Consider the following 72,089-nt stretch of genomic DNA (forward strand, 5'->3'; position numbering starts at 1 on the left):
GTTTTTCTTTCCCTTCCCTTTATTTTCTGTGACCTTTCCTGAAGTCTTCCTAAATTCATTCTCACTCCACACTTCTGACACCACGTGTTGTTCTTCAGTTTCCTTAATGACTAAACAGAGATGAGAAGAATAGCAATGTGCTTAATGTTCAGCAGGAATTTATAACTACACCATCAAGTCAGTCATGACCTTACAAATTTCCATCAGTAGCTCTCCAGGGCTAGCTCCAAAGTATAATAGCAAAAGAATTCATATTCAAATACATTGCCTATTAAGTCATCTCCTTCAAATATTATTGCTACATTTGCTTGGCTATTATAATTTACTGTTATTTAAGTAGTAAGTAAAAGACTATGAAGTTTAATAGTGACTCAAAAAGCAGAAGAAAAAGTAATAAAATTACCATTTTTGTGTGGATAAAATCTAGTAACACCACAACCTTCAAACACTACATCACATTTGTATTATTCAGATATGGTATTTCTATGTAACAGAAACTCTCAGTTACTTCACTCCAGTCAAAGCAGAACAGAGATGAAGAGATCAAAGGCCTTTTCCCTCCTTTAAGTCCAAGGAGAAGACCCTGAGACAAAGTAGAGCAGTCTTGGGTCCAGCAGAATCAGGAGACAGTCAAAGAACAACCCATTTCAGCCATAGTCTCATCATGGGGGTCCTCTGCATCCGCTCTTCCTGTTTCACCTGGACAGTTACTCTAAATCAAGGACTCAGAAGTCCCTTCCCAAACAGCGGCAATGCATTTGTGGGTCCCATTCCCCTTCCTTTTACAAATCCTATACTACTCTAAACATCAGCCACCATATGTATGATGCCTGAGAGTTTCACTAGATTTGTCAATTAAATCTAGCTACAAAACAGGAAAGTTGTGATTTATGGATAGATAAATATCTTCTCAATAGCCTATTGCTGTAATGAAAATTGAGCAAGTCATTCTGCTTTAAAAACAAAAAAAAAAAAAAAAAAAAGCAAAGCAAGTACAGCTACACCAGGTCTCAGTTCAGATTCTTCCTCCTTTAAATCCCTTAAATCATTTCACCTGGCCAAAAGCATAGCAGACTGATCAGCAGTCCGCCACTGTCACGTTGCCTAATTGGTTTGTTTCCAACATCCGTCCTCCGGAGGAAGATACTGGCTTAGTTCAACCAATTTAACTGTCGTATTATGTGCTAGAGGGACTGAACCCTTTCTGTCCTTTGCTCTGGGTGACCCTGGGTCTATGGCTCAACTTGAAACCTTTTTCCTTCTAAAGCTTTCAGGACATTTCTCTTCATTCATTAATATGTTAGGCCCTCGTCACCAAGGGAGCAGCTGCCTTTGCTTTGCTTCCCGTAATTCACATTAGCAAGACCTCTGATTTCTCCATCAGCAGCCACGGGTGTCTTCTCTCTGTGAGAAGTCCATCAGCCCCTCTCCCTTTCCAAACAGTGCATCAGTCCGGTGGGACACACAAGTGTTGCCAGAAGCTGTGAGACAATGGCAAAAGGATGTCACATAACATCCCCATGAGACAGGGCAGCTGTGTAGGTCTCGGGTGTTTCTACCCCTACACCTTGTACCTGTATTTTCGAAGTGTTTTATGATATCTGCTGCTGAAGAAATCCTGCAGTGAGTGATCTGCAATTAGGCATGGATAGTTAAACAAAGCTCATTTAATATCTGAGCAACTCCCCTGAGTCTGTCCTGGCAGACTAGAGATTATGAAATCAAAGACGCGCTCTGACAACAGTAGGTACATACCCTCATTTAAGGGTAGTGCACGACATGTAGTGAACTATGTCACTGGGGAAACTGCCAGGCTCACTACGGGAGTACTGTTTGCCTGCCAGAGGAGCCAACTGTAGGTATTGGTGACAGCTTCTGCCTGGCTCGACCAGACCTTCATGTGACAAGTATTTGTTCCAGCTCTCCAGACCCTCTGGAGTTGGGGTGTCACTAGGCTTTCTTATTAACTAAGACTTATTAACAACTTGTCTTTATTCCATTGAGATCAAAAGCATGTATTTTTGCCAACTGATACTGCTTTAAAACAATAAGGTGTACTCCAAACACCATACTGAATGATCCTCCTGAGTGGCTGCAGTGTTTCTTCTGCAGCCAAGACAGCTCAGGTAGCCCCGCTGCCTCCCATGGCCAGAGAGACCTGGAGATGCACCTCTTTATTGCTCCTCCTGTTGGCAACTGTGTCCTTCAGTAAGACAAGAGCGAGCACCCCTCTGCTCCCAGGGAAGCTGCTGCAGACCAGCCCTGGCTCTCTCCCACAGACCATGCAGGTCAGCATTCAATTTATCTGTTCTCAATTTGGATGTCACATTTCTCAAGGAAGGACAGGATGTGGATTGTGTCCAGTTTTGGGCACCTCAATACAAGAGAGATATCGAGGTGCTGGAGCGAGTGCAGAGGAGGGCAACGAAGCTGGTGAAGGGCCTGGAGAACAAATCCTATGAGGAGCGATTGAAGGAGCTGGGACTGTTTAGTTTGAGGAGGAGAAGGCTGAGGGGAGACCTCATCACTCTACAACTACCTGAAAGGACATTGTAGAGAGGTTGGTGCTGGTCTCTTCTCACAGGTGATTAGTGACAGAACAAGGGGGAACGGCTTTAAATTCCAACAGGGGAGGTTCAAACTGGACATTAGGAAAAAAATTTTCACAGAAGAGTGGTCAGACAGTGGAATAGGCTGCCCAGGGAGGGGGTGGAGTCACCATCCCTGGATGTGTTTAAGGGTCGTTTAGATGAGATGCTGGGGGATATGGTGTAGGGGAGAACTTTGTAGAGTAGGGCTGATGGCTGGACTTGATGACCCAAAGGGTCTTTTCCAACCTGAATGATTCTATGATTCTGTGACACTGGTCCTTCCCTCAAGAGCAGCTTGGGGGAGGAGAAAGCTGCCTGATAGCAGGACATGGAAGGACGAGGAAGAGACAAAATTTGTTGCAGTCTAGAAAGCAGCAAACTGGTTTTCACTTACCAGGAACCAAGTTGGGACACAAGAGTATGGCTGCAAGGACACTGCAGGTGGGGCAGAAGTTATTCTGAGAAATGATCTGGTTTACCTCGAAACTTTGTTTTCTTTTTATTCAATCTTCCTCCCCACCCATCTTCCCATCCCCAATCAATTTTTTATTTTAAACTTAGCTTTTTGAATTTAAGATCCTTCTGATCTTTTGGGGGAGCTCAGGTGAGAGTCCTGTTTCCCCTTAGCTTCTAAGAGGAGAGAGAGTTTCCCTTGATGCTATTATTCACCTATAGCTTAAACTGGACTATCTCTCCCTGGTATTCTGCAATAACGTTAGGTGCATATGCCTTGTTGACACTAGATAACTTCTATCAGGATTTTGTTAAGAATATACATAAGAAAAAGCTGATTCCATGTTACTAGGCAAAAGGACACCCATCTTCCCCACTAGCTCTGTTCTTTGAATGAACTGTTTGTCATGTTAATGTACTTGTGCCTTGTGCATTTTCCTCCTCCTTTTCCAAGTCATCTTGACACAATAAGAAGTTTACAAATCCCCTCAATCATAACAACCCATGATTACACATTCATTTTAGTGACATGATGGGGGGAAAAAAAAAAAAAAAGCCTTTTTGTTACCAAACTGTAGAGTCTAAAATGTTGCAATATATACAAATGACAAATTTCACAAAGGGCTGTCTTTACTGGGTGACATTACCCTTATTTAGTGCTGGGAACCTCTCTGAGGCATCCCATCAACTTTCTGTCACTATACCATTATTCCACTATAATAAAACACTCTCATTCATATACCCTGGCCTTACGAGAGAAAATGCACTATACTGTGCATAAGGCTCATCTGGCAAAAAAATTACTATGAATACAAACATTCCTCCTCAAAATAAGACTCTTCTGAATCCTGTCTATGAATTCAGTACAGGAGTAAAAAGACAACTCTAACAAATGTCTTTTTTCATGACAGATAAAGTTTAGAATTGTTAACAGTATTAAGAGACTTGATCTTTCATTGATGGTTTTTAATTAGGGTTTTTTAACTGCAGTATCATTATATAAAAACATTTTATGGAAGATAATCACATAATAAATATGTCAACCCTTACATTATTTCATTTTTACAGAAAAGTAGCTTGATGATTTTAGTAAATGGCTTTTATTGGGAAAACTCTTGTGACCATGAAGTTGTTGATGAAGAAAACCCAAGCAGAAAAAATAATTTCCACATTCCATAAAACAAGAGGAAATCTTCCTAGAGCAACTGCCCTATTGCTGCTCTAGGTTATCCTCTTGCTGATGTTATTTTAAGCATGTGTCAGCAATTTAAAGACAGAGTTTGCTACTCACACTGTGTGACTTCCTTCCACTGAGGATTCACAAGAAGAGACATGGGAGATCACGGAACAGCAGAGCATAATGCTTAGGAGACAGGTAACAGTTTTCTCATCAGTAAGGTAGTGCATGGATTTTTTTTCCCTACCGTTAGGGCTATCTAGTCATAAAGCAACACTGAAAAAACTAAAAAGGTCACACTATTTTAAAAGTTTCCTAGCAATGCAGGTTCAGTGCAATTTCACAGTAACAGCAGAGCAGGTGTAAGTTGTAAGGCGGTTTAGTGGGGTGTAGGGGGAAGGCTAAAGGGGAAAGGATGGGAGTGATGTTGAGAATAGGGGTTTCCCCATTCCCTCATCCAAAGTCTTCACTACTCCCATGGACCATGGCAGCCATCCCCAGTCCAAACCCTCACCTCCAGGATCCATTGCAGCTATCTCTACCCCTTCCTCCCCTTTCAAATTCCCCTTGCCTGGTTTTATAAAAATATAGTGATAAACCTGGCAAAAGTGATCATCTAATCAAGTTTTGACACTTTGAATGATGCTGACTTAATAGTATCAGACATGTTCAGCTAGATAGTCAAGAACCTGAAAGGAAAAAAGTTTCTAGGAGATTTTATTATCAAATAACTCAGAATAGAGTTTGGTGTTTAGCCGAAATCCAAAAATTACAAAGGTATCTGGAACCATGGCTTTAAATTTTTCCAGAAAGATTTCATTTGAAGTATCACATTTGGCCTATTTTTAATATAAGTGACCAGGTTTACATCGAGCCATTACTTTTTCCCTGAGTTATCCAAAAGGGTTAATCTTTGATCTCATTTCACCTCAAGCAGTCTGCAGAGTAACTGGTAAAAATATAATAAAATAGCAGATTGCGATTAGAAAAACCTAGGTCATTCTGGTCCTTCCTTAGGTCCTGCCAAGATATAGGTGAATATCCACTGATTCAAGCTCAGAAAGGCATTTTTTTTAAGAACTCAGGACTTTTTAACTTCCGCTGTCTCACCTTAAAACGTAGCTTTCTCATCAGGTTCTGTTGTATTTCTCATGCTATTAGCAGTTTCCATCAATGAATATCACCTACCTTGCACATTTTAGTTTAGCTCCAACACACCTTTGAGGGGAGTAAGATTTATTATTCTCACAGTACAAGTAAGAAAACTGAAAGACAACCAACAATTTGGCCATTTCCTAGACAATGCTCGAGTCTTTGGGCTGTGCCAAGCAGAACCACACATTGACTGCCAGGAGTGTAGCTGGATTTGCTACCTGCTGGCACTGAGAACTGTGCATCTTTTTCAGAGGGAGCATAAAAAACATGTTTCCACTCCATCACTCTTCTAAAAATTTTTCTAACTCTTCCAAACCAGATGACAGAACTGCATTTAGGTATGAAATTCCTGAAGGGGAGGGGAAAAAGTAAGCCCAAGAAGTAGCATATTAATTTTTGTGGAATTTAGGCAAGCATGACTGAAGCAACCATGCACATGTCACATTATCACCTAACTTCTTCCACAAATTCTGTTTTACAGTTATTTTTTATACCACTGAGCTGCAGAGTTTTACAGTGTACTTGACTTTGTGGCACTGCAAACAAATTGAGTTTCAGCACCTTGAAAGTGAAGTGGTGTTGATCCAATGATGTATTACTCAAATGTGCAGCCTGCTGAGGGAATCAACAGGGAACCTGTACTTTTTAAATTAGTTTTTTTCAGCTTATATAGATTGACAGTAGCAAAGTTCATCGGCCTTATCACTGGTGGTAGGCTTGGTGTACTTTACTAACAAATTGAATGTTATTTTCAGAATCAGTGCTACGGTGGCAGGCTGAGCCTGAGGCATCCAGTCACCTTCTCCCGTGCCCTACATTCATCCCCTCCTTTAATTAACTACAGAGATTTAGTAACACTATAGATTTGGTTTTTGTTTTATGCATTTCCATCAATGATATGCATTAACAAAATGACCCCTCAGGAAATAAACAGAAAGAACTGATAAACAAATACAACACAACACCAAATACAGTAAAATAGTCTGAACTTTTTATAAGGAAGGAAGCATCCAGGCCATTCCATTCAGTCCCTTCATAACTCTGAATGATAATTACTGACCCTCATGGCCATTTTTAATTGCCATTTCTAAGTATCCCAAGCACTGGATGCTGTTTAATTCACATAAGCTGACAGCCATTCAATTTCCATATCCATTAGAAAGATTTGGAAATCACCAGCTGCTCAAGAAATGCACTCAACAAAAGAACCACCACATCTATTCCATCTGGAAAGTTGTGGATCCTTGTGCCTTTGAAAAGCGTCCATCAAGGCCCAAGAGTGATAGACAAGAGTTAGATACCTTCCATCTTTTTTTTTTTTTAATGAGTGCAGATGCATTCCCAGTCAATGCACCAAGAGGGAGCATGTTTCCAGTGAGCACACTTCTAAATCGCTGAACTCTCTACCACAGGGTGCTGTGGAGACGAAAAGCATAAACGGCCTCAGAAAAATCTACATCACCTCGTGTACGCTGTGCCCACAGCTGCCTGTTCACATGACCATCTGGAGGCAACTCTCAGCTCCAGCTGATCTCTGACTTACAGGACAAACACCACTATTTGTGTACCAAGTCCTTATTCTCCCATCCTGCACAGAAACTCTGGACCTCAGACATAACCAAGTGTGGAGCCTGAAATGTTCCCATGGTAACTTTTATATAAATACTCAGTGTATTGGGTGTATTTTAAAAACATATGTTTTAACTAAGAAGCTAGAAGAAACACTTTAACTTGGATATAAGGGTAGAGAGAAAGGTGGGCTAGACAGTCACAGCCATTCATTTTGCACTTGAAATTTGTCTTCCCTTGTTCAGCCCCATCCCTCTGAGACCAGCAGAGGTTGGGTCTATCTTCACTTCCATAATAATCTAACACTTACAGCTGTGTATTAAAAAAGCATGACAAAAAAATGCTTCAGAGCATATTCTAGTTGCTACAATGGAAATTTAGTTTTAGTTCTTCTGTGAGCTTTTTTTTTCCCCCTTTCCATCTTCCATGGTAGTCCATGGACTAGAACAGGGTGAGGGCAAGGTGAATTTTTTTTTTTTTTTGACACAGATGGTTTATCTTGCTCTCATTCACAGACCAAATGAGTCATCACATTAGAAGGTAATATCAAAATTTATTCCCAGACTGAAATGGGTATGAGTGGGGTGTTTTTTTGGTTTTGTTTTGTTTTCCTGCTTCCCTCAGTAACTTAAGGCACAGCTAGCCTACAAGGTTTATCTGGGTTTCTCTTGCTTATTAGACCCCTAGTGGTCTATTGGTAGGTCTACCTTTTTATCTTAGACACTCAGAAGATTAATCTTCCAAAATCCAAAATATGTTGTTTGGATTTATACAGTGTATCTGTTACAAATTTAATAACCTATTGTTTAGAGGAAATAAGATTAAAAGATCTAATGTATTTTGGGACCTTAAATGTAAACAAAATTTACCAAAATGCCTCTCTTTTCCTTTTCACTAAATGAGAATCAGAGTTTTGTCCAGCCTTCTGCTATAAGACATTCCTTGGTGAAATACAGTCTCCTTCTGGTGAAATACAGCTCTTCTTTTTAAAAAGAAGTTGCAATGCCAGTGTGGGGGAAAAAAAAATCAAGAAAGATGGATCTTAATTTAAATGTAAACAATGGAAGTACATATATTATACATACACCTACTTAGAGCAAGAATGAAACCCAGTTTGTAAAACCCAAATCCAGTTTGTCAGATCAAGACAGAGAAGCTCTTTCAACCACTCTGTCTCCCAGACAGAATCATGGGGTGGCGGGAGGAAATGTTTCTCGCAGTGTGACTACAGAACTAATGAATTATCTGTTCCAAGTCCTTGTTTTTTACATTATTTATACTCAATACACCATATTTGTAAGGATGATTAGTGCACCATCTGCCTGGGCCACAAACAAGCATAAAGGAGACAACCTCCTGATTAAAATCTCATTTCTTTTAAGCAGAGAGTAGGACACTGCTATTCTTTCTGGACAGGCAGACCTCCAGTCTCCTAATTAATCTACATCAGTCATTAGATATAGATAGCCTGGCCAGACCTAAAGTTGTTTAAATGCATCACTAAGCTGAAATATAATACAGCCAAGCCACAAACACTCAGTTCTGTATCCTCCACAACACCGTACTGGAAATTCAGTCTCTCGTTAGGGCAGAGTGTCAGAATTAATCATGAGCTCTGAAGCAAGTTTCTAATTTTTATCATCACAAGACTATGACTAATACTGTAATTTATCCAGATAAAATCAGAGCCAGCCACCCCAGCTTCTTCTGCAGCTCGGCAGAGATGTTTTCAATAGAGAGTCAACAGCACCTCAGGTGCAATTTGTCAAATCTTAACATCTAAAAAGGCCACTAATGAGTTGCATCCTAAACAGGACTACCTGTTTCCAAAGAATACAAAGGAACTAAGAGTGATCAGTTCAGAAATAAACATACACACTTTTGATGCCTAGGTTAGATGAGATGAATTTCACAATCTCGGCTTACATTACAGTTGCAAAAGGCTGAGGTTACAGGGAATCTGCAACTTCTATTAACTCTATAATAAACATTACTAAAAAACATGAAAGTCCAGCAAATTTATTTTAATTCACAATTTTCTATCATAATTACTAACCACGTGTTCTTACATTTACCCATTCACTACTTTGTATCTTCATTTTTGCACTTCAACATTTACAAGTAATTTGGTCTTCTCCCTCCCTTAACCACTGACTGTTGAGTCCCCTTTGTGACATTTGTGAGCACTTTACGTGATAAGTGCCATTTAATTCAGCTGGGCCCACTGCCGTCATTTAGCCAAGCAGTACAACCACTACCCATTTGTTTTAATCTGTTTTCACAAATCAGTCCCTGCCCATCTCTTCTCAGAATTTCTTCCAACCTGTCAATGTTGTCACCATTACAGCAGTGCGGGAATGTCTGCAGCATCCAAATTCAGCTTGCACCAGGTGGTCTTTATAGCTCTCTCAAGAAATCATCTGCTATATCCAACTCTTTCTCTTTCCCCCCATGTGAAACGTGGCTGATGTGTGTAAGACTGAGCTGACTATTTGCTGCTTTTACAATAATGGAGTGTACTGTAGCAATTACACCTACACTTATGTGCCGTCTGGACAAGTGCTGTCAGTGAAAAATAAATTGCAGATGAGATGCTATTACTTTTTAAATAACTATTTTCAGTTCACATTAAGGACAAGTGTCTTACTAAACTCCAAATGCACACTCAGTCTTGCAGTTGTTAAACAAACTGATATTTAAATGAAAAAATAGCAAGATTTAAACTTGAAGAGCATCAGAAAAATGTCTGTGACATCACTCGAGAGTTTGCTCAACCTAGAGCTCACTGCTGCTCCTTCCATTTTTCATATGCTTGAATTAGAATCACCACGCTAAAAGTGTCTGTCTACTCCAGTATCAGTATATATGATGCAACAGCTCTTAAAACACACATATACACATGCTCATCACCATCTTTACTTTTGCAATACAAATTAAGGGCAAGCTTGGGCAACAACTGAAGTGTGAATCACTTTGAGATTTTCTGTCCTGAAAAAAGACTCATCTGTCATTACTGTATTCATAAACTAATAAAAATGGAAAAACACTGTATATATTCACATTAATAAATGAAAGCAGTCTTCAGGGGAAATGTAGAAATAATGTATTCCCTTAGAGAATTCCAAAGCATTTGACAAACATTGATTAAAGCTCAGAGTCTCCCTGTGGGTAAGCTTTATTTGCAGAATATTTCACAAACTGATAATCCAAGGCATAAACTAAGGCAAATCACTCAGTGGCAAATCCAGAGAATTTGGGAATCCAGGTGCTGAGGCTTATCTACTATTGTAAACCTCCTTCAGCTATCAATAAGAGAAAATTTAATAAATTCATAGGCTCATAACTAACTTATGTTGGAAGGGACACGTAGTCATCACCTGGACCAACCCCCTGCTCAAAACAGGGCAAACTTAGATCAGGCTGCTGAGGGTCTCCTCCAGGCAAGTTTTGAATATCATCAAGAACAAACTTCAGAACCTCTCTGGTCAACCTGTTTCAGTGCTTGACAGATCTCATGTGAGATTTTTTTCTTTGTATCTGACTAGAATTGTTCTTTTTATAAATCACATCCACTGTCTCTTTTCCTTCTACTGTGCATTGTCAAAAAAAGACTGTCGTCTTCATATTCTCCATTGAGGTAGATGTAGACAACCACAAAATCTCCCCTCCATTTTCTCTACTGAAGACTGAACAAACCCATCTCCCTCAGCCTCTCCTCATACGTCATCCCTTCCTGCACCATGACCATCTTCCTTGCTCACACATGGACTTCCTGTAGTATGTCAATGTCTGTCTTGTACTGGGGGAGCCAAAACAGGACACAGGACCGCACCTGTTGGTCTTGTAAATACAGGCTGGGATGTAGTTGGCTTTCTTCATCACAGGGTCACACTGAGTCAGGCTGTTGAACCTCTTCATGAAATTCCCATCAGCCCATTTTTCCCACCTATTGAGGTCCTTCTGAATAGCAGCCCTGTTCTCCAGCGTATTCACCGCTCCTCCCAATTTGGTACCATGTGCAACGTTGCTGAAGGTGAACTTTCTCCCACCATCCATCACATTAGGTTAAACATTATTAGCTCCAACACTGACTCCTGACAAGAAGACACTAGTAACCAGTCACTTAGATATATTATGCATTGTTGATCATCCTCTCTCTCACTAACAGGAAATCTGGCTGAGCCAAACTCAATCTCTCCCTATTTGGGCAATGTTTCAAAGCCAAGGGTTGAAATCCTGCTATTCACTTTGCTCACTTTTCTCATTGTCATAAATTGCACTACCTCATGGTTGCCTCATGGTAGTCAAGGCTGTCAGCAACCTTCACTCCCCTAACCAGTCCTTCTGTATTTACGATTGGCAGATACAACAGTGCGCCTTCAATCTTCAACTTGTTGATCACCTTTGTGAAGAGATGGTCCTCAGTCTCTTGAGGATTTATAGCCCTTCTCAACTAGGTTAGCAAGCCTGTTGGCACAGAAGTACTTGCCTCACTTTGTCAGATGGATCCTGCCTCTGCAGCAGCCTTCATTACTCAGAGGGTCCCTTAGTTACAGAAGCCAAATTTCTGACTGTGACACCAGCTGCACAACCAGGTGTTCACCCACAAGATGCATACACTTCTGCCTAAGGTTTTCCCCCTCTCTGGGCCAACTGCAGAGAACACAACCCCATCCCCTCCACCTTCATCTGGAGCCCTGCACACACAGCCAGTACTTTCAAGGTCTCCCTTGATTTTATCACTGTGCTCAGCACCAAGGGGTAAGAATTTGAGGGCATGACTATTGTGAGAGAGACACCTTCATTATTTGAATGTAGTATTTGTTACAAGATCCTGTACTTTTTGATACAACATGAAGTAAAAAATCAAACATATTTGTGTGTGCACACAAATTTAATCTGAAATTCTTCCTGAATTTTAGCTGTGCATTTATGAGCATCAGAAATATAGTGTTGATTTTTTTAGAAATACCAGCTTCGTTCTAATTCTGAAATTATTTGGTGTGAGAAATAGTTACACAGAGGTTTCTCTGTCTGTCTTCATCAGATTGGCTCAAGGATGGTATAGTCAAAGGTTTTACTGCTACTTGACGAAATCACATAAGGTGTTATCACTGGGCCTAACTTAGTTATACTAAGCTACATTCAGTTTCTCTTTTTTCTGTCACTGTCCATATCTCGTTAGTCACCCATGCAAGAAATTCTTGATTAAACATACAAAGGATAGACACATAACACGTCACTGAGTTGAAAACTGAGTACAAGCATGGCTACGTTCATCACTACAGAGCTCTAGACAGTAACGACCTACAGTAATTGCACAGTTGACAAAAGAATTCAGTGGATGTTATCAAATTTTTGTCTATGAGGGACACTTTTCCAAGAATCTTCAGATTACTTTTACCTAGAGTTCAAGAGTTATGAAAGAGTTAGCTATACTTCCTAAGTCCAGCTACAAATCTTCTGGTTGCCTCTGGATATTACTAAATTTCAAGCACTCAAAATATGAAGAGGATTTTATATCAAATATACTAACATGACTGTTCTGGGGCCAGACTTCTTTTAACTGCTATTGATATTTTCCCCATCTCTTATTCTTCCTGTCAGCTGTAACTTCTACTTACTGTTTGCTAAAGTCTTATTCCAGTAGAGGTCTAGAGGTCCTCACCTACCAAGGGAAAATATATGTATTTCTTCCCACAATGAACCTTGTTCTTCTTTCAGAGATTTGTTTTGCTACAAGAAAAATACCGTCTGGCACTGTGTTTTCATTATACACTTCATTGATACTCACTCATTAAGTTCTCATTAAAAGAATTTTAAACATTAATATTTTCTAGAAAAATACACCGTTGACATTATTGCAAATTATAACAGATTTTAGTGCTGCCACTCAGGAGAATGTCTGAAACCATCATGTTAAATTACACAACAACATAACATTTTAAAACAATAACATAAAGCCTTCCTTTTCTCCCCACCCCCCAAGAATTAGGACATACAGCTCTGGTTAACATGAATACTGGCACTCAGAAACCAAGGTAATGCAGAAGGAAGTGGGAACATGAATAAAGAAAGAGCAAATGCCTGTTTGGTGGGGGAAGAATGGTTTGTTGGTTTCATTTTTAACTCAACACAATAACCACTCTGATGAAAGAACCATACTTTGAGTTTACAGTAGAACACAACACAAAATGGCTTGAAGCACTGTGTTGATTTACTTTTTCTCTCTCGGAAATTCAGTGTTTTATTATTTCCAAAGCTGTGCAGCAGAACAACAATGTACAGCACAGGGTATCACAATGGTTGGTAAGTACATTATTAACTACAGAAAGAATATTGCCCATGGAATTGCACCTCATTTGGAATAATGATTTAAAAAGAAATCATAACTACATCAACTGAAAGATTTAGTGCATTAAGTATCTTTCTGGTAGGCTTTCAGGCACATTTGGCAGAGATCTGTGGTCTAATGTAGACAGAAATCTGTATCATCATTCAGAATGTGTTTTATTTAATTGCTGACCTGCTGTAAAACCTTTGACATGCCAATTAATGTCCATGTCTGTTCTCTTTCTATCCTTCACTCATGAAGAACATAAAGAAATGCTTCCTACAGAGGAAGGACCTAAAACAATGGGGATGGACCCCTATCTTAGTTGAAATCTGTATGCTCTATAATAATAAAAATCACCAATATAGTTATCATCATTATCATTGGATAGTTATCATTAGAGCTAATCAGAGAAACTTTAATAGAACTAGTCTGAAAGAAAAACAAGGTCTATTTCCACTTTTACTCTGTTTTCTAATAACATTGGAAACTGTATTCACAGTGTCAAGTTCCCAAGTTTGATGTTTCAGAACAAACACTTTTTTCTTATTTATACATTTCCCTTCATAAAACGGAAATACTGTAAAAATAATTCTGATCGATCCTTAAGAAAGTTATTTTAGAATTTGCCTTCATAAAGAATATTTTTCAACTTTTTATTTCCTAGTTGAAATAAGTTCTCAAAATCTTGAAAACTTACAAAAAAGTTTCCACCCTTTATATATCTCTGGCTACACTGTCGGCCAGATCAACATTTTTCACCATTGGTTACATTCCTGCATCTGCAAAGCAGCCATTTCTCATTCCACTTTTAAGAAATACTGTAGCATCATATAAGGCAGTAAGAGATCTCTTGGAGCTCAGTGCTGGCTACATTATATAGACATACAACATTATGCAATGATTGTGTGACAGAGAAAACTGCAGACCTTGCTTTTCTTATTTCTTTTATATTTGTTATTCTGAGTTGTGTCTTGCTGAAGTCTTATCCCTACAGCCCTCAGTCAAAAGCATCTTGATTACACAAAAGCTCAGTGGAGTCTCAGCAGTAAAGTAAAAGGAAAAAGGAGGGAAAAATCACAGAAATGGATGCTCAAGGGCACGGTCATGGTCACTCAGGGGTCTCACGCTCACCAGAAGCTCAGATTTCAGACTATCAATCAAAGCCCTATGAGAAAACTCTTAGATGGCTGATACTTTCCAGGGGTGTTGCTACAGTGTGGTGCTGGGGAATTGTCCAGCCAAAACCCACTTGCCAGAGGCACAGCACAAGAGCCCGGGGCAAAGCAGCAGCATCATTCATGTCACTGAGGCCAAAACATTTTTCCTTCCTTCTTCCTTCTCAAATAAGCACATGCTACAAAGACAGAGAAAAAAGAAACCCACTCCTGCAACCCAAGTAATAATAATCAAGGAATCTCAAGGCCCTTTTCAGACATGGGCAACACAGCAGGGACCACCTGCTTGGCTGCGTGACACAGTCAGTGTTCTCTACACAAGGAGAGCCAGGTTACCTGACAGCTGACCTGTTTGTGGCCTCTGACCAGGACTGTAAGCCACACATGTACAGTAGCACCCTGTCTCAGATAAAGCAGAGAAAGTGGTGGTAGGAGGAGGAGCAAGGGAATGCCATTTGCACTATTCTCTCTCATTATAACACAGTTTAACCTTTGGATAGCACTTTTCTAATCTTCCAAGGGCTTTAATAACATTAACTACTCAAATATAATAACCTTTACATTTGCCTGCCTGTGGCTAGCTACCATGATAAACATGATGAAATAGCTCGGCCCCAATAGCCTCAGCTGTGCTCCATATAGGAACTGTTACCACCAAAACAATTCTGAGTCCATTGCTTTCCTCCTGGGGCTGATCCACATTTGCTCCAAGCCAGTGAAAAAGGTAACCACCTTCAATGAGCAAAACAGGAAAGATGCAGAGGTTCACTACATAAATCGTGATTGCATGAGTTTTCTTCTTTCCTTGTACAACTTGTGATGCTACAGTGACCATTGCCTTTAAATGTGCCATTTGTTGGCACAAAAAAATTACTACTTGTGGTATATTACTTTTCCAAAGGGAAAGGGAAATTCATCAAATACTAAAGTATCTGAATTGACCCAACTAATGCTTGAAATACTCGATGGTCAATAGAAGACAGGAAGTGCAAGTCTTATAAATTTCTCTCAGGTCCAACTGATATTGTAACATTTACTGATCTCCATATATCCTTCTAACAAACAATTATTTTTTCTTACAAGTTGTGAGAGACTGAAATGTCCTATGACTGTCTCAAAGCTTGTGTCTGTGCAAACCTCCAAGAGAAGCTGCTGCGGCCTGTGAATTGGTCTGGGGGATGTCGCCCAGAGAAGCGGGAGTGTATTGGAGGATGCACCCCCCCACTTCCTTGCGGTTGCATTGTCCGGACTCTTTAGACAAGCCTCAAAGGGGCAGAGGTGTGCTGAGCTGGCCCATCCTGTAGCCGTTTGTGGCCCTATTGTGTAGGCCAGACACCACGCCTGCATTGCTAATGAACTGACAAGAGGCAAACGTTCCTGCCCTGAAGCCAGATGCAGCAAAACCTGTTGGACCAGAGAAAAAAAAACTAAAGGCGAGCAGATATGTTAATCAGCCGATACTATGAACTTAAAAAGACAGCAGAAAAATTTTCTCTGTGTGCATCTACAACTGAAGCTGGATCCGTGTGCATCCAGCACCGAAGAACTGAAGACTGAGGACCAACGGGACGCCGCTGGATCCATGGTGGTGACTATTCTTGCAGCCCTATGCCGCATCCTTGCTTTATGTCTGCCTTTTCCTTCCATTCTGTCCTATCGCTACCCCTCTTCACTTCTTTAATAATAAAAAACCTGTTTTGGGTATACGGCATTTGACCTCGTTTGTGTCTTAATCTCGCTCTTGGGATCGTATCGAAACCTCCCTGGACATTGGATCGGGACACAAGTTTATCTCCAAAGTTGAGACATACATAAGTACATCCATCTATCTATACGTACTTTTATATATGCATTTTATGTATATATAGTGCCTCTCAGGAAAGGTAGAAGTCAAATATTTCAGCACATCAGTAAGTTGCAGTATAAATTCCGTGCTTCGTATCCCATTGAATACATAAACAAGATGAAGAAACCTAACCTTGAACTGAAGTTAACTTCTGTTACAGTATATAGATTTTTTTTAAATAAACATAAAAAATACCAGATTTGTAACTTGTTTTTCCTGTTCACAAAACTATTTGTGTCAGGCTCCTTTCTAGAAACTAGGGTATTTAAAATGTTTACTCCTCCTGTCTCTGAACTATGAGAATGTTGTGGGGAGACATTTTCTGTTTAGAAAAGGCAGTTTCTTCCAAATGTCACCACTGTATTTATGATTGCTATATGTTTTGTATCAGAAAGAGAGAAAACAGTAGTTTCATACGAAGATCTAAAGAAATCAGACTGAAATTTTTATTTACAGTAATGAGAATTTAAGCAAAGGAAAAAAAGCAGACAATATACAAACCAGACAACAATAATTTGCATAATTACAGAACAGCGTCAAAGAACTTCTATTTAAAAGGGAACTACACATTCATTCAGCATTTAACTTGCAATGTCTGGTAGAACTGGAAATAAAAATCAAGATTCATGAGTCTACTTCTTTAATTGTAACAGAAGAGAAGGGAAGGAAGTTAACTCTTCTCTGCTGAAGACTGATGATTGGCTAATTTCAGGCTGAGCATCTAATACACAGAAAACATTTTATCTGAGTATCAGTTTCTACATTAATCTGGATGGACATGGACTTGTAATACTTAACAAACAAATGGGGTATTGTTTAAATGTTCAATTACCCTTCCAAAACCATTAGATTTTATCACATAGCATGATGAAAAAGCAATATCAAAAATATATTACTTACTATTTTGTCTTCTACTACATTTGGAGTTCTTTATTTGTACTGTATAATCTATTAAATCCCAAGAATTAGATGTATTTCAATGATTCTGATATACCAGTGAGAACTTGTTTTCATAGCTGGGGGCTTCAAAGCTTAATAAATATTTCTAAAGCACTTTGAGTTGTTCTATGAAATACTACTGAAGTCAAATAAAATATCATCTTATTAATAAGCTGCCTCTCCTTGAAATAGATGCATCAGCTCCCAGGAGAAAGAAAAACAGCAGTCATTAAGTAATAATAATGGAGGAAAATTTAAATTCAAGCAGATGTTTGCAGTTTGGGCTGCACAAAATCTTAAAATTTTGTTTCACTTATCTGTTTCCATTCCCACTTCCAACTTGAATCTCTGTTCACACTGAGATGGTGCAACATAACATTTGAGATGCTGGACAGCCTGTCCTTATTATTCTTAGACTTTTAGCAGACAAGATTTATTAGCCACAGAAAAGGAAGACAAACCATTCCTCCACTACATCTTTCAAAAAAACCCCCACCGATCTGACCTGCTAGGACATTTCTCACATGCCAGTGTTCTGTAGAAAAGAACCTTTGGCACATTTGGGGCAGAACCATCTTTCCATTTCATGTACTGACTGCCTAGCACTGTGACACATCAGTTTTGATTGGGACATCCCATCATTATGACAGAACAAACAAGCATTAACACAAGCATTGTCCAAATACTTTTTTTAAAATATACAGTTTTCAAACAGAACATTAGAAGTGTTGATGATGGAGGTTATGAAGTAGAAGAGTAGTATACAGAAAATAATTTCTTACACCATAGTTAGCTAAAAATTCCATCACTCTCTGTGAATATAAGGTATTGCTAAATGCAGTGTACAGGTGATACTTTAATTAGGTTACAGACACATAAACCTGGAAAGAAAATTAAAAACCCTCTATACACTTCAGTTACTTGGAGAAGACAAAGGGAGAAAGGAGAGCACCACTGAGCTGAAACAATTCCCCCCCACACCTCCCTTAACAAGAGAAATTTGTTCTTCAACTGGTTTAATCAAAACGTCCTATCATTTCCCTGAAGAATTCTCTCTTGCTGCTTCAGCAGAATTTCCATTCTCCCTTTGCCCTTCAACACGATGCTGTCTCACAAGAGACCGTGGCCACTTCTATACTTTATCACCATCAAAATCCTTGGAAGGTTTGTTTCTCGGACGTTTGAAGGTTTTCCTGTTTGCTAAATTAGACAATGATTCAGCGCTGTAATTCTCAAACATATTTTAAGCTCACTGAAAGCACAGACCCCATATGAGTAAGCTCTCCTTCTCCAGAGAGGAAGGCCCTATTGAATTAAATAAAACTTACCAGGTAAGTAAGGATTTGCAGGATTGAGCCCTTAATCTTTTCAAGAAACTTCTGGAGTTTTAACATATAGATAAGTACTAACAAAACAGACATTAAAGTCAACCTATTATGCTTTAAAAAAAAAAAAAAAAACACCACAACAGTATAACAATCAAGACAATATACAAAGGCAGCAAATAGTCTTCCATCTGCGTGGAACTACTACAGTTAAGAGTAAAATGAAAGAAGTTTATGTAAGCTGTGAATGGGTGTTGTAAGATTTTTATTCAGCATTACTATATATGGATGAATATGTCATAAATACCAGATTTGCAACTAACTTTCCCAATTATCCATGAGAAAACTTGTATAAACTTGCAGTACAACTAATACTTTACCTATTTCACCTAAGTAACACCTAGAGAATCCAGATTTAACTCGTGTATTACAAGGTATATTAAAAAAAGTTTAGAAATAATTAAATAACTTGTTATTTATCTGCAAGAAAAAAAATGTTCTAACAGGAGACGGTTTTGAATGCTGGAGGGGCAAAGATGACAGAAGGAGATAAGAAAAAGGTCACCAGCTGCTCAGTTCTGAACTATTTAAAACCCAACTGAGACAGATGTGTTTCCCTGCCTGCCCACTCATCATTTCAGAACCTCCTGTGAAGAGGAAATACAACTGTCTACACTAAGCAAGAGTCCATATTCACACTTGCTTCTCTCTCCCTCCCACCCAAATTAATCCATCTGGGAGGCTCTGCAAAGGAGCCAACGGCAGAGGCTTCATTGAGCTCCTCCCAAGCTTCATTCCCATTCACTGAGCATCCTGTGATAACAAATGCAATCCAGTTACATTTCACAGGCCACTTTAGACAATTATCCCATGTAAACACTCCCTTGCCTTTTCACTTTTCCTTTGTTGCCCCTCTTTCTTTGTTTCCACATACTGGAGCATCACCTGCACATACCTGAGAACCACAATTACAAATGTGGGTTTGGTTCCTGGTTCTTTAGTTAAAAAGAAGACAAAGCTCATAACAGTACTGAAGTTTAGTAAGGAGATTAGAAATGCATATCAAAGCCTGGTTTCACTAGATTTCCCTCCAAATAAATATTGCCCTTCAATGAACAGAAGGGGTACCATTCACACCATTGCTTAGATAAAAATGCAAACTCTTCCTCTGTGGAGACTAGGAGCGGCTTTGCCCTGAAGAAGTTCTGCTGGCAGGTTAAAGGCTGATTTCATTTCTTAATAATATTCAACCATGCACTGTTCTGCTGATCGAGAATGCCAATTAAACTCAGACACCAGAGTAAAAAGAGTAGGCTTATTTTACTGCTAATAATTAAAGGATATAACCAAGTAATACAGAAAATAGCAATAAAAAATACAAAATAGTACACTTAATTATTACTATATACAGTTAATTATAAAAAGTAAGAATAAGCAAGGTAATGCACCTAATCATTACTACATAAGAGAGAAGATAGTGATTAAGAAAAATACATCACCACTTGCATATGTTACCATCATCGAGATCTGCATTCGCTGGGGAGCCCCGGTTACAGCGAGGATTTGGAGAGCCTTTCCTGGCAAATGTGAAGTCCTACGCATTGCGTCCACCCGTACGTGAGGCTTCCAAAGTCACTGCAAGCGGGTCCAGCCTTATATACCAAAAAAAAAAAGCAAGTCAGAATGACTTGCACTTTTCTTTGAGCGGAAACATCTGGTTTCATCCTCCTGTTGGATTCCACCCAAAACCTGGCCAGGGCTCGGGAGGGAGAACCAAGGGAGTTTCTAACAAGGCCAAACACTTGGGTTCTCAGCCTTGAAGAAGGCTAAACAAGGGAAGTTGGATGCACATTCTCACAACATTTCATCCTCACTACTGATTATATTTTGTCTAAGTTACATCTTTCACTAGTGAGCATACATATTTTGTTAATGATCCGATACTAATTAATAAACATTAATGGTAATACAGATTTTACTAATTTGAAGATACTAATAATGGATAACGTTTGGTTGTGAGGTTCAGCTAGAGGTCAACTTTGTTTCAGGGCCTATTATTCAGGCCCTAGCACTACATGCATCCATTTCAATGTATGTTCAACCATACAAATCACTTGTATTCTTAGTTACGTCATTCCTGGAGACTGCATTTTATGTGGATATCTTAGTTTTAAATTTATAAATCTATTATAACTGCAGACAGCCTCTGAAAGCAAGCAGTATGAAAATTCAAAAATACTGGACACAAATTAAAGATTATAGGACTTTTAAAACTCATTTTCTGGGCCCTGATCGTTCTAGCAATAGTAAAACATACACATATTTTCAAGGGAATAGGTATCAAAAAATAACTTTTACACCATATGGCAACTGCCTACTTTAAAACCATGTCTCAGACCTCTCTAATGCTGTTAAAGGTACAGACACCTTCTTAAGCATGGCCATCAATTAGGCAAGGTATTACTTCCTTCATGCTATCTGGGAATCAGATGTGGTAGTCAAGCATGCACATACAAGGATGATCAATGTCCTCAGTGAATCTGTATTCCAGGTTATAACCCAGAGCCAGGTGGACTTCTGGCAGGCATAAAAGTTTCCACAAATTTACCAGAAAATTTCCAGCAAACTCTTCTGGCCAAAACCATGGTTTCAAATTAAAGAAAAATAAAGACTTTTGAAGCAAGGCTGAGGTGGTATACATTTAATTGTAAAAACCCAAAGTAAATATTTCAAGAGAAAAACATATCAAGTGTTAATACATTTTATTAAAGAGGCTTGAATCTCACTTTCACTGTTCTTTCTGAACATTTTTTTAATTCCCTCTGAATAGCAATGAAGAAAATATACTTGCATCAGCTATGGATCACAGACTTTTTTTTTTTTTTCAAATGGGGAAGCACTAGAAATGCCAAAGCTCTCTGGATGAGTTCAGTTAAAACAAATTACAAGAGTTTGCCTATTCCATCAAGAACTGCGCTTTGGAAGCGATGCCATTAAATTCTGCCTGCTCCCAAAGAACTGCACCAGGGATACGAGAGGGCGAACAGACTGGTTCTGGTTGAAAAAAAACAGTTTCACTGAAAGAAAGTTCAACTTGAAAGTTCAACCTCTTTTCCTCACACTGAATCTTTGAAAGGATTTTTTTTCCCCTTGAAGTCAAACGTTTTCACTCTCCAAGTCCTTCCACTAACAAATCAAAATCACTGGCTTCTTAAATGAAACCTACTGATCATGTATTACAGAGACACAGTTCGTGAAAAGAAATGGCAAGACTTTTCCTGCTACTATATTTTGACCAAAAATTGCAGGGAGGAATATTCCAATGATTATAACTTTTATTAGCATCTCTGAGAATACCCATTTTTCATATTGCTAATGTTCTAAAATACAGCAGGTACTTGAGGCTGCAGATGTTCCTCTCTAAAATGCAAAAGGTCCATAAAATCTGTTTGTAAATAACACGGAAGAAATGGACCATTAAGAAATGTATCAGTATGGAAGGGCTGCAGTGCTGTGCAGAGCCCCCACTCTGGCAGGGCTCCCCTTTTCCCTTCCCACTCCCTCGTCCCCAACACCACTGGGACCTCTCATCCAGCTCCACCAGTCATGGTCACATGGATCAGAAACCACTGGGAGCAGACTCATGCCAGAAGCCTCCCCAACATAAAGGCAAACCCCCCACATGGGGGCTGGGGAGGAAAGATTAGCAAGATCCTGACCCCTTGACTCCTTACACACCACTGGCTGCTGAGCTGATCACAGTGACTCTTCTCTTACTATCAAGCAGAATTAATACTGGTTCTTAACACAGATTTTTTTAAGCGTAGGTAATCTGGTCCATAATTACTGTACCTTTTGGATATGGCTCTTACCTAATGCAGAGTATAAACCTATTATTCCATATGCCTCACACTAAAATGTTATGCTCTGAATTTGTGTGAGATAAAGAACTATTGTAATTCATTTTAACTGTATGAATTTCTTTAAACAGAAAATACAGTGCAAAAACTCCAGTAATATAGTTTCATATCAGTATCTGACAGTTCTACATTAAAGAATATTGCAATATTTAGATGTTCAGTCTTTGCAGCTATTCAATAAAAGGTAATGGTAGGCATGCCAGTTGTATCATTTTTACTCCAGTATTAATATTTACTGCCCTAGCTCTAGGATTTTACATGAATATATTGTGTAACAGTAGAAAGATTTTAGACCAGGATGTAGGGTCTTTTTGCCCCCCTCTCTGTGCAGTCTGTAAGATCACTGTGGCACTATACCAGTAAAAGAAGGCTCTTATGGATGTGTTTGTTCATTTAAGTATCAGGCAAATTCCACAGGATTAATACACAACTCACAGTGGATTATATACCTCATTTTGGATTCTTCACACGAATTGTAAATTTATGTATATTAAAAGTATCTTAGAAGTTTTATTCCTTATTCTTTCAGTTCCTTAGTTTAGGATATTCCAACATACCATAAAACTCTGAAAAACAGTTTAATTGTATTTCTTCTGCAGCTATATCAAGATCTGGAAAAAAATACTTAAGAAGATGACAGTTATAGTGCTGCAGAGAAATGGAAGATTCCTACATTTTCCAATGTCCAACTGGAAATTAAACAGTAACAGGCCACTACATAACATTAGAAGTTGTGCACCTGGACAATTAACCTCAAAAACAGAATGGTGGGGAAATAGAAAATGCTTATAAATTTTATAAATGTTACATTATATTGCTATATAATTATATATTATTTTTAAACAAAGTAAATATTATATTCTCTTCAAAAATTAAAGATCCTGCCAGGACTTCGATTTTGTTAAGTACCACATCAATCAGCAAATATAATCTACCCTAGTAAAATGGAAATATGTCTTTATGTTATTGACAGTAGCACAAGCGAACATGTTCTCCTGCATTTCAAGCTTTTTTTGTTTTGAAAGGCATCATCTGCCTCTGACCACCTGACCTGCTGCAATGTGAGCGACCCATAGCAAACCAAGCTGCACTGGTTCTGCTGCCCACAGACCTTCCTAAACTCAGATACAGAAACCAAAACTTTGTCTTATACTTGCAAGATCAAGCATGCACATGTTTTTCAGAGCATCAGAGGACAAGACCCTCTTCTCAGCATTTGCCACAGCCTAAAAAGCAAAAGCTAGGGCACCTAGTCCAGCCTTCCCCCCACACCCGGTGCCCAACTGCCCTCCAAGCCAGCGGCAGCCACGGGCAGCCACAGACGGCTGTGCCGAGGCAGCGTGGCCGGCGGGGCAGCCTCTCCCAACACTCACACGTAGTGTGCCTTGTACAAAGCAACAGTGACGGTGAAAGGCTTTTAGCTTTCTTTGCCACTTCAATAAGTGTTTTCAGTTGTTTTTTGGCTTGTTTTTTTTCAACTATTATTATTATTAAGTGATGTAATGTTCCTTATGCAAAATCACGTTGGAGTATTCTTACTTCAGCACTTAGTGGCATAGCTCAGTAACGCCCTCTCCTCCAGCTTGCTAGAAAAAAGGATAAGAGAGTCTTACTCCTGCAGTGAGTAGCATTTAACTTTTTTCTTCCTATCCCCCAGACTGGCAGTTTGGAGAAGTGGTATTACCCAGTACTAGAGAGCTGCACTATCTGCACAGCTGAAAACGACCTTCATATCTAGGCTGGCTAACTCTCATCTATCTGCCTGTGAATACAGCTGGCATAGAGCTGGTACAGTAAACTTTTAGGAAGTTGTCTTTTCTATGAAAAAGAGACTTTCATCCTCGTGGTGGCACTTGTAACTTCTCAGTCCCAACAATACATACAGCAAAATTGAAAGAAAGAGAGAGAGAGAGAAAGACACTGTAGACTGTTCCCCCAGCTCTCTGAATACTTAAGAGATTGTGGGGGGAAAATATCATGCCAAGTACATTAGACTATTAAAGGAACAATTTACTGTACCCCTGAATTGTACATTTGAGACATTCCTACTGCAAGTAGGCAGCAATTTTACTTGCTGCCAAAGTGTATTTTTCTGTAAATGATTTGTGTAAATGTGCAGAGCTCTTTGAAGTTGACTGTACTTATCTAAATTGTCTTCATGTAAGTCATAAGAAGGAAGGGAAGAGTAGCCTTGAGAAGAACGGCAACCAGTAAACTTCTAATGGTAAAATTTCTGAAGGCATCTGTTGATCAGAGGAAAAGGAAATAAGAAATCACATTATCTGATGTTTATGTTGTTCTTTTTTTAATTATTATAATTATTATCTAGTAACACCTAGAGAAGTTTTCACTATTTCCCCATCTGCTCTGCTAGCAGATGAGACAAGATGCCACAGGGTACAACAGTTCCTCAGTTTCTCTTGACTTCAGTTCTCCATTTCTAACACTGGAATCTGTACCAGGCTGTCATTTGTAGGGACAATATTATTTTTAGAGGCTGCTGATCCTGCTTTCTAAGGAACCTGCATTTTTTAAGCTGTAATTTAGTTTATTTACCACTAGTAATAACAGTACCTGATCACACTCACAAACCTTATATGAAAATGATTACATTTATTCCTGTAATTAATGGTGGACATAGAACAGTAGATGTAAGCATTTGCAGAAGCAAAATCATGTTCAGATAAATAGGCTAGATGGTAGGCTATTAAAAAAAAAAGCAGTAAAGATGACTCTAAAAACATACAAATATACAAGAATTGTACTGTGTTAGAGCTTCTGAGTCACAGCCACACCCACGATCCCTGATCTCCTCACTCTTACCCCACCTACACTTTTGGTACTTCTGCACCTTGTCTAGATTACACAACAGTTTCTCCCTTTATTCAGTTCTTTTTTGATGCTTCATCACACATACTTTCACAAGACCAAAACCGAATTAATTTTCCCTTATAAACCAGAATATTTTTGTTGCTGCCACAGCCACTAAAAACACTATTTTTTTTTTTTAAATATCACTTGGGTTGATAACACTGCTGCCACCTTTGTCTCTTCCCTCTCCTTTGTCCCCCTCATCCAGTATTCCTCAAATCCTGCTGATGGTTGTTCACACCATTTCAAAGGGTACATTTCCATTGCAAATATGAATGTCACTTGTAGTTGCAACAAAGCCCATCTAGCTTCAAATTAGCTAGGACTGATAACTGACCTTCAGTATCCTTGATATCTTCTTTGTGTAAGTAAAAACACATACACAGAACCTGCCCTCATAGTATAACTAGTCCAATAGTCATTCACACCAAGACACTACACATTCAAAATTTCTCTCTGGTCATACCATGTTGTCTTTGGAAAGAACCACCTAAACCACATAAAAGTGCAGGTTGTTGTAAATTTGCATACCCTTTTTTTTTGCAAACTATTTGCAGGTCCCAGGAAGGCAGATGACAATGCAAAATATGCAATAAGATTTTTTTTAAAATGTGAATAGCAGTGAGGGAATTACATTTTTATTGTATTCAACTTTGCCAAAAGTGAACAAATGTTAGCTAATGCAGATGAAAAAGCATTTTGTGCAAAGTGCTGAGTTACTATCCACTTCAGACAACATCAGACTGCATGGAAGGAGGAAGTCATATTCCCAGAACTCAAGCAGTCTTCACCATCTTAGTTCTAGTCCCTGGCAGCATTAATTACTGAGTAACCTCATCTCACATCTGTGACATTAATGACAAAGGTCTCACAAGCTCAACAGACCATGTGTCAAACATATATGGAAATAGATTCCCACTCTTTGTATCTTACTCAATACATCTTTCCTGTGCTTGATGTCCCTGAGCATATTTAAAAACAAAATCCCTTGTTTTTCAGCAAATGAGATTGTGTACATAAACATGTGTTGTACAAGAACTACTGACTGTAATAGTCCAGGTTTTCTCCTGTTGTCTTATAAATAGCTACAAACAGAGGGAAATAAATTCTCTTTCTTTCTTCTAAGGGCTTTTTCACCTGTGTACAACAGATGTTGTTTCCACAAATTAGTTTCTAATTTCTTTCATAACTCAGTCAGAACAACCCTTCAATTCATAGTCAGGGAATAGATTTAGTGCTGCACATAATTCTTGCAATTATGTAACAAAACTGCACTTCGCTAGGTGAAAACCTTGGTTATCAATCATTCAGTTTAGTGTATGGGCAAGTTAATCTCCTGTTACACCAGCTGTGCACGGCCCAGCCACACACACTAAGGATTCGTTAGATTTCCACAGTATGAAGTGTAAGTGATTATTGTGATAGGTAATAGATAGGCAAACAGCAAGTGGGCCAGCTCTAGTGTTGAACTGCAATATATGAAGTAATTAGAAATGCCTTGCACAGCAACTCCTCCTCCCATACCAATTTGCAAACTGAGCAGTATTTAAATGTTTTCTAGTCATCAAAATGCAGTTAGCAGCATAAAGCAAACAATGTTCCTCCACTAAAAAAAAAATCCAAAACTTTGCTGGTCCAAAATAAAAGATTAAATAATAAAACTGCTTGCATGGCTCAGGTGAGCAGCTTGGAGACCTGGTGGATCCTGAGCTTTGAAGTTCAGCATGAAAACTGCAAATGTCATACAATAAAATAAAAATTGGCAGACAGTGAGTGTGCAGGCAATATGGCCACTTATACTGTTCAAGATACTGTTCGTGCAGTTGTAGCACTAGGAACAAAATTATTTTAAATAGCATTTTTTTAAAAAAATATGATTTACTTGTTAAATGAAAACCAATTTTCACTTTTATTTAAAGGGCATTACATTGTCAGACACTAAAGCTGAAGTTGCTGACATATTACCAGGTGCAGAATACACAACACATTGAAATTTCTTCAGGAGGTCACATACAGGTGCTCAAAGGCAAGTGAAACTCCAGGGGTTACTGAATAGGTTTTAAAGAAACTGATTAGCCAGCCCTGCTTCCCCCATGAAACAGGTTTACTGAATGCCTTTAGTAATCCATCTGGAATCATTATGCGGTCTCAGGATACACTTAATGTATCTTTCATACAAAAATGCTGCAGGGATAAACGGATTAGAAATTCTGAGAGAACAGGTATTTCAGAGGAAGTAGCACAATAAAGTCAATCTTAAAATGTTAGGGTCGTTCCTCCCTCCCCTGTCTTTTTTTTTTTTTCTTTTTTTATGGGGAATGGGGTCACAAAGTGGTTTGTCCAAGTTCTGAAACAGCTGGATTCTCACACACATCTGAGTTTGAAAATTTTTTTCTTTATTTTAGTTGGATTTTTTGTTTGGTTTTGGGGTTTTTCTTTTTGAAATACACTTCCCCACATTCTTCCTCTCTCCTCTCCAGGCAGAGGGAGGTGATTCTTCTCCTCTACCCAGTACTGGTGAGAGACACCTGGAGTGCTGTGTCCAGTCCTGGATTCCCCAGTATGAGAGAGGGATGGTCACACCAGAGGAAGCCCAGTGTGGGGCCACAGAGATGATGCAAGGTCTGGAGCATCTGTCATATAGGGAGAGGCTGAGAGAGCTGGGACTGCCCAGCCTGGAGAAGAGCAGGCTCAACAGATCTTATCCATGTGTACAAACCCTGGAGAGGGAATGAAGGAGGAGCCAGACTTGCCTCACTGGTGCCTAGTGACAGGAGAAGAAGCAACATGCAGAAATGAAAATGCAGAAAGTTCCATCTGAACACAAGAAAACACATTTTTACTGTGAGGGTGGCCAAACACAGGAACAGGATGCCCAGAGTGGTTTCAGAATCCCTATCCTTGGAGACTGGACACAGTCCTGGGCAACCTGCTTGAACAGAGTGGGGAACTACACAATGCTGTGATTCTTCTTTGCTTTGAGAAAAAAGAAACAAGGAAAGATGATGATCCACTCCCACAAGTTATATCCCACATTGTCAAAAAAAAAAAAAAAAGAGTCCTTTGGCTCATCTCCAGTCTCAGATATGGTACTGAAATAACATAACTGAATAAAACTCTTCAAACTCCCACTTGATACAGCAGGAGGCAAGAAATTCAGGAAAAAGCTGTGTATTTTTGGTAACATCAAACCCCACACATGGCCCAATCCTAAACTGTGTTTAGACTATGTGGATATAACTTCCTGTAAATTATTGAACTTACTGGTGAGCACTGAAACAAAATCTCCAAGTAGAATCCAAAGAATTAAACCCACTTAATGGTTACCAGAGAAAAATGGACACATGAGTTAAGCTCAGTAATTTAAATGACAAAAAGACCAAATGCCTCCTGAACATCCTCATAGTTTCAGTTTTGCAAGAAACAGGTTACAGTTAGCTTGGACTGGGACTAAGCTTGTAGAATCAGGTTCTGATCCACACACCTTCCCCATGTTAGAAAATTTATTTTTGTGTATTGTCAACTCTTACACAGCAGAAGACAACATTTCTAACAATTCTTACAGTCTATACATTAAAAGACCATTCTGTGCTTTTGGCTGTTTTTTCATTACACCTACAAAAAATAGCAGAAAAGCAAATTACATGAAACCTGCACTTCACATTATTGCCCTGAATTCATACAGGGTAAACTGCCAGTGACTTTAATAAGACTGTTGTCAGTATTTTCCCATCCTAACACTTCATTAAATATTATGCTAATATTATGTCAAAGACCCCACATGATTAAAAGGAAAAAAGCTCTGCCCATTGTCATACTGCAGTTCTTCCACACACCCAACACATATGACTCATCCTTTATGCATCAGTATACTTCACAGGAAAAAAAATGCTCTCTCTCTGGTGTCAGTGAAGGGGTACCTCAGTGAACACCAGTTCTCACCAACGTAACAGACAATGTTTCCCTGGTCTTCCAAAACACAGAAGGAGGATGCTGTGTCCTGAAAAGGCAAGAGTGTCTCACAAATATCAGAAAGATGGAATGAAAAATCATGGAGAAACTTTAAGCTGTATGGTGACAGTAAAAAGCCTGTTCCTGTGAACATCATTGAAAGTCAGGCATAATTTGAATGCAGTATGTGGCTTAGCAACAACAAATTCAAACAGCAATCTCAGAAGTACCAAGAGAAACTGCAATTTATCTTTATTGACAAGATAAAGAATTGTCAAGGAGAGATCAGAGGTGACAACCCCTTCTCACAAAGTTTAGCATAGTCATCCAGATATCAGTACTTAAAATGTAAAAGACAAGATTGCTATTTGGGTAGTTAGACTTGTTTGTTCTGCCATTAAAAAACAAGAGCATGAAACATTAATTCACCAGGGAACTTTCCTGCTGCTGCTCAGGCATTTCTGGATTTTTCAACTCCCAAACACAAGGAAGGCAACGTTTCCCCTTGCTCTCCTCACATACTTCACAGCCTTCCACTATTCCTTTTTTTCTTACAAAAAAATCAGTCATAAGGGGGAAGGTCAGGAATTAAGGAAAAAACCCATGAAAACAAGTTGTACATGAAAACCACACTGCTGATGTGTGTACTCTGATCATACAGGTTTGACTTAGTATTTTGAAAGCTGAAGGAACAAGAGGATTTAGTCAAAGTTTAAGAGCAAGAGGTGACTTTGCACAGCAAAAGGCATTTCATTCCAGCCACTAAATGAGGTGTAAGTGGTATTCATGTCTTCTCAGTCCTGGGCCTTCCATGACTTACTACTTAGAAAAAGAATCCCCCCTGAAATGTGTTTTACTGAAGTCAGCCTGACCCCATTTCAGTGGTTACAGTCAGAATAAAATTTAGTCCACTATTTGTTTCCATGTGAACATTTTTTAAAAAATTATTTCATTACTATCTGTGGATTTCCAGAAGTCTAATTTACATGATCGTTTACAAGAAAAAACAACTTAAGAAATAGGGCACAATCTGAAAAATAAATATTTTTCAAAATAGCTCTCATAACATCCAAAATATTCAGTCCCTGATAACAATGTAATGAATAAAATACATCTTTTGAATTGTTGTTGATATACTAGGACACTTTCAAGAAAAGAGTTAAAAATAGGACAATACATGAACAGTTTTTCAGACAAAATCTCTACAGTCCAGACTATAACCTTACATTTTCTTTGGAAAAAAACATTTTCTAAGAAAAGGTTCAGCACTGAAATGTAGATTATATATATTAGTACAAGATCCTTAAAGTGAATATCAAATTAGTTAAAGGAGAAGCAACAACACACAGTATTCATAATACTGGAAGCCACCTAGTGAAGTTCTTGGAGTACTTGATGTTATTCAGAATATTCTCGAATCACCTAGGCACACAGGACAAGAGCTGCAATGAAATTTCTTGGAAAACATAATTGGGAGGAACACTCAAAGGAAAGGACTGGAATTTTAAACATGAAGGAGAAGATTGGAATAATAAAGAATTAAATTTTAAAGTACTAAATCATGCAAAAGTATTTACAAGGTTACTTGGAGACTGAAAACATGCATTTCTGTTATAAAATCAGAGCTGGAGAAAAGTTTGTAGTTTACTCAAGAGAAAGGTTACTCCACAGCATAAACACACCATGTCTGTGAAAAGGACAATGGCAACATATGATGCATAATTTAAATAACTTCCAGAAGAGGTAAGGATATTATTCCCACTGTAGTACGTATTGATGTGAACAGTTTTCATACAAGGTCTCAATTCTAGTCACCTGTATAGAAGGAGGATTTATTCTAGAGGGAAGAGATAAAATAAGATCTACCAGAACTGCAAGAATACAAGCCTGCTTCACAAGTCTGCACAAGAAGAATACTTGTTTTCAAAATGAAGGTTGAGATATCATATTTAGGTATCAATGATAAATGAATTAAACACCAGTGGGGACAGTGGAAAGGATTCCTCAATGTAGGATTGTGCTGACATGAGAAGAAATGGGTATAAATTTACCCCAGATGTTTAAGTTGGCAATTAGATGACTGCTTCTAATCGTTATCATATGGAACTCCTGAGCAACAAAAGAGCATGACTCATTTTAAGCTAGAATGTAGTAACGATTCTGTAGTATAATAAAAAGTACTATCAAGCAAAACAGTGCCTGGATATTACGCCTCAATAGTTACTTCCATCTTCCATCCCGAGGAGCGGTAATGGCTATTTCAGCTCAGATTCAGAAGTACTCGCTCTGCTTTGGCCTGACTATTCAAACTAGTACTTTTGAAAAACATGGTAAACAAAACAAAAATTTCTAAAATAAATTAATAAATAAAAACATACCACAAGCCCCTAAGAAAACCTTGAAATGGAGAGGGGGGACATGGTGCCTGTTCCCAAAGGCTATGCAATTGGGTATTTAGAGGAAACATTACATTATCTCTTAGCCAACAAGAACATGAGCCTACCTTGCTCAGAATGCTGCTCCCAGATGTGGTCAGAACCAGGTGTGTCTGAAGCAATACAAAGCATCCACAGTAAAGTAAAAACAAACTTCCATGTCAATGAAGTCTCCTAATGCTTGACAGTTAGAGTTTTATTTTAAAGCATCTCAGTTTAAAACATTTTTTTAAAAAAGTTTCATTCCCATATAAATGTGCATAGTTTAATTACTGACATGGCAGAAGTATTTTTGAATCACCTTACACTTTTACCCTTAACAGTATCAAGTGACACTAAGTTGATGTGGTTGTTTTTCACTACTGGAACTGAGCCAATTTATATTTAAACTAAACATACAGTTTCATTTTTTTGTTTGTTTGTTTTATGTATTCTAGAATGGAATCTAACCTAAATATGTAACATCTATGATATACATTGAAATATGTGATATATTTCTCCCCCCTCCCTCCCCCCAATTTTCTTATTTTCTCTGATTTTGCAGTGTATATGTTCCACCTTAACATGTATCACCAGCCTCGGTCAAAGCTAATGATCCAAACAATGGCCATCAAAGTATGTCTTGAACTAAAAGACCCCCAAATGCTATAGCAGATACAGTATAACACTGTTCTGATGATGTTTCAGACATCTACCTCTGAAGTAAATGCCTTAGGGAAAGTCTCCATAAAAACATTACTTCCATTTGCCTCATCAGAATGAGTTTTCTTGTATGAATTACAGTCACATCTCATCTCAGCCTTAATTTACTTTTTGTGCCAGTGCTCCAGAGCAGCAGGATTTGATATCACAACTTGCCACTCAATACCGAGAGCTGATTGAAACTGATGAAAGGCAGCCCTGGCCTCATAAACAGGGTAGGAATGAACAATCGTTGCTTGACGATCAGCCTTGTAATCATACCATAGGTAATATTAATTTACTGACAAACACTGCTAGCTACACTGATATGGGTTTTGTGTCAATCATTAGATTCCAAAAGAGCTTGCTACTAAAGAAACAAAAAACACCCACAGTCTGAAGGGATGTCCCAACAGATGCTAGAGGCTTGTTTGCAGCATTGCCCAGTCTTCACTGAAAGATGACTACTCTCTTCTTCAGACTGACACGAAGGCCCAAGTGCATCGCACCACATGAGAAGTGCCAGCTGACTGAACCCCCGAGCTAGAGCACTTGCAAGCAGGTCAGGTATTCATGAGCATTAAGTGCAACTGATTATAGAGCGATAAAAGATAAGTAAGCAACCGAACAACATATATATATGATAGCAACTCACACTTTACATCTGCAGAACCAGACAGCTGGAGTCCTCAGCATGCTGTTTAGTCACCAGTTGACTGCATCAAGCTGAGTACATGACACACTGCATGAAAGCGGCATCTGTGATCACATGGTGACAGGTATAGTAGTGAGATATCCCTGTCGTTGGAGAAGCAGGCTCTGGGAAAGTCTGTACTAAAATTAGCCAATGTACGAACAGCCAAACCTTACAAGGAAGCAGGGTCCTTCTCTCAGGAGACAAGTTTCAAGAGAGGAGGTGGTGACTGAAGGAACCTTACGTGCCCCTTTCTACTTGTATCAGTATCAGCAAAAGCCACAAATGAACATTGCTGAAGATGCAAACCTTCATTTGATAATACTGGCACAACCATCAGGGCAGCTACATTTACATAAAACCATCAGCAAGTTAAGAATAGTAAACACAAACCACATAGAATAGCACTTCCTTTTAACAAGTCACAAATCAATTCCTTTTAACAGCATGCCATCTACTCACTGAGTGTTGAAAAAGATGCCTGCTTTGCCTTCCCTGTAACAGTAATACTATTTTATTTACCTATTACATTTTTCAAAACAGTAGTAATATTTAATACTTTACGACAGATACCCAAGTGAGCTTCACTACCTGAATGAACTAACATGGATATGTGAAACAGAACAGAAGATTATTACCCTTGCTTCTCAGTAATGAGATGTGTAATAGCATTTTATGATTTTTTTTTTGTTTTTAAAGTCATCCTCGTCATCTCTGTGCCAATATATGTCTCACACTATTTTGGGGACAGGGTCACCAAAGCATAACAGATGGAAGCATAACCGTTTCTGTTAATAGCAACTTATAAATTATGTTCAAGCACAGTTCTTGCGCATCTCCAATTCGCCTTCTTGAAAATGTTCAAAAAAATTTCCCCTTCTTCCCCATTGGAAAAAGTTAATTTAATTTTCAAACAAGATATTTGGTTCTTACCATACCTCACTGAAAGTTTTGGGGTTGATTTCTCCCATCCACATTTTCAAATCTGTTTTTTTGCCCCACAGGAGAAAGTTAATGTTTGATTTGCAAACTGACCAGGTACACCACTTGTATGTGTGGAAAAAGGAGGATTGGGAAAGTACAGACAGAGCAAGTGTATGTACAAGTCAGGACTCAGGCCTGAGGCAGTAGTTACAATTCCCATTAGGTACCACCTAGTATTTGTGTCTAAATACTTCAATTTTCAGCAAAAAGTTATTTTTTTCCCCATGGCAAAATAACAATGAAAAATGCCTTTGTAAGAGACTTAGAAAAACATATTTACAGTGGGCAAAGTATTCACTCAGGTTTTATTTATTTATTTTCAGCACAAATTAGTTTCTTGAACAAACATTTTGATTGAAATGTCAGCAGTGGCATGCAGGTCATTTTCCTGTATGGTTGAAATCAGCTTAGAACTAGAAATGAGCACGAATACTTGATTCACTGTAGTAGCCATTAATCTTGGGATTTAGTGCGTTGTTTCATATTCAATTACATTGCTTTACCCCATAGCTTTTGCACAGATATTTGAGATTCTATAGTCTCCCCATCTCAAAAAAAAGACACCCTCTCACCCATCAAGAGCAAAGATTAAACTGTTTTACTGTTCCCTCTTTTGTCCGTGATAATCTTATCATGGAAATACCATAACTTTCAATATACAATAAATTAAATTAAATTTTCAAGAGGGCAACAAAACTTTTCTTACCTTCTGAAATGCAGGTGGTAAGGAGACAAGTCAGATGAGCATCTTAAGTCAGACACTGTGAATATTCCCCAAGAGATGAAGCATTTCAGCCCAGTACTCATAAGGTCATGGACTCTAAGTTTTACGAGCAATCTGAATAGAAAGTCCAGTTCTTCAGTCATTTACAGAAAAAAGTATGTGAATATGATGGTGAAAATTTTAATTAATAGTTTACAAACTGGGAAATTATTTTAATTTAGAAAACAATTATGCCAACTTCTACAATAAGTAGTAAAAACCACTCCACATGACAAAATATTTTCTTAAAAGTTTTATTCAACCTGCCACAAATCTGGTGCGGTATTTAGATAACTAAGCACTTCACTGAGTCAGGCAGACAGCCTTGTCGACAAGAGTTAATTTTACCCAAATCAAAAATGAAACCCTTCATTCAATGTAGCTTTATGAGAATTCTATGAAATTTTACATTCAGCCTATTTTTATTTAACACTTTGAACAATATTAAAAGATTACCACAGAGACAAGGTCTTATCTGCCTGCTCAGATTACACTGTACTTACACAAAACCATACAGCATACATGATTAGCACTAAAAGGTCTCTCTGGTGATTTTCACTTTTAATGAACTGTTTGGAATTCATTATAAAATAATTGTAAGGAGGTTTCACAGATAAGCCTCTGTCTTTAGGGGGCATGGTACTGACAGACAGCATTTTTTTTAAAAAAGAAAGAAAATGCACATACCTTCCTTGCTAAATGAACCGTAGATATTAATCTGAAACCTTCCATGAACAAGAAAAGAAACAAACAGCAGAAAAGAAACTACAGAACAAGTGGGGTAATGGGCTTCATTCAACTACCAATTTACACCACTTCTAGCCAGGTGAAACTCCATCAATTTTTAGTACTGACAAAAATTACATGTCAAGACAAAACTTCTGCACTTTGATTTTTGCATTGTAACCTTTGCAAAGGTTAAAACCCAAGTATTTATATGCCAGACAACAGCTAGTTCTGTAGGCTGTCCTACTGCCCAGACGGGTGCAAGACTTGGCAAGCAATCAGGTATTTGAAGTTCAGCTTTGATGCAACAAGAGTCAAACTGTTACCATAAAGAAAAATTGCTGGGTTTTGCCAACAGGGTCTAAAAATGAAGCTGTTGCAAAGGCCTTTCAAGAGGCTGGTCTGTTAATAAACCTAGGAGAATGGTGCACCACTGAGTTATTACATCTCGGGAATCAAAATTAGACAACCATTTGTCATAGGCAGATCTTCTTTTTGTACCCTCTACACTACAACTTGCCATTACTGGGGTGAAACTGAAGGCATCAGAATAAAAGAATGGTTGCACTGGGTCAGAATACAGATAACCTAGCCCAGTATCCTGTGTCTATTGGTAACCAACAGCAAATACTCAAAAAATAAGTATACGGACAGTAATGTAATTTTATATTTGTCCTGACCAAGTAAACCATACTTTTAGGATTTCCTCAATCAAACGTTACATCCGCACTTCTGTGTTAACTAATCCTGGATGGATTCTTCATCCATGAGTTTCTCTTACCACTTTTCATACTTCACTGTATTTAATGTATTTAAAACCTCTAAAAGAATTTAAACCGTCCTACTGATATGGGAACCTACCAGAGCACTTCTACAGTGAGGAGAGTTATCTGAAAACCACCAGATAAACACCTGGGGGCTTTCCCAATTGCAGATCAGATACCCTTAGACAGTTTGCAGTTTGAAGAAACCCGTCTACTCGCAAGCTACCTGCTGTTTAACTGGAAACCCTTGGATTTATTTCTGCTGTAGGGCAGGCCCTCTGTAATGGCCAAGTTTCCCCAGGGCTGCCTGCTCTTCTAAGCATGGCCCAGCTGCTCCTTTCCACTGCAAAGAACTGGTTTTGGCTGTGAGTAAAATGAGCAGGCTGGGAAGGCAAACAAATACCAAGCACCACAGGTGCTCTTGGATTTTGGAGGGCAAGGGGATGGCAGCAGTGGAACTAAAGGTCATGATTTCCTTGTGGTACCTTGCCTGGAGGATTTGGGATATCCAGGACTATGCTGGAATGGATTGCTCCCCCCTCATAATCATACCAGTAAAATACTGCTGAACCTACAAACAGCCAGGCCACCCCAGGGAATGTCATCCACACTGAACAACAGAGCATGTCCTGTTGTTACTGAAGGCCCTTTATGAGACTTGCAGCTTGAAAGCTGACAACACCTTGGGTCCATCCTGTCACACACCACAGACAGGAGCCACACCTTGACCTTCCAGGTTGCACCAGAAGATTAACGTACAATGGCCTGCTAGGAGATGAAGGAAAAAAACCTGCCATACAAGCAAACAATTACAGTTAAACTGTCCTAAACACATAATATTCTCTTCAGCAGACATCCAGATTCAACCTTCATGCCCATGTTTCCAATTTTATTTCAGACACAGCTGCTTTTTCACAGGCAAAATTCTTGGGAACATGGACATACATCAAAGGTGTAAGGGAGCTCAACCGAAAGCTTCAGACCATGTGGAAGACAAAGGTGAATTATGGTCCAGAAGTAGTAAACACTTTACTCAGTTGTAAAATACTCAAAGGAAGACTTGTCTCAGGTACTCCATAGGACAAAGATCAACTCGGTAAACAGAAATTACGAGGTTCAACACGGTGAGACAAAAACATAATGACTCCCTCCAGCAACAGGCGCGTTTAAACAGAGGCAAGTCAGATTCTCCCATGCTCAGAACGGGCCCTCCCAGAGGGCTATGTACCAGAGGAAAGCCCACTGCCCCCAGGCTTGCCGCCCCTGCACATTGGGACACTGGCTAGGGACTCCCCCGGGTGTGGTAGGGCTCTATCTGCTTCCTACTCTTACTTGCCTTTCCTTAGCAATAATGGAAGTACACACCTGGCAAAAAACAGCTCTCAAGTAGCATGTTACATGCATTCTACTACAACAATTTCTGAAGTAAATATTATGATTAACAAACCACCAGCAATTTTTTTTTTTTTTAATATAAAAGTATATATGTAAACATCTGGTAGCTTCTAGATGCTACCCTTGGTTTTGACATATGTAAATTAGTCCATTCAACCTCTTCTAGGGAAAAGAAAAGTTGATATATTTGATGTGAAACATACAGCAAAATATTTGACAGATTTCATTTGCAAAATATTTAATTTAATTTTTCCCCACCAAAGGTGAAATTTAATTAACTACTAGTAGGCCTGAACATTAACCACAAAAAAACCCCTAACCCACACAAAACACCCTTGTAATTGTCAGACTATCTACTTAACAAAAGAATCATCCATCATACGACATGTCTGACTAGGGGTTTGTTCATTGTTGGTTTGGGTTTTTTGTGGTTTGGGGTTTTTTTTTCAACAGACTATACTTCTACACTATTTATTGTTGCTTCTTCCTCATTTTTGAGATAATGCCATCTGGAGTCTAGTTCTAGCCTCATTATTACGTATTAGTACTTTTTGAGGATTTTATTTAATGTTTGAGTTTGGTTGCTGTATATACAGTTCAACTGATATTTTTCCTGTGAAAGTCAAATACAGCATACCAGAAACACTATGGATTACAATACCATGTCCAGAAAGGTGGAAAACCCCTACTATTTCTTCAATTGCACTATTTGTAGAGAAATATGGGAGAAGAGGAAAAAAAAACAAAGAAGTACTACAATAAAAGATTATTTCAATCACAGGCAGAGCAAGAAGCACAGTGGAGACTGAAACACAAATCAAGTTTTGAGACATCATAAACAACCCCTTTAAAAGTAATTCAGCAAAGAATCTAGAAGGAAAAAATAAAAAGAAACTCTTGGCTTAGTCCAAAGTATTGCACAGAAATTACTGTAGCCACTCCATAATGCTGGCAACAATAATCACATTATCTCTGCAGTAAAGGCAACAGTACTGCAAATTACTACAGTAATATTTTAAAGTAGACTATATATAGTAAACTATATCTATAAGCTATATATGTTTTATGTATAAACAATGTAGTAAAAATGAAACATCACCTAAAAAAATAAATTTCTGTGAGCAAAATGGACACAGTTTAAAGATACTCTGTCAAAGGTTTAGAATAAGTACTATACAAAAAACACCAAAGTAAAACAATGGCACAATCAAACAGCAATGTAAAGAAGGCACTTAGTACTTAACAGGTCAAGTTTTGTATGAGCAAAATAGAACAGAAAAAGAAAATATTAAATTAAAAAATAAAATGTTTAAGTTAAATGAAGTAGATGAGAAAATCTTTTCAGGTGTATCAAAAACAAGAAGCTTTTCAGACTCAGTGGGGCACACAAATCACCAAAAAGAAGTTGAAATTGCTGCTGAAAGCCTAACCAAATTCTTTGCATTTGTATTCACTACAGAAGATGGGAGGTTCACAGTCTAAGTAATTCACAAACTTATTCAAACTGAAGCACAGTAGAAGTGATTTTAAGCAAACAAACAAAAATATCAAACTGCAACAGACTTTCTGAAGATGATGATAATTCAATCAGGAATTGTAACATAACTATAACATCAAGGTGCTAAACAGCTACCACTCCTACCACTTGCATCCTGCAAAAAAGGAACAAAATGTAACTAACACAATCCTAATCTGTATAAAGGTTAATATACAAGGTGATTCACAGAACTACAGAGAAGTCTAGTTTGTTCTGGGAAAACATAGAGCACTTACAGTAAGATAATTTTCAAATATATTTGGAAACACATGCCTTTTGTTTAAACAACTTCACAAATTTATTTGAATTCTTTGACAAAGTACACAAATTTAGATGAACAGGTGTTCAGTTAATGTATTTGCACTTTCAAAAATAAATAAACAAACCCCCCAAACAAACAAACAGCAGAACATGTGCTCTTGCAGTAGTGTCCCTTGAAGGACATCAAGTCCTTCTAGGAAGTATCAGTGTCTCTCTTGGTGTGGCACAGAGTAAGACACCAAAGGCTGGGTTGATCATTGCCTATCTCTAATGGAGTGCGACTGTCAGTGGGATGCATCAGTATCTTAAACAGATATCTGTGGCCTGGAAAAGTTGACAAGATGTGTATTATACCAAGTATTTTGCAATAGTCAAATCTATAGCTGACTACAAGGCATGGAAGGATCTCATACTACTGAATGAGTGATAAAGTGTCAAATGAAATTCAACATTAATAAATTAATATGGGAAAATTAACAAACAATATGTATAATGATGGATTTGAAATTTACTATTAGCATTCAGGAAAGAGGTATAGGAGTTATTGTGAAAAAAACCACAGTGTTAGGTGTTAGAAACTACTAGATGTTTTGCCTGCAAGGTTCAGTGTTTTTTCCAATAAAAGTAAATGTCCTTCTCCATAAAAATATACATTTTTCTGACATCCTTAAACAGGAAAAGTCAATCAAATAACAATCCTCAGTGTACCTGTATCACAAATAGTTTACAGTACTTTTGTCAAAGAGCAGAATTTCTAAAAAATAAGAGTGGGGTGATCAGAGTCATCCGTATGACCTCAATTTCTACCTGCACATTCTGGCCAGGCACCAGCCAGGGTCAGAAGAGGAAGCATATGGCTGTGGCCATAGTAATGCATGCACCATCCTAGTGAAGGATGGCTTCACAATTAAAGCTCATTAGCTTGGAGTGAGGGCAGAGTTTTAACATCTTTGTGAAGACTTTATACCTGTAAACGTGGCAGGATTAGACTTCTTTAATGGTAGGTATTATCTAACATTGAAAAGTAATTTGGAGGGGTGGGGGGATGTTATCACTTTTAATTATTTATTTTTATATCAGTCTGTACTGGGATTTTTTGCCTAAAAAGCCCTCCACTTATCTATTAACCCAAATACAGCTGAATTCTTTGTTCAGAGCAATGTAATTGGTTCAAGACTCTGTAATAACAAGTTAAACTACTTACCCTAGTCAGCATAAAGGGCTGTCTGTGTATTTACATGAATTTTTCCTCCTACCTATTAAGAATATCAATTATTTGGTAGGATTTTAAGTTGGAGAAGGTGGCCTGGAGCTGTGAGAAGAACTTATTAGAATAGTCATCTATGGGATGGGCTGTACTTCCCAGAGGGCAAAGCCTCATCATTAATGATTGCCCCAGTTTTAAACTTCTCCAGAATTTCCTTTATTGAACCATGGAAGTAATCCCACCTCGCCTTTCTCATGGACAGATGGGAGTTCTTTGCTTATCCAATTCTTTCCACTTCTCCCACCTTCAACCTTAAATTTTAAATATCAGCCATCTATTCAAGGAATTGACATATTCAGGGGCCTGGATATTTCATGCTTTCTTTTTTGCTCTTGAACACTTGACAGATCCATAGCCATCTTGATTCTTGGATGCCTGATAAGTTTTAGAAAAGTATCACAGTATCAAGGTTCTACAGACACACACTAAGTTACAAACACAAGTCCTTCGCTCTTCTGCTTCTCTCTCTCCTCTTCAGATTCACATTTTCTCTGCTTTCCTATGCAAGGGAGTTTTCAAATTTGGTGCTGTGTCTTCCAGACAGCTTCTGTTACCCCTAACTAACCCCTTCCACTAGTCAGCTTTGGATCACAGATTTCCGGAGGTCCATCACTTGAACTACAGTACAGGGAAGTCAGAAACCACGGATTAATGGCTATTATGGTTATACCACTTAATGCTCAAGCTTCCTTTTAGCTGGAGTGGCACCACTACTACAAAGAGGATAAGAACCACAATGTATTTCCCAACTTCCCTCAAGTGCTTTGGATTTATTTCCTCACTCTCCCCAGGATATTCATTGAATATTCTCAGAAAGCCCTCATTTGGAAAGAGACAGAAAAAAAATAAGTCTTTTCAATCAAAATACTGTTTTAATTAAATGAGAGTTTTTCAAGAGTATGTCAGCTTAGAGGGGAGTATGTCAGCACTACATTTTGGAAACTGAGAAACATTTTGCTTTTTGTTATTTATTTGTAATATTCAAAATACATACCATTATCAAATTTTGGCCATATAACACTAGTGTGTGCCTATTATACACATACACACAGCAACCAATACAGATTAATGTAGGAGAGATTTATTTCTTTTTTTAAACCAGTACTTCAGATTTGTTTACTGACAGCTTCTGTGTCCAAGAACAACACACCATGACTACAGAGTCCCATTAAAACTTATATCCATCTGTCCACAGTAACCTGACAAAAAATAAATTTTCTGGAATGATCAAGTCTAAACTGTAGACCTTTCCACTGTAAATTTAAAGTTAAACCTTTTTTATTTTAAAACATGAAATTATTATCCTCTAAGTTCAAATAACTCATAAATTTGTGAGTTTGGAGGGGGATTTTTTTGGCAAGAAAGAAAATACACCTGATCATAAAACCAGCTTCAATGTGGGTGCTAGCACCAGTCCCACTGCTCACCAGCCTTGGTTCCTTCACTCCTCACCAAACAGTGCCAGCTCCTATAAAACTTTTGGCCTCTCTTCATCATTCTGTGTATCAACTGAAAATGTAGTCCTTTTGCATTAGCTTTTAAACTGCAAGCCTGCTGTATAACTAATACATTCAGTACATACAATACATTCAATACCTTAGCCATCTCCAGGAGCCCAAATACTCCCCAGAAAAATAAAGTTAGACAAAGCCAAACCAGAGAGGACAGTGATGTGTGATCTGATAAAACATGAGCAGTCATTTACACCATGCCATACTTATTAAATCAGAAATTAAAACCTATCCAGACATTTACTGATTTCAGTTTTGGGACTCTTCTGTGAGGACCCAACACTGCTCTCAAGTCATAGGGAAAAAAATCTTTCTCTGTATTTCCAAGTACATGAGGACTTGTGTTGTGGAAGCTGAAGTCTACACACTTTTCTGGAAAGTCTAAGGGTATAGTTCAAGTTAATTTTTAGACTGAAGATATAACATCCTCATTAAGAAGTTCTAGTAAAATAAGGTTTATTCATTTATTAAAAAAGGTCCTCAAACCCCCTGCAGATTCTCCACATGCTAGTAATGTGGAAAAATTTTCACTTGTCACACATGTTTAAAATTTTAATCAAAGCATGTCAATGCTCATATAATGAGAGATTTTTCCCCGTGGTGAAATTGTCATAATGAAGGTTGAGGAATTACCATATATTTTCAGATGAACTGAAAACTGCCTCTGTCTCTTAGCTGTTACATATTACAGTATTCTTACCCTTAAGCCCAGATACTTGACTAACTGCTTTCTAAAATATGCACATCAGTAACTTTCATCCTTGATAACTTTCATCCAGGCTACAGAATGTTTATCTGTAACTATTGTTTTAAAATTTTCAGTCTCTTTGATCCCAACTCCAATTTGCCAAGTCAAACATGCAAGTCTGAACAAGCAATACTGGAACTAAACCCCAGATGAGGCTAGATCCAGAGGCTTGGCCCTCCAGCTCACCTCCAACTTCTTACAAGTTTCAGTCTTGATGTGAAGTGACCTTCAGTACAGTGATCTGCAATTTGCCCACGATTCTCTAAGTACCCTAAATCTGAGATTTATCAGGTAAATATTCATAGAAGCTACATAAACATATGCTTCACCCTTCCAAGTAGGTCCTATTCTGGGAATAAAAAAAAAGTTTTTCCACATTCACACTCTAAATTACTCTTTAGAAGCACGACATCTCACACAGATTTAGAGAAGGTAACTATGGTAGGAGAACATGGAAAGGGACAACATATTCATGATAAAACATCTTGTATCATCAACATCCAGATGGAAAGCAGCATTTACATGATGACATCCAGATATGGATTAGCACTACTGATGGATAATTATACAAAGAAATAGTCCCAAAGGAAAAGAAATCCATCCTTGCTTTGCATAATCATGCATCAAACCTCCCAATTATTTGAGTTGTATGGTAAAAAATGATGCAAGTACTCCACTGGGTTAAAGATAATGTAATTTCATCCTTTTTGCATTTTTTTTCTGCTGCATTTTCACATATTTATCTTCTTTGTTTATACACAGAATTAATATATGCCACATTTATCACTAAACTATGTCCAAATTGTGAGAAAAATCTAGGACTTGCAAACCAAATCCTTCAGAAATCCCAAACAAATCACCAAATAACTTGGAAATAAAGACAAATTCAAATCAATCTAATAAATTGGAATTGCTGTCCATTCTCAAATAGTCACTGTGCAGAAAGAGTACTTAAACTGATTGCAATGCTTTTTTTTATACTGAAAATATCTTTTTCATTCATGTACATGAAATAACATTTACTTTCTAATCATGAAACCAATATGACTGTATGCACTAGAATGCACTGCAGGAACAAGAAAGGAAATTACTCTGTGGAGGAGAGTGAAGAGAGGAGAGATGTACACCTACATGCACAAGACAACAGAAACGAAGCAAAACAAGAAAAAGCATACAAAAGATTTCCAAGAGGACTAATAACAGAGAGATCACCTATTGCACAAAGATGAGCATAAAACTTGTGCACCTTACTTGTATCCCCCACCTCCAATACAAAAAGAATATGCCTTTGGACAAGTTAACAAGAAACACAAATGCACTGAGCAGAAGTGAAGGCCTGGTTTCAAAATTAACACACTTCCTGCAGTCGTGACAAACCTATTTAGGAATATTACACCATGTCCCACTTTATCCTACTGCTTTTAAGCAATCAGTAAGTTTTAAAAAAGGTTTATGGGAAACCAACATCACATTTCACAGACAGATGGTTTATAGTTTAAGTGCTTGAGCAAAACCTTCTCATATCATTCTTTGTATACACTTGAAAGCCACTTAGCTGAAATAAATCTGTGCAAAACAACAGCAAATGACCAGTAAAAAGCTTAATTATTCTGCTTTGTATCTGTGGTATGACAGGGGTGTGGAAAAAAAATAAATCAACTTTTAAAGCTTGGTTTTAAACTAAGTGATGAGAGGGGGTTTGGGGCAGAGGACATGATAACTGGGCGTAATTCCAGGGTTTAAACAGTACCTCAGGCTTTATGTCCTTTTATGCAATTCAGGTTTTTATCAAGACGACAAGTGTTCTGAACCAAAATGTCTATGTGCTTTTGTACATCACAAAAGACCCTTGCTATTACATAGCTCTAGATGAGAAACTCATCATCGTCATATTATGTGAGGTGATTTAGTATCAGCACCTTAAGAGACGAGTCTGAACCATTGCCCCACACACCCCAGAACTGGAGGCATTGAGTGCAATGCCAGTCACCTGCCTCAGGCTTTACTGATCCCCAGAACACCGGGCACATTCCCGCTGCCTCGGGCTCACTTCATTTCACCCTGAAAGTCCGGTATTAAGTGAAGAAAGGCACGGTGAGAATTTACAGCTTACTGCTGTATTCATTCCTCCTCACCTATGATGAGTACATCTGTATGAAATAAGGAGGTATCTGTTGCTAGGTCAATTCATATAATTGGAGGGTGGGAATCAGGACTCAGAAGCTTTTCACTTCTGAAACAGAAACATTTTCCAACTGAGAACAGCTGTTGTAAGTTTAGTTTGATTATACTAAATAGTGAAACAAATTGACTCAACAGTCAGAATCCAATATCACTGTTCAGCAGGTATTCTTTATTAGCAGCGCTGGGGTCGCCCTGGGGATTCTCCACAATAAGGGGTCCTCCAAACTAGCAAGGGACTTCAGTATTCATTAGATTTCCTAGAAAGGGGTGTCTTATGATAATGAGTTCCCGGAATTAATTTACATAGTCCGAGCATGCGCAGTCAAAATAGAGTGAGGGTCTTCGGTGGTCGAAGGGGAAGAAGTACAGTGGAAGAAGTACGTGGTCTTCTTCACAGTGTCCGCTCTTTCCAGAGCATGCGCTGTGAAGTCCAGGTGTCTTCTTCCTAAATCAGCGAGATCATCCTCCCTAGATGGTATCTCTGTGTCCTTTTGTTCCAGTTCCCCTTATTAGTTTGCCCAAGTGCCCACTGAAGGCTTTGAGTCTGCTATCAGTGAGTTATATAGGGAGTGTTTTACTTTTGTCTAGACAGACAAAGAGGCGTAGGGAAACCAGTTGAGAAGTCCTGTGAAAACAAACACAAGCAAAACTTTCACATATCACAGTTTAGTCTTAATCAGAAATTAATTGGTTTGAGCCCTTTCAATAGTCAAAAATATCAGAGAGAAAAAGCAGGTGGTATAAACAGCAGAACAACACTGATAACAAAGGGAGGGGGATAAGCAGTTTACTGCATTTTCTTTCTATGGTGAACTTTCTCACTGTAGGCCTAAAAGTTGGTCTTATGGACATAAACATCTGGTTTAGTGTTTGAAACTTTGACATTGAAAATACTGAAAAAATCATACATATGCAATATGCAAAAGAAACACAGGTGCTGATTTTGCCTGTTAAATTCATTGTCCAACACTTCATGTTCTACCTGGTGTTGCCTGAATTTTGTGATAAGGTTGCTATAGATAAGGTGCAGTCCAATATTTAACACATTTACAAATAAGATTAATAGATTAGCAACCAGACAGCTAAACAAGATTAGTACACATCCCCAAGGACAATAAGGATTATAAAAGAAGTCTAAATTAACGTCTTTGGACCTGCCTGAACTGCAGGAAGAAGGAGCCTGCAAGAAAGAAACACATCACCCAAAACCAGACTTGTTCGAGGGCAGTCCATGGCACCAGCTGCCCAGGTCTCATGCATTTTTCCTTAAACAAGTCTCTGATTTTATAGATCAGTGGTGCTCAAGCTCTAAGTGAAAAGACTGTACCTGCCCTATTACCTTGAGTAAGACTACCCTGACTGTGCTCTAAAAAAAAATAAAAATCATATGGGCCAAAGTCACAAGTGCGCTCTAAATTCACGCTCTACATTTCTTTTCAGAAATTCTTCTGTATTGATAAAGCTCAGCTTTCCAGTAGTGATGTTTATTTGGTGTTCAGAATATTTAAAAATGAAGACTGAAACTAGTCAAGTAAATACAAGGTATTAGTAAGTGCTACAGTTGTTAATTAATAAAAATAATAAAACAACTAATGACAGACTTTACCAGATAGTGACAACATTCACAAAATAACTCATAGGTAAAGCAAGAAGTTAAAAAACCCAAACCAAACAGAAATCCCACACCATGCACACACAATAGGTTTATACGGTGGACTCCTTTTTTCCAGTGATCAAACTCTTTAGGAGAGATTTTCTTTCAACAGCAGGGTACCTGAATTAGAGACTGGCAGTATCTGATCCTTTTTATGTGCCTATCCATAAACAGAACTTTGTTATAGCCACCATCAAACCTGCCTGATACCTCCTATGCAATTTACTATGTGTATTTATTACAACAAAACCTCATTATAACAAACTGAAACTATACGGCACGTCCCTGGAAGTATTCCCTACATAATGTTATATAGTTCTAGCTCTGCCTTTTACTTTCCCGCTCCCTTTCAGAATAAACATGGACTACACGTACGAAGTTTCATATTCAGAAATACAATTTATAAGAAATGTCATCTGTCAGTTTGCCTTCAGTAGCCAACATCTCACATACTCCAAGTTAAATTATGTTCAGTCACGTTAGAGAAAGGAACATATCTAACTCAAATACTTACACTTAACAGATAATTGAGAACTGATCCACTAAATGAGCACTTCTAATTACACAGTTGCTAGGTGGGGGAGGGAGAGTTTCTTATCTCCACGGTTCTAATTTCCTGTATGCCACACATTGTCCTTCATGAGCTGAACTGATGAATATACATAATTATAAAATTCTTTTTGCAAATTAATATAGTTAAGGCTGAAAATCCAGTAATCAGGCCATAATAATATCTGCCAATCTGGCATCATGAGAGCATTTAAAGCAGCTAAAGAAGTAAAAGAAGATATTAATGCGAGTTTGCAACTGTGTGGGTTTTTTGTAAAAAACATAATCAGCACTATTCTCCCATTCCAAGAGGTGCAGAATGCCATCTAAAATTTTACCAACATTGGTAGTACTGCTTCATTCTGTTACACTACTAGGCTGGAAAACACAATCCAGAATTAAATCTTTTTACATTTTATTTCAGAACACAGCTGTGACATCCAAAGAGGACAATAAAGGTAAACTGACTACCGCCATAAAGGAGAACAGCCAGCACCTCACAGTCAAGAGCAGTGCAGGCTGGTCGCTCCGCAGAGGTCAGGGATCTGGGAGCCCAGCGTGACAGCAGGGCAGCTGCTGTACTGGAGCAGGTCCAGCAATGGCAGCCAGGGCTGGTCAGCAGCCCAGGGGTCACCAGGAAAGACCTTGGTGGCAAGATGGGCCTGAGCCGGCGGATCAGGGCAGCAGGTCTGGCTCAGGCCCCAGTGGAGCTGTTGAGGGGAGAGGAGAAGGTCCCCTCATGGAGGCTCCCCCCAACCTGGGTATGACCCACAGCCACACACCTGCACAGCACCAAATCTGCCTTCCAGCACAGGCAGCTACAACATGACCTCCCATTAGATTTACTACTAGACAAGGATGGCTTAGTTCACTTTTCCATCTGAGAATGTGCAAAGTTAAGAAATGTTAAAATCCAGACATCATGTATTGCACACAGAGGTTTTGGCAAAATAACCCTGAGTGGATACAAAAAATGATGCCAAGAGGACCAGGAGACGCAGCAGGGCCTGCCTTAGTTTTTGCTACATATTTTTCTGGAAGTTAATGCAAATATATCTCCCCATTTAAGAGACATTGAATTGGAAATACAGAAGTTTTATTTTGCATCAGTGTAGCATCAGATGTTTTTAAATCACTTGCTATCCTCAATTTTTCTCAGATACTCTGAAAAGTCACATCACATTGATTGGTGTAGTGCAGAGATCATGCATATCAAAAAAGTGGGAACCAGAATGTACTAAACACAAAACTGAACAACATCAGTAACTTTGTTCTTTTTCCATTTTAAAGGGGAGTAAAGTTTTTCCAGTGCAGGTGCCTGATGTTCATCCAAAATTCTGCTCTTCACTCCAAAGGAGGCAAGTCACTGTATCTCCTTTCCTCTGGCATTATCTGACTCCTAGAACTAATCCTCTTATTTGGCACACAATCACATTTGGAATCTAAAACCACCTTATCTAGACGCCCAAGATTTTGTTTTGCATATATTTTTCAGGGGAAGCTGCTTTATTTCATTGAGATAATGCACCACTGAATTATAAGCTCTATGCAGCTGTCACTCTTTGCCAAACATTCAGAAACATAAATGAATTCTGACAAGTCATTTATCTGGTAATTCAGTGTCAATGTGTAATAATATCACTGGGCTTTGTGCATTATCAGTGTTAAAGCAGAGCTGGAGTTGAAATGAAAATTGAAAGCACCTTTTGTATATCAGAATAAAAATTACTATAGCTGGTGCCCATCCTGTTAATCCTTTACGTTCTCAATTAGGTAAGGGTAAAAATGTGTAGATAAAGCCAAATGTTACATTCATTAAACCGGGAATTAAATGCTTAGCAAATTTAGTGACACCTATAGTTACTACACTGTCTTTAGGTCTCCAAAAAGCAATATCTGAAGTTTACCATACTGACTCAAATCCTCAGTGAGCTTACATTTCCATCACAAGAGCAGAGAGTGCAACAGAAGAAGCTACAGTATGCAGCAGAGTGGAGAGTCCAAGCACATCTACTAAATCGTCTAATTTTACTAAGTTAAGGTCAACCTGCAAGAACTGCCACAATCCTTTTGTCCCTCAACCTTTGCTTGGACACTTGGTCAGAAAACACATTAGCAGATGTGGGAAAGTAATGGCCTTTCTTCTGAATGTCCATTCAGCCAAAGAGTTTGCTTCTTAATTTAGCTCTTGCTGTTATAAATAAACCACCGAACTGACGAGGCAGCATTTCTAAAGGACATTTTCATGTAGGAGTATCTGATGTGGGAAAATTTAACTGGATGGGTTCACCAATGTTCCCTAGACGTCGCTCCTCTGGGAGGATCTTGGCCACTCACATAAGCTAAGGGACAGCTGTAAATGCACCAGGTATTGTAATAATGAAGAGCTCAAGGAAGACATCTTTTAACACACACTCACAGGACCCGTCCCCTGGGTGCATCCCCCTGGCTGTTGGGTGTCTGGCTGCCTGGACTCAGGGCCAGCACTAGTAGGAAAATCTGTGGTAAAGAAGCCTCCTCAAGGGCTACCCATCCCTTCGGATGCACTTTTAAATGGAGGCTCTCACCTGGGACCCCACCTGTAACACATTGCAGCAGCATGGCAGCCATGCCCCTACCTGGCCAGGGACCTCGCTGAATCAGACCCTGTGCTCCAGACTGACATCCTCACCTCTCCTCAGACCTGATCTGTCACCACTGATGGGCTTAGCAGCCACTGGAGTGTGTCTGACCCTAGTACTGACCCTTCCCAGCCTGGTCTCAGACCTGTTTCATCACCACAGACCTGCCCAGCAGTGGGGACTCTCGGCTGAACCTGGCTGCCCTCCCCAAGGCTGGCCCTGGGCTGCTGCTGACTGTGTTACTACGCTGGGCTCCTAGCTTCCAGTCCTTAGTTAGCAGCTGGTCCCTTACTGCACCCTGACACAGACATCTGTGTAGAAGAAAAGAAGGAAAGATGGTCTTAACAAGATCACTCTATGACTTCAGTAACAGCCAATTAAAGTATTTCATCAGTCACTAATAGTTAATTACATTTTCAGTGTCAATGAAAACGGTCTTCCTTTTCCTTAACTTCCTAGAAGTGCTGCTTTCACTTACTCCTGTTTGAGTTCATCCTTAGGCATAACAAGACCTGCATGGGGTAATCCAAGGGAACATCCGCCAGTGCTCCTCACCTTGGCCATGACATCTGCTCCTTTCCCTGCATAAAAGAAACTTGTTCAACACCTGCTAGGATTATATCTATCTCATCACATCAAATCAGTAACTTGGTTACATGTAAACTAACATTCCCAAGATTTTCGCTTCCGTTGCTTTCAGCTGAGGAATTTCCAGATTACTAATTGCCTGACCTTTAATATTGTGCTGTTCAATTACATCCCATTTTACTATCAAATTCTTCCTGTATTTTATTTTCATCCTCTCCCACTTCAGCAACACCTTCTAACTGTATGTCATCACACATCCATTTTTTGTGCCAAAGTTTTAAATGGAAACATTAAACAGAATTTCCCTCTGATCCTACTTACTTTTTTTTTTTAATACAGCCCATTGACAACTTTCCTTTAGCCTGTTCTTTACCATCCCCAATCAACATCAATCCACAATTTTTTCAACTCAGCTAATTAGTATCTATGCAGTACTTAGCTCCAGACAGTTTAGATCCCTGAGATTTCCCATGTGTCAAAAAAAAAGAGGGCTTATCAAAACCACATTTCAGGTTTATCTACAAAGATTTATGTTTAATAAACTCAGGCAGCTTTTTATCCTTTTTCCAGTCTCCTTTAAAAAAAAGACTCAAGTCTTTCTTGCTGCAGTTGACTAATGGCTATAATCACCTGAGGCAATTTCCCATATCCTTTTCTAAAAAAAATAAATCATAGCCCTACATTTTCTGTTCTTCAGTTAAAAAAAAAAAAAGTCTAACAACAACAAAAAGTTCTGAATGTACAATTACTTATTTCATGACCCAGAACTGTCCACAACCAAAACAAGAAAACCCTTTCCCACAGAGGATTTCTTAACTGTTTCGCTATACCACTCGCCTTAGAGTAAGCTGAGCTTGCATGAGGTTGTGCAAACAGGAGACACTGACAATTACGTGTTATGTAGAGAGCATTAAGGATGCCTTACATGTTGTTATTTAAGTTAGCTCAGAAGGAGAATCGAGTTATAAGAATGAAGCAAATCAATGAAGCCACAACTGGTCCAATCCATCACTTGAAAAGCATCCATTCCCTGCCACTTTCTCCTGCCCTGGGCCATCACACAGTGGCCAGCAACAATTTCAGCCTGAGGAAAACTTTGCGAGAAACAAAGTGGAGCCTAGAATATGGTATTGATAGGCCACATTTAAAGTCACCTGGAATTGTGAACAGCCATGTAAAATTCACACTAAAATTAGGCTGTTGGTGGCTTTCATTCAAAAAAGGCAGTGCTTTTCAAAAACTAAAATTAAGCTTTGGCACTCACTCTTTTGGGAGTTAGGCCAAGTATCTTCTAACCAACTGGTAGGATTTAGATCTTTACCAAATGTCTTTATCACACAGCCATATTGTACTGGGCGCATTTTCTAAACACCCTCATTTTTGTACTGATGAAACCCACACCTAAAGCTGCTGTTTTCACTTCTTCATTTATAGAAAAATCTCAAGATACCACTGAAATAGTCCACTAGAAGTTAAGGGTTGGAAATGAACAAACCACACTGGGAAAAATCTAGGAAAGCAAAGGAAAGAAAAACAAAGAAATTTTGAGACAACAAGACTCAGAAAAAACGATGCTAGAGAGAAAAACTAGCAAGAACAGAATCAGGTGCAGACAAATGCTCCAGAAAAGAACATGGAAAAGAAATACCTGTTTTAGCTAGAAATAAGTAAAAGGGTCTTCAATAGTTGTATCAGAACAATTATACCAGAAGTATATACAAAACAAGCAAACATGTTTTTCTTTCAGAAGTTAAAAGGGCATTAATCACTGAACCACTGAAACCCACAGACACTAAAAGAACACTTAACACAGAAGCAAGTTGCCAAGCTAGGTTGTAGTTTAGCTATCAGCAGAGATATTTAAGGCTTAACTTGACATCTGTCCATCAACAATAATTAAATGAGTTCTGGGATACAGATGGCTAAATGACCCCCAAAAAGACCACATTTATGTTCAAATTCTCTAATTATATAATTGAAACACAAAAACGTATCAGCTGAAGAGAGAGTTTGGGAACCTAAGTACATGGTCCCTTATTTAGGCACTACATCAAAGAATACACAAACAGCATCTGCATTTACCTGGTAGTAAAGTGAACATAAGTACACTAAGGGAAAGTCAGAACACTTAACAGAAAATATGTTCTCTCTCTTTTTTTTTTTTTTTTAACCACTTCATGCTCACTGGTGCCAAAACATATTTCTCTTGGATTTCTTACACTCTACAAAGCCATTCATAATTTATATTAATATAGTCCAGAATTTCTACACACTGACTTTCTAACATGAATAAATACTACAACACACAAATTTTTTGAAAACGGACATCCTAGATGTTCTTTGCCCATCTGTGCCCATACATACTATAGGTACCCAAACACAAATACATCTTATTTCTGACCTTTGGGACATTTCCAGTTATAGAAATGCTATCATACAACATGTTTTCTCTCCTATTAGATCTTAATTTGTATTTTTAAAGCAAAAATTAAGAATCATGTTCATCAACCTCATTATTTTTAATTCAATGAATAATATATAGTGGAGATAAAGATGCTGTATAAAGAACAGGGAACTAAAGCCCAAGATAACGTACATGACTTCAGAGCTGGTATGTAATTGACAGAATTTTTTCAAATTAATATATTTTAACAGAATATAGTAATTAATTGCTAGCAGTTTATCTAAAGCACCATAAAATAGAAACTTATTTTGACACAAAAAAAAAGCAGGAAAAATGCCACAAAAAGGAAACAGGTATGTACTGCTTGATAGCAAACAAAACTGGTCGAGTTTGAAAACTAATGATACCACTACACCTCCTAAAATGCACCCTTTCTTCAAAGCTTTGGCCTCATAACCTTTACTTACATCAAAATGCAACTTCTCAACTACCCTACTGCTACGTTGATTGGGGCTAGGAGTACAAATAAGAAAAATATGTACCTAGTTATAGTTGTTCAGGCCCATCTGACTTCTTCAGATGCCACAAAGAGTTGCCCACTTTCTTTCTACAACCAGCACTCACTTACTCAATTCAGACTTGCCTTCCCCAAATTCTTAACTTTCCTTATTCTTCTGTGTTCAAAGACCACTTTTTCTCCAGTTAAAGTAGGTTTTATAGAGTGTTTAGAACGATAAGGTAGGCTCTTCATTTATACTCTGTTACGTTAAAAACTTCCAATTGTTTACCAGGAGATGACTTATACAGGCACCCCTTTTCTTCCTGGTTTTTTATACCTTTTTAATTTCAGGCACCCAGTCATTAAAACAAACCATTATATTCACTAAGAAACTATATGAAAAAACCATACTTATTTAGAAACTATTCCAAACAGCACTAATTCCATCACAGGAACTTTTGTGTTTGAGGTTTTTTTTTAAATTTCTTTATTTAGATTAAACCAGACACTCCAATTTATCTTTACTGGGGCAGGGAAAAAAAACTTCTTATATACCCAGAATCTATAGAATATTTGCTCAATATTTTGCAGATCTTATATTGAGGAAAAAACACAGTGAAGAAGGAACTCATAGTGAAGGGTTGCAGGCATTGTTCCATTTCTATATCCTCTGCCACAAGGATCTCAGCTAGCAAACTGCACTGGAAGCCACACAGACTGCTTTTTCCATTGAAACAATTTTTTTCACCTATTTAACGTTGAACCTGACTAGCACATACAACATTTCACGACAATATTTTCATTTGCTCTAATAAAATACTGCTGCTGTAGACTCACCTACTGCCCCTGTTCTTTCTGTTATCCATGGAATGATGTCTGGTTGTATTATCAAGGCTCAAGGGTCCATTATACTAGACATTATATAAAGTCCATGCCCCAAAGAATGCAAAGGAAGCTGAAGAGAAGAACCAGTGAGGCCAACACCTGTATCACTGCTCATACTGCAGCATTCAAATCCGCGTTAAGTCCTCAAACAAGTGTGCTGCACATGCTGGGAACTCCTCCCAGGATGTATCATTAAAATACATATTTCAGACTCTCAGCACAGATTTCTTTATTTCCTGGGCAGCATGAGGTAGGAAAATCAGCTGAAGAGATGGTTTTAATTTTCAAACATATGGATTCCTTAAAGAATGAAAGCACAGAGTATGTTACTTAGAGAAAGTGTACCTGAAGGGCATTCCATCATTATTTATGCCATCATTCTACTACCAAGTAGAAAAACTGAAAACCACCCCAATTAAGAAAAGTTATTGCAACTTTGTTTCCAGTGGATGAAATAGCACTATGTATTTTGTCCCAGCATAGCATTATCTTCAGAGAAATCTTCTGAGCATAGTGTAAAACTGTCCCTTTGGGTTTACATTAAAACTGATGGTGCAGAAGAGGAAGCTTCTATTATTCCTTTTCATAAAATATTTCATGGGGGAAAGAGCCTCCAATGTTTTTAATCCACTGTCTAAATATTAAAAAAAATACACTACCACCACCCCCAGTCAATCTGAATTTAGAACTAACTTCTGTAAAAACAAAAGGGTCAGAGATCTACTGACAGGAAATAACCTAAATTTACAACAGTTAGACAATAGACCTTGTGATCCATAGCTTTTCCTAGATAGGCTATTGAAACTGTTTTGAAGTACTTACACTTGAACACTGCTCTTCATAAAGTCACTCACTGACACTGAAAAGGGGCAAAAGTTGTTTTTCAGGATCTTTATTGCTTACAAGACAGCAAGTATTTAATACAGACCTTTAAATCTATAAGCAAATAGCACTTCAGGAGTAGGAGCAAAAATATATTGCATTTCCAAAAATGTTTATTTTCATTTATCTTCACATCAAATACAGCTGTAGCACCTCTTACTGAAACAGCTATTCCCATCCAGCAATCTTCCCCTTCAGCAACACCAGAATCCACCAAGTCAAGTGCAAATTATACATGCCAGTCAGGCCTCCTACCAGCACCTCACCTGTGTAAGAGGTAGGTTGACTTCATGTGACTGGTGAGGAAAGGCTGCAGAGCTCTCCAAAAAAGGGACATGAAGGAGAAGGTCAGATACCAAATGGATTCTTGTGGCACCGCTACAGCTCCTGCACCTTGGAGTGAGGCTGATGAGCAAGCCACAGGGACACACTGGCTCTGTTCAGTACACGGATGGCTTTAGGCTTGAAGTGATGACTACATTCCCTCAAAATTCAGGTAACTCAGATGTTACCAGAAATCCAAGTTTATGTCAAGTCTCCTTTTCTCTACCTTTCTGAATGTTCATTGCTTTTTCAGCCTTTTCTCAGAACTAACTAAAGAAATTATTGGAAAGGTGTTTGTGGTTAAAACCATCTATTTCCATCCAAAAAGTGGAATCAAGAAAATGGTGTTTACATCAAAAAAAAAATTTCATAGACTATATTGCTCTTTTCTTCTAAGCATGTATCTCCTCCCAAGAGGACAGTGATATATAATGTGACTTTACTAATGTTGGAAGCGTGGGAAAAACAAAACAGCAAAAAAAATGCAAAACACACATTTCCTTAACACGTGGTGCCCAGAACAGACACAGGACGGGATGGAGATCCAGTGATTTGTGTTGCCATGGCACCAAGGAGGAATGCAAAGTGAGGTGAAGGCTGCATGGTCCCGTTCTTCCACTTTTCTCAAGGAATATTTGACATGACAATGCAGATTTATCTCCTGCTCTTCCCCTTCTCTCAAGGACTGTTTTGCAGTACTCTGTGGACTTTATCTCTCATTCTTCCTCTTTCCCCACAAAAACAGCACATACCTTGCACCAAGGAATGTGCTGTGTCGTTGCTCAAGAAACAGTGGCTTGACCACAGTCCCACTCACTCACACATACATACTTAGATAAATACAACCCTGAGTTTGTATCTAACTCGGAGGGACGATAATCCAATACCAAATCGGAGGGACAGATTGATGGGTTTGTGCTCCTTACCACCCCCCGCCCCCCCACTGAAGGGATGCCTTTTGGTAAGGTTTGGGCCCTTGGATAGGCCGAGTGATTACATAGGAATTAAGCGTGTGTGATTGCAACTGGTATTTTGTGTGTAGTGCTATATAACCAACCTGCAGTTTGTGCATTTATCGTAGGCAATATCAAAGAATCTGTAGATGTTACATAAGAATAATTCATTAACCTGGCTGCTTCTCTTGAACACGACCCACAGCATACGGGCTGTTCATGCATCTGGTGTCAGGCCTATAGTTACAGCCATAATTGGCATACCTATTAACAGACAAGTCCAGCCACCCCTAGCCTCTCTAATCTCTGAGGACCGGCTAGAACACAAGGGAATTCATCTCTTACCAAATTAATTCATTACCTTAAATGCAACAACTAAAACCAGTAATATTGTAATATTCCAGTACACACAGAACAATAGTGTCGATGATCTTTCCATAGTAGACAAACAAGGCAGATAAGCCAAGGAAAGCTTCCTGGACACGTTAATGGCACAGCTTTGTGGTGAGGGTTGTTTAAAACACAAGAGACAAAGGAACATTAACTCATTCCCTCCTAGAATTTTACCTCTAGATATATGGCTTCCTATTTTAAAGGTCCATGCTGACTTCCCAAGATCCCAAGATTTCAACGTAGTATCCTCAAACTGATACTAAATTTGCTCTTGAAATAAATGACTTCAAGACTCCCGTTGGATCCCATATCCTGTGAGATGATGACATTTTTCTAGTTTATTATTATCTCAAATGATTTTATTCCTTCCTCCCAAGAGACAGCATTTTTCTGAACTTTCCTGAAAGATATTTTCCTCATAGTTTGAAAATACTGCACTCTGGAGGAATAAAAATAATCCTCGAAGCAGTAGTTTTTCTACTGTTTTTCCAAACTTGCCCTTCTGAAACTCTGCACACAGACCACAACTGTAGCATACACTGGGAGTTCAGTCCAAGATGCAAGCTGATACAGGTGATGTGCCTGACTTGCTCCAGAAACAGAAAGCCAGCGGGTAGAAAATGACAAGGCATATTTATTTTTAATGTGGTATTTTAAAATACTTTATCTTGTTGAAAAACAACTCAGAATTGTATGGTCATAGTGGGTACAGTTCAGAAAACAAGTTCTGTTACAACACTGTTGATTGAATCAGGTTGTGCAAGTGGATGTCATTAAATATCAGTTACTGATCACAACAGAATTATTTTCAAACTGAATATTTCCTGCCAGAATGTTAAATGTGAGTTTTGATGGTAAATTTCTATTTTCCTTTTAAATACAAGGTAGATAACTGTGTCACGTTTACTTTAAATTACAGCAGCTTACAGTCCTGACGAACAAAACACATGTATTCAAATAATTCATGTGAGCCCCTGAAGAACAGAATGTGTTTCAAGGCAATGAAACCTGAAAGGACAATGCCCTGTCAAAAGCACTGTTCGGGGTTGGGGGTTTTATACAGCATGAAAAGTCTGGCTTGAGGTCCAGTCCACAGGTCACAGGCTGTGACAGTAAGGTGTTGGCAAAGAGAGACACAGAAGTATTAAAAGATGAAATGCATGAGATGACAAGAAGGTCAAGATCTCCACATCCAGGTGGCCAGAAAGAAAAACCTTCAAGAACACAGTGCTGAGGCCTCTTCAAGTTACCCTCCAAAAGCCCTGAGACTTGCAGAAGAGACTTGCCAGGGAGGGAGGACACGTAAAAGGTATCCCAGGCTGGGACTTCTGCACATAACACACTGGAGACAGAATGGCACCTAAAGGGTAGGTAGACACAAATCTCCATACATGATCCCAGAAAGTTTTTATTCAATCAGTTTGTATAATTAATGTAACTTTCAAATTAGGGAAAGGAGATGAGAGCATTCTGACTCTGTAGGTGCAAGCATAAAGACATGACCTGTCTTCAGGTATGTCTACATTTTACCTTAAAGTTATGCTTATGGCTTTAGCAGATATGCTGAGTGCCTCTAAGCCACCTAACAAGTGTATTCACAACTGTGAGGAGCACTGAAGAATAAGACTCAGTACAGTCCACAAGACCTTGAAGAAACTGACATAAGCTCCATGCTACGCTGATACTGGTCTCTGAGGTAACTAGTTTAAATGAAATACCAAGAAACCTCATTCACAATTTGTAACTTCAGTGTTGGTTGACAGTGCAAACATCCTTCAAAACTTTAGTTGCAATCCCACAAGTAAATTTTGCAAATTCTCTCTCTTTACTGATTAAAAAGACACTGCCACAATTAATTGCTGAATTTAAGCTACCACTTTTTAAAAACTGCCACAAAAGTATGGGGAAAAGGATTAAAATATCATTTGAAATAAGCATTTACTGGTTTAATTTCTCCAAGAGGTCTAGAATATATACAGATCATGCCCCCTGAATCACACTAGATCTTGATTGTAACTTCTTCCTCCTTCCTGCCATTACTACCATTTTATTCTAGAAAAATATTTTCACACAGGCTTGTAGTTTCCATCAATAAAAACAAAGTAACAGACGCCATATCAATTTTTCTGTCAAGCACCCCCCAATCTCTGTCAGCATACATTATCTGAATAGATACACTAATTATTAAGTTTCCTGATCATATACATGCAATAACCTGCAATACAATTTCACAAGACTGCTCAATAAAGGTTCAAATAACTGCAATTTGGAAATGAACTCACAAGTTTCAAAACAGCAACAAAAAAAAAAGTTTTTCTGCTTTAAATATTAACTATAACTGCAAGGTAATATATTAACACAATGTGTCACAAAACACGGTACTGCAACTACTGCACAGTACAACTCATGCCTAGAAAAGTACCTGCAAGAAATGTAGAACAAACTGTAGCTAAAATTTGACAAACCTAACTCTGTTTTCATGAAAGATGAGCCATAGGTGATACAGGCAATATTTAGTGACATAAAAAAGGTAACAGACTTCATTACTAAAAAAAGAATTGCTAAAGATTAGCACCTAAAGGGGTGCAGGAGCTAGGGCTGTATGACTGTACTGCCAGAGTTCAGGTACATCACACTGGAATTTATGTTCTCCATTTCACTTCTGAGAAATGCAAGAAAGCCATTAACCTCCTGTTTGAAACTAGACTGCTGAAAAAGTAAACCCCCTGCCCCCTGCACTCAGCACTGATATGTGTGACAGGCCCAAACAGAAAGTAGATGCAGAAGGCAGCTAGCAGAGGGCTTCTCTTGGTACTGTTTGGTGGAACTGCTTATGTATCTTCATCAAAGAGAAGCAAAGAGATAAAAGGCAAAAATCCAAGGACACAACCAGAAGAAGGACTGAGAAAAATCTTTCTCCCTCTCTCCCTCCTCCCATGACTTCCCCCCCAAAGCAGAGCTTTGAATAAAAATACTGATGAGAAAAGAGTACCACCTGTTTGATGCTGGTAGTGCTCAGGGATACTGCATGAATTCTCTGCACATTCTCCATTAGTAAGGCTTTGCACTTTCAAAGGCTTTGCACTTTGTACATTCATTACAGAAAATGCCACAACTGCAACATTATCTTCTCCTAGTAAACAATTATTTCTGGCTGGTATTTCAAAATACATGCATGTATAATGCTGCAAAAGTTCTTCACGGTCAAAATAAAAAAGCCACTTCCATAATGCAAGACATTTAAAAGCTGTGGTCTCCAAAATGGCACACCAGAGAATATTTTCTTCTTTCAACATATTTAATTCCTATTAATAGTAATAGGAGCTAAGCATGCATTAAAGGATAATATGCCTTCAAGATTTAATATATATTTGCCATTATGGATAAAGATACCCATAAGTACTATATGAAATAACTGTCAGTTCCTAGATTTGTTCCAGAGTATAAATCTTTTCTATTAGTATGGATAAGGCATAGCTAAATGTGGCTGCTTAAACAGAACGAATATGCCTAATTAGAGAGACGAGAATGGTTTCTTATAAAATGGAGGGGACACCCTTTGTTTGGATTTTACTGTCTCAGACTCAAGATTTTTCTAAAATGGGACATACAGCTCTATTGTAGACATCACATACAACTGTTATGTTGTTTCTTTTCATTGATTTAAAATTTAAATAATAGACTTTGTTTTTATCTTCATAGTACTTCTAAAAATAATAACTGACAATATAGGAAAAACAAACAATTTTATCTCCTAAATATTTTTATTACACAGAAAAAGGATATGAGGATATCTTCTCATGCATGAAAAAGACTTAAGGAACATTAATATGTTTTCAAAAATATTTTCAAAACATCACAGGGATTCTGAAACCCTCAGTGACCCAACAGCAGTTTATTTCCCACATCCTTAATCCTTTGCTCTGGAGAATGGCATCTAGGTATAAGCAAAGGAAACTAAGGCAGAGTTTTGCCCCTCACAGGTCATATACATGTTGCTGTGCCCTCACTATTCCTGTGTTCATTTCCAGGGATGAGCTGGGACATTTTGGGACTTTTCCTCATAATTCAGGTTACACGAGAGAAAACTCGCCTTTCAAGGGAATTCACAGCAGCTCAGTGATGTGCCTGCCAGGCTGAGGACATGCAGGAGGGCTGCATGTGCTCACAACACCAACAAGCTGGGGTCAGATTCAGGTAACTTTGTCTTGCAATTTCACCTGTGCTGTCTGGGCCATTTTGTGATATCTAGGAGAAAGAATAGGCTTAGATCTGGGTTACCTGTGCAGTAAATGTGGGCTACACTGCTGTCCCATTCTGCTTGTTTGTATTTTTCTCAGGATGTTAAGTCCCAGTTTTTCCTCACAGAGCCTGTTCTTTACCTCTGATTGGTCTGTTACCTTGTCTGTGCTCTGCTAGTTAGTTCTGCTGTTATTTTTGACATGGATTTATATCTTCATTCCTTAAAAATATTTGGTTTTAATTTTCTTCAGTTTCTGTATCTTCTTGCTCAATCTTACCTATAGCTCTGTGATCCTTCCAGATCCACTTAGGACATTTTTCACTTAATCAAGTGCTGAAATCTAAATTTCATGTAATTTCCTTGAGAGCAGCTTATTATTTCTTTGTGTGTAGCCTCTTTAGTAGTAATTGGTTGTTAGATGCAGTAATTTTAATCATCTAAAGACTTAAGTCTAAGTGGTCTTAAATTACACCATATGAACTGAGGAGATGGGCTCAAAGTCTCCATAAGCAAGTTGGTGCATAAAGGCAGAAATAACTGGATTTTATTTTGAAGAAAACATTTCTATCTAGGGAAGGCTTTTAAAAATACATAACTATGTTATAGAGAAAGTATAGAGATGGTGAACTGGGAACAGGTGTATACCATCTCTCCCAATACAAGAGTTAGGGAACATCTTATGAATGTCAAGAAGTTAAACCAGAGACTTTCACTTTCTCCGTTACCCCAACCTAATGTAACACGAGTCCAACAGTCAATTGTTGATTATATTATAATTAGTCTATTGCCTTACAATTAATCCATTAAAAACTTCCAGTAAAACACATGAAAAACAGACAAAACTGCTGGGGGGGGGGGGCGGGGGGGGAAGGAAAATGTTACTAACTTTAGCATATTAACCTATGCCACCAAAAAACCTCCAGAAAAATGGAAGCTAAAGTTATTAACATGATGGATTTTTACTTGTGTCACATCATCTCAGGGAACATGTTTGCACTATGCTTCAGGCCGATAGGATACAAAACTGTTGTGAAATATAACTAGGCTGTATAATGAAAACATCAATTAACCTTGCTTTTGAACAACTTGGGAATTACATTTTGACCGAGAAGCACACAACAGATGTCTGTTTCCAGTATATTTTCTTTGTATCAAGATCATATAATAGTTCTTGAAATTTCTGATAACCTGGTTCTGTCTGTTTGGAAGTATCTGACTACTTGCTATAATCCTACAGCTTCAGTGTGAGAAAAAAAATGGAGTGGATCTGGGCACTGAACATAGCAAGCACATCATTAAGACTGATCAATTTTGCAAAAAAAACCCAGTCACACAAATCTGCATCATTTTCGTCGATCTCCAATTCAAAGAAACCTGAGTATTTGCTACTGTTAGACAAGCACCATTCGTGAGAATATTCAGCAGCTCTTGAACAGTAACACACACAGGGTCTGCATTCCTTATTCATAACTCCTGGTTAAACAATATCAGTCAGTCAATGACTGAGTAGACCCATATCTTAAGATTTAACCAAATGCTCAGAAGAACTCAACTATATGATTTGAATGAAAGAAAAAAAAACTAATATGGAGTTTATCATCAAACCAATCCATGGATCTTCATAATGAATAAATTAAAAAGAAAGAAGAGAATGAACAAGAGAACTAACAAGAGACTGGCTCTCAAAGCATTCTCTAAACAAATGAAGTGACAACACTGCAATGACTTTACCAGGTGGGGAACAACTTCGGATTCCTATCTGCATGGTGAATCATTACAAACATGAAACATTATACAATAAAATTAGGAGTTTGTAATGAAGTCTTGATTTTATTCCAAACCAAAATAAAATCTCTAATATGCATGGTAAGGATACGTTTTGGGGGATGGGGCTTGCCTGTTAGTTAATGAGGGCAATTAATAAGCCACATGAAAACTGTTATACCATGTTATGAAGGTTTTTCCCATTTCAACTAAACTCTAAAATGGCCTTATTTTGCTATGCCATTTAACAACTGTAGCAATTGCCTGGAAACCACCTCCAAGTCAGAACTGGTGGCCAGTAAAGAAGGCTCAAGATAAAGAAAAGGCAATGGACTAGGCATATCTACAGTAACATTTTGAACAACTTTCAGTCATCATCCTGTTTACAGAGCTGGACCCATAATGGAGCTAATGGAGATAGTGAGCAGATGACATGTAGTCAAACTACTTTGGCTCTTTTTTTATCAACCTTCTATTTCACTGGCATTTTCAGACAGAAACATGGAGCCTTTTACTGCTCATACCCCACCTTTTCTTACACTATCCATGAAAAATGTTTGTTTTCCACTTAATCCAAAAAGCCAACTATCCTGGCCACCTTAAAACACATACTAATAAAAATAATAAACCTCAGAACAGCCTCCAGTCACTTTCAGGCTTAAAGTCTGCTCCACAAAGCATCCGATTTACCTGCAGCACTGTGGCAGAGTTCAATGGTCTGAGAGTTACAAAGTGCATAGTGTGCCAAAGTTAACCAAAGTTAAGAGCTGATGTAGAAGAAAGCTTGTTCCAGAGAATTCTTAAGAGTCTGAAAAGCCAAAGTGCAGCCTAAGGTTATCACAGAGGAACAGCTTGTTGCAAGGACTAGCAGCTATAAATAACACACAAAGAAGACTGCTTTACATTTGTTTTTGAGCACACATGCAGGAGATGGATTAGAGCTTTTTCTTATGCAACACATTAATTCAACAACCTCTTTGCCAAAGAATTCTCTTATGGGACTACATGTACCTCTTCTACCAGGACTCCAACTTTCTTTGTTCAAAATAAAACTAACAGAAGTTCAACTTCTGAGATCACACCTTTTTCTTCTGACCCTTGGTAGGGCTCTAGCTGCTCCCTGCAACATTGTTCTCTCTCTTGAAATCCAAACAAACCTATTTACTCCTCCCTCCTCCCTACCCTGTAGGGCTTCATACCACAAGCTACCACCTCTAGAGCCTGACACACAACAGATTCTATTCCTTTTACCTTTCTATGCCCTTTCCTTCTTATTTTCAGCAGCTATCTCCCCATGCTGTCCTCCATAAAGACTAGGCAATCTTAAACCATCACCTGAATTTTAACTTCCCAGCACCCACCATGAGACACTGAGCATAACAGGTTCAAGAGCAAAAGGAACACAACTCCCATAGGAAAGTGAGCCATTTAAAAGCAGCCCATTAAAAATGCAGCCCTGGGTGGCAGACAAAGAAATGGGGACCAAATGAGTGCCATTCTTCAGAGGGAACAAAAGCAGCAGCCTGACTATCAACTGTGTTGGATCTACACCAGCCACCATTTCTGCAAAGTGTCTGACCCACCAGAAACCCAGGACACCAAAGCCCTGTGGTTTGCTCTCAACAGAACTCCATCCTTACACAAGCCAGCTATGTACTCCTGTCTTCTCAAACACTGTTTGAAACAAGTAATATGCAAACAACTCTCTTCCTCTCCGAATAGTTTAACACTTTAATAGTGTCTGGCCTGTAAGATCAGAAACTAATTGTATCTCACCACTTCCTTGGTAATCCGGACCTATCTTATGATAACATACCATTTTTAGTATATACCTGGTGCTCTTATTATGCTGCTAATAAGAGCACATCCATGACAAAAACTTTACAGAGAAAAGAAATATATATGAGCAAAATCTAATGACAGTGATGCAGAATCCTGGCAGAAAAAAACAGCAATTTCACAAGAAGAGACAGCAACTTTCTATTTTACTTACTTTTCTCTCTGATACCTAGGAGTCTGAAAGATTGAATCAAAGAAAATAGGTTCCCTTTCCCCCTTTTTTAATAGTCCTGTATTCATTACCATGAGACTTTAAACTAGTAGACTGTGTTTGAAACTGAAATAATTCTTTATCTGGATTACAGATAATTTTCCTGTAACTGTTATTACAATTATTCACTGGTTTTGAAATATCATCAGTGAGATACAATGAATAGGAAAAAATAATGAATTCCTAAAGTGCTCTCATCTTGTTCATCCCACCTGTTCAGAGAGTGAGCCAGTTACTCTCTTCAAAGTTATTAAGATGGCATAAAAAGATATAAATGTGAATCTTTCAACTCTTGGGGTGGGATAGTCTTTATGATTATCTAAGAATTGCATAACAAATCCAAATTATAAAGTTTTCTTCTTTAAAGAACAATTTTTCCTCCACATGCTATGAGAAACTTCAAGAATCAGAAAAATTTTGGAAAAGTGATTTATTTAACTGTAAACAAATCAGTTCTTTACTGTATTTGTACAATAATGCCAAAGGTTTTTTACCTACCCCACTGCCAAAAAGAAAAAAAACAACAAAGTCTACTCATCTACTAAGATGTTTTCTATGGTGCAGCAAATGACAAGAGTAATTGCTAGACCATGAAGAAAATTATCACCATAAGATTGAATTAAAATTTGAATTACATTAGAATATACAGTTTGCATACTGTTCGATATAGTAGCTATATTCAAAATTTGTGCATAAGACAAATTGTTAGGGTTGTTAGAAACTTCTGTTGAAAACACTACCAGGCTAAGTTCAAAACCATTTACAAAAAATACCTAGAATTTTTCAATGTTTTTAAGATAACAGCTATTACATTTGCAAATGTTAAACTATAATATGTTCCATCTCACAAACAAACAGCCTTATGTCTGTGTGTCTTCTGTTAAAGGAAAAAACACAACGTTTCCATATGCATATGTGTTATCTGGATATCTTGTTATCCCAGCTGTCGATAAGAGGAGTGGGAATCCTGACCAACCCATCACCAGCACTTGTGGGTATTAGACACTTCTGATCAGAAATCTGTTGAGGTGCCAGCGTTCACAATAGCCAAGAGGCCTGCGTGATCTCGCCATATGCTCTCTCTTAACACAACAGATTGATACCAAAGCAAAGCAGTTCAAGTGCTTTCAGTGCTCATTCATCGTGGCTTGCAAACAGCAAACAATTTGAAATCACTTAACCATATACTAGAAGTGCAGGGTTTAGCTTGAAGTATAAGCTTCCCATTCAGAGATGAAGTACCTCTGCAGACCTGAAAATCTTCCATGATTTGAGGAAATCTGAATTTGAATCTGAGTTTGAATTTTTCAGCAACACTCCAGGATTAAGAGTAAAAAACTACCAGTAACATGGTTGTCTAAAAAACCAAGTAAAATTATTGATTAGCTTTTATTTAGGAAAGATATTCAATAAATATTATGTGTGGAATGATGGCAAGAAAGGACTGAACACATTGTTCTGAAGACCAAAAAAAGATTTTTTTTAAAAACCCAGTACAGTATGACCTCTTGAAAGTCCAATTGTTAGTGTAAAGGTTTCAATTAAATGCCAGGCACTTTAAAAAAAAAAAAAAATAATCAAAGCCTATAAAACCCTGTAGCAGAAACGTACACAAGACCCATCTGCAGTAAAATAAAGAATCTGTAGTTGGAGAAGAAAAAGATATCCACAACAAAGACTTCAAATTTAATAACCTGACCTAACTTTTCTTTGTCAGAAAACTACTAAAACATTTCTTCTCAGGCTAAGGAAGACTTCCTTAATTCAAGCTACAGTCTTCTTGGGTTCAGAGCAGTTTATCACAAATTTCATCACAGCAAATATACTCCAGTTTGTGCTTTACCTCATACAGGCTTGATCTCAAACTCAGTAATGTTTGTAAAACTAGGATCACCTTCCAAATAGCAGGCAGGTAAGTGAAGTCAGCAAGACTGCTTTGAAAATTGGAAAACCTACTTGTCAACAATCACTCATTTATGCTTTTTGCCCCTATGCATAATCCTACAAAATAATTACATAAATAGTATATATACAAACCTGAAACAAGATGAGTTTATTGTAGCAATACAACTATATAAGAACCTTTTAAATCACTGAAATATCCCCAGTAGGAAAAAGATCGCTGCCAGAAGTAAAGAGTGGTGGTAGAAAGAACAGACGATCTAATTAAAGTCAGTGATGAAGATTTTATATGCCCTTATGTCCTATTTTGGCAATTTTCTGCTCAGCATGGAAGCAACCACTGATCTTAATCTCTTTTACTGTATGTTGCCTGGGTTCATGTATGCATGAGAAAGCACCAACATTAAATTTCTACTCTAACCACAAAGCCCAAAATTCCTGTTAGAGGCAGATATTTCTCACATGGGTAGCTCGTCAGTGCTCCCAACTACCAGAACCACACTAGTGTGAGTCTCAAACATGTAGTTTGAATTCAGAACAGATTCATAAAGGAAATGGCTTTACTCTTCTCTGCATGCAGCAATGTGTTTCTTTTCTGGGGAACACTTCAAATGCCTGTCCGGACTGAGGAAGACCTTCCAGCAGAATCTATAGTCTCTTCAGCAGCAGCATTTCTTTGTTTCTTCCCAAGCACTCTAATCATGCCTTGATCAGTTCTTCCTCTGAGCAATGAATATGACTCAAAGCACACAACACTTACCAGCTGACTTTGGGATTAAAAAAATTTTTTTTAAAATTAAGTAAGGTGTTTCTCCTTTGTGTTTTCTGCAGGAACATTTTACTGTAGCTAAATTTTGGCAATGTCATTTTATGTAATATTTTTCTGTTTTAAAAAGTAATTTATTATTGATAATTTGATAAATGCTCCAGACTTCCTTAGTGCTACAACAGGTCACTTAATTGCCCATAAGAGATGACTTCTTCATTTTAGAAGAGTTTTCCTTTTACTAAGGTCAAAGCAAGAAAAATTCCACAGAAGACAAAAGTTTTCTGTTCACTTTGGAGCATCAGTTCTAAGAGCAACACTGACTGAAAAGTCCTTTTGATTGAGAGGAAGCTGAGATGACATTACTTATATTTCGATGGGTTAGAGTAAAAAACAAAATGAATTAATATTAACAAAACTGTAATGGTTCTATTTGTCTCCCAAATGCAGTAAAGGACCATGTTACAGAACATTTTTCCATAGCTGTTCTGGCAGCAACCCTCATAAATCACAGCCAGCAAATATAACTGATTGCAGAGATCAGCTTTTACAGGATTTTTCAATACAAGTCTTTCTGAAAACTTTTTGCTCCTAGAGACGTGTTGCAATTAAGAATCAGCAATGAAATCCCAAACAATATAAAGAATTATAGCAGCAATTAATTACATTGCTTTTAAGCTCGAAAAAGCAATTTGCTAATGAAAAGCACTACTGCTTAACAGTAGCTGTTAACAGCAAAAAAAAGTTACAATAAATCACTCTTCATAAACGTATTTATATTGGAAGTCTTCCTAATCCACACATGATACACTTAGTATGTTAACCAAGATGTTCAATTTTCCAGTCTCTACTATCCACATGTAAAAACCCTCATGTGACACAAGCAATTGCTGTGTACCTAGGAGACCTGTGGGTAGGGGATGCTCTGGGACAAAACCACACCAGAGACAACAGCAGGTACCTAAGGGTTCCCAGTACCCTGCTGCTGGGCACACTGGCTGGTCTCAGGATAACTTAGGATCACTTCGTCTTGAAACTGTGTGTTAGAAGACACAGAATCCCCAGAGCACTTGGCTGAGTCACATGACAGACCCATGGAGCAGCTCACTTGCAGCTTCCCAAGAATAGCGACTGTGCCTCTCACACAGAGAGTACCCGTCAAACATAACACAAAGCACCTCTCTGTGCCACTGCACAGGTCGGGCATGAAGTTGTGACAGTTGGCATAAAAACCCTTCAGGAACAGTCACGCCACAGGCCTTTGAGAGCAGAAGGGAGGAACCATGTGGCAACTAGTTGAGAGACTCCAGCACAGGCTAGTGTTTTTCTTGTTATGGCCCAGATCCTGAATTTAAAAATTGTACAGTGAGGAAAAAAGGCTGAAGAGGGGCTAAGAATGACTTCATGCAGTAGATAAGTTCAGCTGCAAAAGTAACCACAGCAAGAAACAGAGCATCCAGAAACCTAACAAATTATAGGGAGGTCTTGCTGTAAAAACCCAGGACCACTCCTGCAGGTGTGTATCATGGGAAAGTTACTAGCCCACTAGGTACTACCCTAGCTGATGAAAAGACTATCCTACTGAATACACCTAGAAAAAAACCTACTTTTTACAAAGATATTTCACCTTTATCAGCAAATGATAAAGCGACACAAGAGAGAGGGAACTCTGGCACTAACAAAACCAGGGCAATACTTCTTCATAACTGCAAGACCACTTGAAAAAAAAGATGAAGCTGAAGACGGGAGAGAAAAAAAACACTGCCTTAAACATTTCAAAGCTGATCAATTATGTGGTAGATAAACTGATACCTTATTTTCATCATGCCTTTTGCTCTTTGTGCTAGCCATATCATTAGTCATGGTATTTGTGAAGCTCTCCGTGTCACTCTAGCTCATACAATTCCATTGAGAATTACCTGGGGGTTTCCCCAGTGACCTGACTACAGATTCAGAGTACCACCCCGTTAGACTAGGGAAGTTGGAAGAGAGCAGATGTGAGACATAAGCAATGATACAGTCAGGACAGACAATACTGAGTGGCTTGCCAAAGCAGAGAAAAGTTTTTCAAAAGTATATTTATTTCCTGGATCCAAGAAAATATGAACCATTGATATTTGGGGATAAATGGTTAAATATTCAAAGTAGTCCTTGAAATCGCAAAAAAACAACCTCTACAAAGTTTCACACATCAAATCTGCAACAACAACAAAAAACCAAACTTTTTTTTCCTTAGCTACACTGTACAAAGCAGACAACAGTAATCGAATATAGGGACTTCCAATTCTGGAAAATGTCAGACTAGTCACTGAAAGCATCAGTACTTATACATGATGACTTGTACCTTCTAGACACTGGCTAAAGATGACATATTAACTGGTCTAATAATATCCCATGGAGCACAAGACAGAGAGTAAACAAACATTATGAACAACACAAAGAGCTGCTATGAAAGAGATGGATCAACTGCATGATTTTGTTTAGTGGACAGTTATATAGTTACATTTTGCAAAATCTTCAGAAAAAGAAAAGCAATCACATGTCTAGATGCCAAAAAACTACCAAAGAAAAATCTCATGCAGTTGCAAAAAGAATGACATATATCCCCTTTGTAACTGAAATCAACCTTGAAACAATCTTGAGGCACAACTTCACTTTCCCTCACAGAAGGGTTTGGGGTTTTTTTTTCTGCTTTTGTTTTTGGTGGAGGCTGAGGCACTGAGTGTTCTATGGAGAGCAACAGATTTGGATAGCAACATACATTTAACACAAAATGCATTAAAAAAAAATGAAATCACTTACACAATAAAGGCATACAAACAGACTATTTAATAGGCTTTAACTGCAGAACGCTTCTGTTATTCAGTCCTGATCTCGACCTTCTTTATTCAAGCACAAGCATGCATTGCTGTAATTACCTGCATTCATCCCCTGTGTATTTTAATTTTGGCGCTACCTTTTGTCTTCTGTTTCAAAAGCAAACATAAACATTTCTTAAGGTCTAACTCTTCTTGTTCAACCAGGCACTTTTCTGCATACATATCTTCATGTACATTCAAAGTTTCAGAAAATGACTGAAATTCCTGTTCCTCCAGGTTTGTGAACCTTTACCCAATTACAAAGTAAAAAAATCATTATTGAGGACTGTCACACTGTTTTCATCAGCCATGTATTTTGTTCTACATTAAAAAATTAATCTCATTGTCTTGAATATTTATCAACTGTTATTCCCACAAAAAAACATGCTGCAGATCTCTGAGACAAAATTCATGATACAGATTTGAGCATATTGTTTACAGTCCATAAACACTTTTTGTGATGGTTTCATCATAAGGTAATTCCATTCTATGAGTAAATGAACATATTTTCCACGGCTCATTAATCTTCATTTATTCATTCAGTTAACATGAACCATATCCATTAAAGGGAAAATCAAGACAGGAACATTAATTTAAACCACTGTTTCCCTAATTGTGTTTAACGTTAAGGAATTCTAATATATAATCCTAAAACTAGTTTTCCTCTTTTTGATATTTAGTGTACAAAAAGGCCTTTGAATACAAACTATTGTCTAAAAGCCTTGTTTTCCTCCCCTTACTTTGATTGCCATTGGTACCAGTGGATTTGTACGATTTGCTTTATGGATTTGCTTTATGTCCTACAAGTTTATTTTCTTATGAAACAGCAACAGTGCATCAGAAAATGGGCCTTTTTACATTCCCAAAGTACCCAGACCATAAACTGGGCTCCGTCATGTAAGTTTCTTGTACTATTATAGACAAATCACAGTAAGACCTTCCAGAAGACCGAAGGGACAACAGGCACATGCAGACTGATGCACAGGAAGCACCAGAAAGTGACACATTGGTGGAGTTCACCAGAACACCACAAAATGTCATAACCACTGCCAAGTTTATTCAGGCATCAAAAGGAAGGAGGCTTAAGAGCAGCAGAGACTGAGGGAGAAGAAAAGGAATGGGAAGAGTAACTTGAGAAGCAACCTGAAGCACAGCACCTGAAGAGCTGAACTCCCAGATATTATCTTTTGCTTATGAAGTTGTACATTCCTCACTCTTGCCTTTCCTTCAGGCACTGGGACAAATTCATAACAATTTTGAAGTCAGCTGCCCCCCAAACCTGAACATATATAATTCCTCCTCTAATTTAAAGAGAAAACAAAAGTTTGAGCATACCAGCTTGCCAGAGGCTCACATGCCACCTACCATGAGCTTTGCACAACCTTCTCCTGTAACAATTCCACTTTAAATCTCTTTCCACACTTAAAGTTGAAATCTTACAAGAAAGAATAAAGCAGCAAACAAGAAATACAAGCAGTACTATGAAACTTGCACT

General features: G+C 38.3%; 1 long non-coding RNA gene across 1 annotated transcript; it reads right to left on the reverse strand.

The window, feature by feature from the left end:
* Positions 1-27,530: 27,530 nt before the first annotated feature.
* On the reverse strand, positions 27,531-34,863 carry LOC141920125 (uncharacterized). The gene is made up of 3 exons (XR_012622211.1): positions 34,810-34,863; positions 31,813-31,857; positions 27,531-28,122 (listed from the first exon to the last, which is right to left on the reverse strand). It is a non-coding gene; the product is annotated as an uncharacterized LOC141920125 (long non-coding RNA).
* Between the last annotated feature and the right edge of the window lie 37,226 nt (positions 34,864-72,089).

This window comes from Strix aluco, chromosome 2 (genome assembly GCF_031877795.1).
Source record: "Strix aluco isolate bStrAlu1 chromosome 2, bStrAlu1.hap1, whole genome shotgun sequence".
Taxonomy (NCBI): domain Eukaryota; kingdom Metazoa; phylum Chordata; class Aves; order Strigiformes; family Strigidae; genus Strix; species Strix aluco.